This window comes from Symsagittifera roscoffensis, chromosome 9, assembly GCF_963678635.1.
Source record: "Symsagittifera roscoffensis chromosome 9, txSymRosc1.1, whole genome shotgun sequence".
Lineage (NCBI taxonomy): Eukaryota > Metazoa > Xenacoelomorpha > Acoela > Convolutidae > Symsagittifera > Symsagittifera roscoffensis.
Window position 1 is genome coordinate 3,598,946 of NC_087070.1, and position 60,455 is coordinate 3,659,400.

General features: G+C 35.2%; 1 protein-coding gene and 1 long non-coding RNA gene across 3 annotated transcripts; one reads left to right on the forward strand and one right to left on the reverse strand.

The window, feature by feature from the left end:
* Positions 1-2,314: 2,314 nt before the first annotated feature.
* On the reverse strand, positions 2,315-3,433 carry LOC134854603 (histone 24-like). Its single transcript, XM_063870938.1, has 2 exons — positions 3,210-3,433; positions 2,315-2,896 (listed from the first exon to the last, which is right to left on the reverse strand). Exons 1-2 carry the CDS (start codon positions 3,270-3,272, stop codon positions 2,567-2,569), a joined length of 393 nt encoding a protein of 130 aa, XP_063727008.1. The 5' UTR covers positions 3,273-3,433; the 3' UTR covers positions 2,315-2,566.
* Positions 3,434-16,464: 13,031 nt separating this feature from the next.
* On the forward strand, positions 16,465-36,524 carry LOC134854019 (uncharacterized). 2 transcript variants are annotated; one of them, XR_010164391.1, is made up of 3 exons: positions 16,465-17,209; positions 34,733-34,818; positions 36,027-36,524. It is a non-coding gene; the product is annotated as an uncharacterized LOC134854019 (long non-coding RNA). The 2 variants fall into 2 exon arrangements; XR_010164392.1 differs by lacking the exon at positions 16,465-17,209 and adding an exon at positions 33,834-33,982.
* Positions 36,525-60,455: the final 23,931 nt, after the last annotated feature.

Below are 60,455 nucleotides of genomic sequence, written 5' to 3' on the forward strand. Positions count from 1 at the left end.
CTACACCTCACTCCTTACACCTCACTCAAAAAAAGACAATAACTTAAAGAAAACGCAAAATTTTTTTTAGTTTTTAAAAGAATATCATTGAAACATTACCCGAAACTTGCACAGTAACCAGCTATGCTGGTTCTCAACAATTTTTTTTTACTGGAACAAAGATTATGAGCAAAAAAAACTTTATATCTGACAAACCGTTTGCAATTTTTTTTTTGCAAAACCTACAAATTGTTTTGCTTGATTTAACGCTAGTTTAATTTTAGAATCAATATTACATTTAAAAATTTAATACAAATTCATTTATGATTTTTCCTAAAAAATACTTTGACCGTTAACCTGTTTTTTATAGTGTTATTTCATTAGTGTTTCTAATTTTCCCGTTATTTGTGCGCCCTAGGAACGTATAACAAAATAAATTTTGAACAAAAAAATCAAAGTGTTATTATCAAATTTCAATAAAATTTCAATTTTCAAATTTACTCTCTAAACCCTAAAAGAATTAATTTTTTGTTCAAGGTAAGTCTTAAAAATTTTTTTTTTCTAAAAATAGAGATAGTTATCAAACTTATACCAAAAATTTTTTTTTGCCGAAAGCCACTCTTGTAAGTGGTTTATTGCATGATTTCGAGTGGGAAGCTTTTCATAAAAAAAAACTTGAATTCAAAGTCGCACTGAAGTTGCAATGCTTTAAAACAACGAATGTTTTGCATGCGTCTGTCTGAGATATTTGAATATTACAGGCTACGGGCGAAATTCTATTTTAGGCCTTTTCGAAGAAGGGAAAAGATTTTATCGTTTTTGGTTGTTGTGAATCATTTTTGTTGTTAGCCTAGCAACACTTAACACAAGGTCACAAAGTCACACATTTAAAAAACTAATTCAGTGTTATCTTAAAAAATGATTGACTATGTGCAAAAACTGCGGCATATGTTATAAACTGAAAACTTTTTGAAACTGCTATATGGTAAGAAATTTCAGAAGTATATACGATTCAACTATTCATTAATAAATCACAAATATCAATCTAATCCAGATTTCTGTTTTAAGCTAACTTTCTTGAATTTCGCAGTCAGAAATTACTCGCTTTGCTCGGATCTTTTCAACTGTATCCTTCCTCGGGTACCTAAAAATGAATCCCCCCGCACTTTTGCAAAAGGGTAATATAGTTAAAGATATCCCTCTATTTATTGCTATCTCCCGTGGCTAAGTAAATATATAAATTCGTCATACCATTCAAAAAAAATGTTTCTCAACCTGGAGTTCAACACCGCACGTGGTTAACAATGATTTAAAATATACTAGTTGCATTTCTGACAAACTTACATTTTTTTAATAAATTTTTGTTTTGAGCGCTTGAAATTCTACTTTTTGCTTATTCAGCCCAAATTTCTCACCTTTGCGATTTTGTAATATTCAAGGTAAAAACGCAGAGAACAAAACACAGCTCGCACTGATTGGTTTTGTTCATACAAATGCGATTTCTCTATTTTTTTGCCGATTTCAAACCAGGCCAACTTTAGGGCAGATATGAGGCAGCGGCGGATTTAGGGGGGCGGCCCCCTGCCGACACAAAGGGTACCGAACTTTGTATCTATTTTTTGTGAGGGACCCCCTTAAAAATGGCTAAATCCTCGTTTGGCGCCAATATTTACTAATTCTGAGAGGGAGCGTGCCCCAAAAAAAAAAATTCTGGTCAAAATTTTCCGAAAGTGCATAAATACGCGCTTTATGGACCTGTTTCTTCAAAGTTTTAGGCCAAAACAGGGCCTTTTTAGTTCTGTGGGAGAGCTCGAAAAATCAATTTGGTCGACCCAAAAAAAGTCTGGAGTTTTTTTTTATTTTTGAAAATCCGCGCCCCTCGATAAAATCCTAAATCCGCGCCTGTGTGAAGGTGGTCGATTTTTTGTTTTTCTTTTCTGGTCTGGATAAAACTCTGCAGCTTAATTGAAACGAAATTGAATAATTACCAAACTTTCTATACTTTTGTCAGTTCGGCTTATTTAATAGTCGACTTAAAATTGTGAACACGACCGTTGAAGATGGTGCTGAAGTTTGATGTTCAAGATGTTTAAATATTGTTCTTTGGGCAGACAATACCCCCAAACTAATTCCTAAGAAAAAGTTCGTCTTGAAGACCTTATTTTTATGATTCGACTTGAAGTCGGCCGGATGTCCGGAACCCACCCTGAAATAGTTTCAATTATAAAAAGATTGTTAATTCAAAAGATGGATGGAGCATTTTTAAGATGATTCAGGTAGTTGGGACCCAAAATTCTGACTTGGGTCCCTAAATCAGAACACACACAGCCTCAAGAATCAAATCGTCAAGGAAGTCAAAACAAGATAATGATTCATACAATTCAAACATTAAATCAGTTCAAAATTTTAGGTGAAAACCAAGCAAACAGCTTGTAGTTATACCCAAAATCAGTTCAATATTTAAGCGATATAAATATCACATCAATTTGGAACAGCTCCATCATAACCCTTGAAATCAGTTTGGGAAAAGTTCATTTTTGATTCAGCGCCATAGACACTGAACTTATTTTCAATAAATTCACTGGTTTCATTTTTTCGACCCCTTCTTCATCGGTGGAGATTTCTTCGGCGACGGCGACGCCTTTTTGGCAGTCGGTTTTCTCGGCGACTCATTCTGCGACTTCTTCGGGCGTCCTCGGCCCCTCGGTGTTTCCGACTCGTCGTGACTCTTCGCTCCTCCGCTACCACCCGACTGCATTGCCGAAGTGACGAGGCGAAATCGACCACTTGCGCCTGTCGTTTTCTGGCCAACCGCGTGGGCAATTTCATCGTTCTCTATCATAGACCGCAACGATCGATTCAAAGACCCGTTGGTTCTTGAGTTCTCCTCGATGCTCCAAGTTTCCTTGATATATTTCTAAAAAAAAAGAAAAACTGAAAATTTAACACTAAGATTGAAAGATATGAACTAATTTCAATAGGTGCACACGGCCGAATTCAGACGGACAGCTAAATTTTTGTCGATGCAAATTTTGCATTTCTTCGGCGACGGCGACGCCTTTTTGGCAGTCGGTTTTCTCGGCGACTCGTTCAAATCATATTTCACAACTTTTATAAGAAAATATTCGGCTTGAAGTCGCTAATTTTACGATTCGGCTTAAAGTCCCGTCGGCTTGATGTCCGGCACCCGTTCAAATGATCGTGCCTTGACTTGTTTAATGTTTACATACTTGGATGGCCTTTTTGGAAGCCCCCTTGCGTTCTTTCAACTGAACAATTGCCTGTTTGATCATCTCTTTGTAAGTCGGGTGGGGTCTGCCTTGGCCTTCTGCTGCTTTTTGTCCTCGAGTGCCGCCGATGTCGCCCCTTTCTTATGACTCTTTTTAACTGCAGACGGCATTTTTAAGCGCGAAGGTTTTTTTCAGTTCACGAGGTGAATTCCAATAGGTTGCAATTTTCATAGGTTCCGAAATTTATCTTCTTGAATTCTGATTGGTTGAAATTTGAGCCAACGATTTTATAGTTTGATTGTTTACTGTTCAACCAGCATAAATTCAAGCTGCAGAATAGTGACCGCCGCAGCCGCGCCAACGTGTTGCGAGCTTGCCACCAAAGGGTAGGACTCTATACGAAGGTTAGAGCCGGTTGTCGCCGCTAAGAGGCGACCTTAAACCGAGACTCGGCTAATTTAGTCTTTTGACCAATTGAAAAGATTTGGAACTTATGCGACTGCTTTTTTATTTTGGAACCTATGGGATTAATTTTTTTTTTGGAACCTATGAATTCGCACCGTTCACGATATTTCAACAGCAAACAGTTATCTTTCAATATCGTATGAATTCGAAATTGAGACTTCGAAAAATTGGTCAAGTATTTATACAGCGAAGCTCAACCGGAACGAAAACTCAAAAGTTTGCCGACTTTAAAGGATTATTTGGCCCAAGTTATGCGGAGAAACCTGCTTTAAATACGAATTAAACCCCAATATTGAAATCAATCAAAAAATATTTTTTAGTTTTGGCATACCTGGTGAGCGTATAACTCGACTGAAAGAAAAAAAAATGCCCGAAAGCTAAGAAACTTTGAAAATTTTTGCTTTAAATATAAGAATGTTCCGTTAATTTGTGGATAAGGGTTGTTCTTTTGGCCTCGAACTTTAACTTCTGGATTTTATCTTAAAAAAATTGCTGATAAGCTTAAGCGTTAACATTATGTACTATAGAAATGAATGAAACTAATGACAATTTTCATTGCAACAAACGACTAAATCAATGAAGTATGAATCGTACGAGAGTGTTCTCCGAAAAATCTATTTTCTAAATACAAAATTGGAGAGGGGGGTGGGGGGCTTACACTGCAGAGAGCGGAATGGCCAAGGAGAGTAGCGCGGGTCAAAGAACAGAACGGACTATTTAACCAATTCTCAATTTGGATATTTTGGATCTACTATCTACTTAACGAATATATCCCTCATGACCGCCAAATAAGACGGCGCAGCTGTTAATACGACAACCTAAATAAACTGCACGTATCAGGGCGAAGCCCTGAGTTTCTCGACTGCCTTATAAGTTCTATGAGGTAGTGTTTGCTTTATAACAATTGATGAAATTTTCGAGAAAAAAAAATGAAAAAAAAAACTTTTAAAAAAATTTAGATTTTTTAAAAATCAAACCATATAAAGGACAAAGTGATAAATTTCGCTCCTAGTAACAAACAAGACTGCTCGTATATCAGGGCAAAGCCCTGAATGTTCCGACTGTCCCTTAATTCATATCGAATAGCTTTTGGGAAAAAAATATTGAAAGTCCCTACACTTTGGACAATATCAAAGTGTAAAATTTTGGGTCGTACGAAATTAATACGACCAATTGGCTCAATTCAATTTGGAGTGATTTTGTTCTGCAGGTTAATTCGCCGCAACGCTATAATAATTCGCGTTACGCTCTCAGCATATTGAATAAACTGTTCAAAGCGCGCATAACTTAGTCCAGAACATGGCCAGTTTGGCAACTTTCAAACCCACAGAACTTTACAAAAATTAATCGGAGGTAAAATAACTTTTTAGATTTGAACTCAAGAATTCTATATCTTCAATGGAGTATAGAAAATTTTGGTCGAAAGCAATTTTTTCGTTGGCGAAATCTGCGAAAATAAAAAAATTACACCGGGCATAAATATTCTGTTTTCTTCGTATGTCGGAACAAAAACACAAATAGAAAATAGACGTACGTAGAAATTCTAAGCCGTACAAAATTAAAAGGACATATTAGCTGCGTGCCGGAAATCAAGCCGACGGGACTTCAAATCCCATCGTAAAACTAGGGACTTCAAGCCGAACATTTTGTCAAAAAGTCATAAAATGAGATTAATTTGAAACCTATTTCGAAGAATTTCTCAATTTCATGAGCTTCTTTAGAAGTTATTGGGTTTTTCATAAACTTTGAACCTCTAATTGATGTTTAGGAGTTTTGAAAAACAAAATATGTTGAAGGGGTTTTTCATGTGTGTAATTTATGCATTTCAAAATCCGACCGATCTAACTATCTGATATGATTCTTAAGTGGTGCATTGTTATGAAGAATGCTTATTCTGAACAAAACTTGGCTAAGATTTTGAAAATCTAGAAGCTGAGCCGATTCTAGAATCTAGCGGATTCAAATCTAGAAGCTGAGCCGTCTCAGACGTAACCGTTCCCTCCCTGCCAAGTGAACCGAAGATTCTAACAAAATAAACTATTACCAATCAAGCTATCAGGTGTTTAAAGTGATTTTGTTACACAAGACGTTAATTCGAAAAAAGTCTTTAATCGGATTTCGCATGAATTATAATTAATCAGAACCGAGACCAGAAACAATCGAGACCAAAAATTTTTTGATAAATCTTAGAACATAAAATTAAGCAGACTTTTTAAGTAGATAGAAAATTCCATTTTCACTATCCCGCTGTCAGCATAGGGGCGCGTGGGTCCGGTCCATTCTTTCGCAGCAATCAAGGTTTGGTTTCAGCCACTGTGAAGCCGGATATGTGTATTGATTGATTTTAGATTATAGTTGGGAATGAGTTTCGTACTAAATAATCAAAATTGGGGGTCTTATGCCCAAAACGGTTCAAAATTATTATATCTATATCTTGAACTCAAACTAATATGGTTGTTTATGATTGGCTGATTAGCCAATTAAATTTAATCAACACGGCCCAATACTTCAAAATTAATTCCAGACTAAATAAGATTGTTAGCGGAAATGACCAAAAAAGTAGAATTGTCCTGTTGAAATTTTTTATTGAAATTTTATTTTGGCAAAAACTGACAGGTGGCTTCAAATTAAATTGCTTTTTTTTGACAACGTTCCACTCGGTGATTTTGGCTATTATTTTTATCTGCAGAAAATATTTATTGGCTCAGTCAGAGATACAGCTTAAGACTCAGAAATATTTTTTTCTGGCCGTTTAGTGTCTAAAACTCAAATAAAATCTTACTGTTGGCTTGGTTTTCCCAAGGACCATCGTTTTGCTAGAGCTGCTTTTTTCATAGACAGCTTACCATACACTTGGAGCTCTGTAAAGTTTACTAGACAATGTGGATATTCTTCTCCCCTGCCTAGTAAAAATTTAAAACCTATCCCTATATAAAAATGAGACTGCTGTATCATGGCAAAACCCTGAATAATTCAAGTGCCCTTGAACTGGTTTCGTCAAATTTGAGTCGCGCATGGAATTAATGAGACCAGTTAGCCTTAAGGTGTTAAGGTTTGAGTCCTATATAAAAACAAGTAAGACCAGTTAGCTTGCCTTAACTCAACTTGGAACAATTTTGAGTGCGGGATAATTTGCCACGCGTAAATAGCGCGCGTTACACTTCCAGCATTAAAATATAAAACGAGCAGTTTAGCTAGACTCATGATAGGAATAAAATAAGAGTGTGTGCAAACTCATCTGAGCCAACCAAAATCCAGAGATCAACCCAACGAGTGAAAGAATTGATTTGAAAAATGGCCTGAATTAAAAAAAAACACCCGGAGCATATATTATATCTTTCTCAATTTCTGTGCAGGTTGGAACCCAAACGACCCCAAGCAAATGTATTCCTGACTTTTTTCAGAAGTCGGAATAATAATTTACTAAAAGGATTTTGTACCTTGTTACAAATTATTGAATTTGCAATAGTAATTTGCAAAGAGTGTTGTTAGATAAAAAACAACTATAAAAAATCTCAAGAATTATCAAGCAATATTGTTTTTGATAAAATTGTTTCAGAGTCAATTTTATTTAAATATTTTTTAATTTAAAAAATTAGTTTTAAACAAAGCTTGATTGAATATTTCAAAACTACGCTGCCTGTCATTTCTCAGCCAAACATAATTGAGTATTAGAAAATTTGACTGCTTACTGACAAGTTTGAAATGGAGGTTTTTGGCTCGCTTTTGGATTCAGACCAATGAGTTTCGAAAAAAAATCAAAACACTGAGAAGCTTAAGAAAAGATTTTTTCCCGAAATGCAACAAAACTTGGTTCATTTCGGTTTTACCCTGAAACATAAAAAAGGAAGAGGAAAAATTTTCAATGCAAAATTGGATAAAAAAAACACAGCGTAGAAAAGGCTTTATGAGGCAGGCCAAAATTAAACAATTCAATGCGCAGTAGTTTCAAACAGACTTTTTAAACTATTTTTGCAGCTCGTTTTACAAATAGTTTAGAACCATGAGTCATAATTGCGATTCACTTTTTCGCTTTGAGCTTTTCGCGGTTTTAGTTTTTTTAGTTGTTTCAAGGCTCTGTAAGTAAACTGCTAGAACAAGCCAAATTATATGAAAAAAAAAACAATATTCCGGGTTGACCCCCTAGACCAAAAATGCTAGTGATACGATTCCATAAGTATCTGAAAAAATGCTGGGCACATAAAGTTCATACTTGTTTGCTAAAATAATGCCATCAACAATTAAAGATTTTTTTTCTTGTTTTGCCATAGTCTCATCATCGGTGTATCATTAGAAACAACAAAAATAATTTAAAATTGCAAAAAAAAATTTGCTTTTTTCATGCGTGAAACTAATTTTTCCCATAAAAAAGTTTTTTTTTTCTGCATGGAAAGTTTAATTTTTTGTGTGCATCACGTAGTTTTTTTATTGTTTTCTATAAATTTTTTTAAAAACGCTGAAAAAACTTTCCTTGTGTATTGCATATTTCTGCGAGCCTTGGACAATGCACCATTAATTAAAATTTCAAAATCAAAAATTTAGCCGCTTGGAAAATGAAAGAAAATTTTAAATTTCAAAATTGATCTTTTATTAAATTTTCAAATTCAAAAAGTTGGCGTCTTTGGAGTATGGAAAAGTACATTTATGAAAAATCACTAATCATAGACCTTTCATGAAACTAATTGTAGACGTAGAATTGCATGAAAACTAGATTATTAGCACTTTCCCATTTTTCCCCCCCAAAAAAAAAACATTTTGTTTGCATTTCAGCTCTTGCCGCAATCTTCCGACACATTTTTCTGAAAACTTCAGGACACTTAGTTTTTGTTAAAAATTGTTTCCCCCCGAAAAATTGCTAATAGGATTCAGCCCTTCCTCTTCTCCTTTTCTTGTGCCATCTTATAAGTTTTGTTCCACTGGAATTGCTGCTGTTTAGATTTGCTGCTGTACATAAAGCTCAAAAAGCAAAAAAGTTTGATAACATGCAAATATATCGACTAGCATAATTTTGATAACTTTATTTTTCAGAAAAACTAAACAAAATAATCCCTTTAATGTAAAATCTATTAAAACTTGCATTTCTGAGAAATGAAAAACTTCGTGTTTTGATTTCTATGCTAACCGATACGAATTTCTTTTTTATATCATTTAGGCTAGTCGATACACGGCCGTCACTCTGTAAAATTTTTAATGATTACAATTAAATCAATTGTATATACAAATACCTAAAAAAACAGATAAAAGTTATTTCACTAGCAATAACCTTTCCTCATGGTTACGTAGCAAAAAATCATTAACTAGACACGACAAAAAAAAAGAAAACTACAATATTAACCAATCAGAATCGAAAACTGGAAGCAAACTTAGGAAATAAACCTTTAGTACCTATTTATTTCTTTAAATTGCTTTTTTTGACCGGTATAAAATGACGGTTGTCTACTTATTGACCGCACTCCTTTCCTCACAGACAATAGCAAGTAGTAACGCTTGCTCCGCTTCGCCTCTGCGCATAAATTTGGAAAGAATATTAGTGTATTTGAGTCAGTATTTTTTTTTGCTTATCAGTTTATTTTTTTTGCTGGTATTCTAGAATGGTTGTTCCATTGATTTTTCATTTTTCTACAATATTTCTGCGCCTTGATTTTCAACAAAAAAAACGAAATGCTAAAATTTCCTAAAAATACGCAAATTTTCAATTTTTTTGAAATCAGTAATTATCTTTTCGTTTAAAACTGTTTTCGTCTAATATAGCGGCCACTAAGCAATAGAAAATGATTTTGCGCAGAAAAAATCTCATTTTTGCAAAATGCTTATCAATTCTCATAAATTTTGAACAGTTGCATGCAAGTCAAATTTGGGGTCTTTTGGGTTACATCCCCTCATTAATTTAAAATTAAAAGTTCGAACAAAAGTGTTTTTTTTTCTGTTATACGGCCCAAAAAGTATTCTTTTTGACATCCTGAAAGTGTCCTACATTATGATCAAAAGATTACTTCTCAGCTTTTCAATGAAAACAGAAGCTCAATTAACAATTTGATAATTTGGGCGGTATAAGAAAAAAAAGCCCCGAAAATTGGATCGCTGTTACTAAGAAAGTCAAGATAGTAACGACTAGCAAAAACCAAGCAGTTCACTTAATGAAGCTTCAAACTAGCTTTTTTCATAATTTTGTCGCCTTTTCCTACGCAAAGTTTCATAAATATGAACCCAATGCAGGGGCGGATTTAATGGGGGGGGGGGGGGGCGGACGCCCCTCCCCCTCAGGGATTCGACCCCCTGCTGACCCAAAGGGTCCCCCCTTTGATACTTTTTCAGAAATCCATTTTTGGCCGACCGACCTTAAAACTTTTGTAAAGGCGCCTTCGGCGCCAATATATACTAACTTTGAGGGGGAGCGCGCGCCAAAAAAGCGCGATTTTTTTTGTCAAAATTTTTCAAAAAGTGCCCAAAAACGGCTTTTTGGACTGTTTTTTCAAAAATTTTCCTGCGGCGCAGAAAATTTTGCCAAAAGAGGGGCAAAACAGTGCTTTGGGAGAGCTCGAAAAATCATTTTGGTCGACCTAAAAAAAAGTCAAAATTTTCGAATTTTTTTGAAAATCCGCCCCCCCCCCCTCGAGAAAATCCTAGATCCGCCCCTGACCCAATGCGTTTCTATTGTCCTTTAATTCACATTTTGGGCATTTTTCTATGTTAAATCAACGCTTGGGTTTTCAGCTGAGATTTTATAAGTAAAACTGATCCAGTTTTGTAACAAAAAATTTCATTTTGATTTTTTAGGTTTGTTCCAAGTATACCCGAGAAGAATTGTTTTTTGTTTTAGAGCATACGGCATCCATATATAGCAGACAGTATAAAACTTTCCTAATCAATTTTGATAGATAAATAATAAAATCGCTTGGAGATCAAAATCCACACCAAACACTTCTAACCCGTTAAATTCGAACCTTGGAACAAATTTCAAATATGTGCCACATCAATCCTTTTAAAATTGTTTACGAAACAGTGAATCGAATTGGCAGGAAAAAATAATCAGCTTTTTTTAGTCTTCTTGTGCAAAATTTTAGACAACCTCGCTTCACCCATGGATGAATTTTTAGACCACTTCACTTCACACAAGTTTTTTACATGATTACAATAGCCCAGATAAGAGTTTTCAAGATATGAATGGTTTTTTAAAATTATTCCAGATTATTGCTGCCGGTCGTCATAATCATACGTAGGATTGCAAAATCAGACTTAATCATGCCAGATTTTCAGATTTTGAGCCTGTTAGAAGTGGTTCGTTTAACAGTACCAAATACAACAGTGCCAAAACTGGAAATGTGTTCAACAGTTCCAGAAAATGATGATATTTGAAAAATTAAAGCACCATTTGCAAATTGTTGGTAAATTTGTGTTTTTGAGCAAAAACGAGAGGAAAATTTGAGAATTCAGTGATTTAACAGTTTGTTTTGAAAAATATATAAGCCCGCACTTAGGGAAATTTTTTTTTAACAAGCGGCATCAACTAAAATGGCCATTTTTGTCTTTCGAATTTCCAACTATTTGATTATAATTAAATGTCAATTATTTGGGATGAGTAAAAACAGGGACCGACTTTTTACGAGACCGACCTTTTACCAGAAAAGTTATAAAATGACTTTTTTATTAGACTCGATAAACAATTTTGATTGACAGATGAAGTCTGGTTAAAGACAAGATTTCACGGTTTCTCAGCAAAATTTAGTTTGTTCTAACCGCTCCTTTTTCGAATCTTCCACTAAATTTTCCACTTTAGAGCAGTTTTTTCTGCGTGGTGTGATAAAAAGATCTAACATAAAAATAAAATCTAGGAAAATTTGACAGTCATATTAATATAGGCAAATTCTAAAAAAAAAAGTTCGCTGAAAGACCAAAAAAAAACTAAATTTCGAAACTTCTGTCAAAAGTTTTTTTCCAGAAAACTTTTGATTTGTTTTGAATTTTTTAGTACCCAAAATGGAGCTAATAAAACTTCAAAAACTAATTTGACCTGATTAAGTTATGTTAGGCAAAATTAAGCAGTTGTAAGACTGCTCGCTCGCTTTATTCGCTCAAAATTGAAAAACAAAAACTTTAAGCCAGTTTTTCTCGATACTGACAAAACTTTTTTAAAGTTTTAAAATGTGGTTCAAATTAAAACTGACAGGGCTTCAATTTCGTATATCACTCAATTCATTCCGATGATTATTTGTGGTACCTGATTTAGCGTGGACAACAAAAACAAAGAAAAAACTAAACCACACCTGAATACAAAACTTCCTCCTTATTTTTCAGATGGGCGGAACAAAAAATGTTAACTAAAAACGCAGGCGCGAATCTAGGATATTCTTGGGGAAAGAGAACGGATTTTTAAAAAAAAATAGTGAAAATTTTGATGACCTTATTTTTAGGTCGCCAAATTTGATTTTCCTAGCTCTCAAAGCACGATAAAATACACAAGTACTTAACATTCCCTTGTTGATTGAAACATACTGACCAGTAAAACATAGCCAACCGAGATTTGGAAAAGAGTCATGAACGCAAGGAAATAGAAAGAAAACTGATTTAATTTTAGAAAAATCTTCAATTTTCGAATCTCCAAGAAAAAACATATAGTCTTAAATGAAATTTAAGAACAACTTCTGATTGACAATTTTTTGATAAAATTAACCCAGTTTGAGAAAACTGGCTCAAAAGGAAAATTTTTTTATTCCGTTGGGAAATCTGAACATTCATTTTCGAAACTAGAAGTCGATCACGTTTTTCGTGACCTTTACACTTTTGCTGTTCGATAGTGGAGTTTGCTTTCCTTTTAATAACGAAAATGAACTGAATTCAAAAGGAAATCAAAAGTCAAACTGGGAAAAACCAAATTTGAGCGTGAAAAAATTTTCATGAAAAAAACCTAACAAACCGAAAAGCCACAAGACCTATGTGAGAGTATTCACTACATTCATGAATGTTCAAAAGTAGAGAACTTTTAGAGCCCAATCAAGACCTGTCACTATAAAAGCGACCAGTTGGCAACCCTGAGAACATATATCGCTATAATAAGAAACGCTGTCCCCTAATACAAAAAAAAGATTGCATCAAACAAAATTTAATTTTTCAATTAGCATACAACGAGCAGAAGCAATTATCTAGTAACCAGTTATTACTGCTAACTTTGACAGTTAATGCATACTTCTTCCCGCTTTATATCAGTTCATTTTATAGCTCTTTTTTCTAGTTGTTTCTTTCCTCATTTGCAGAAAGACGTACACTTGTTTCGAGAACCAATAGTAATTAAGAACCGATAAAGTGAAAAACACGAGCGTAAGAGCTGCGAAGCTTCCCGGATACTTCACACATTCCGAAACATTTTCGCATCCGGTCAAAAGCATGTAAGGTAAAACAAATGTCCAAGAAAGTCTGAACAAAATGAAATTCAGAGCTGCTGATAACTGCAAAAGAGTCACGTCAATCTTCGGACAAGTGTAAGCTATGACCGTAAATAGATTGATGAAAATAACTGGAATTTCACCCAGATAATATGGCAAGATCAGAGTCTCGTAAATTCCAGTCATTCCGACATACGCTCCAATAAAAGACACCGGATGGTGTATGAAGAAAAGAGGGTCGTATATTTGTTCATTTCTCGCTATTTCTATTATGTCATATATCATGTAACCACCTAGCAGAGCACTCGTGTACTGGAACAGTTCCGAGTTGGGTCGCTCGATTGCCGATATTATGTCATCGTGCTCGCTAGCTATTACATAACTTTCCCTTACCGAAGCCACGACTACGGGTAACACGTGAATCAGCGACACGAAATAAGAAGAGCAAAGAACACATTTGTCTGAAACGAAAAATAAGATAAACTTTCAGCCCGAATCACTGATTTCAAAACAATAGCTTGCTCTAATAAATCGAAAGGAGGTCAACCGCAACTACCCCTCGCCCTCTAAATTTTGCTTTTGGATGCTATGGGGTTCGAAACACCGCACCAGAAAACTTTCAACTAATTTTGAAAACTGACGAGCTAGCCATAAACTAAGCTTTCAGAACTGAAAAATCAATTTTTGAAGCACGGCTGTTCCTTTTAAAGCCACGAAAAATAAAACAAAATTATCATTGCCAAAAAAAATTGCAAAAATTCCATTTCACCTCAAAATTCTTGTAAAACGTTTCAGCCGTTTTCCTGGGCAGGGGAGGGGTGAAGGTACTAAAATAACCTCCAAGAATTAGGTAATAAACGATTCAATGTTTTAAAAAAGGAAAATGAAAAGTTTGAATCAGCCAATAAAAGGTTGACAAGTACTCATGAAATGAAGGAAACAAAAAGGAAAAACAATTTCTAAAAAAGAGGAAATGAATTCACCTTATTTATTTAGTTCTTTCATTTCAAAATAAGATTTTTAATTCTGCTAGATTTTAATAAAAAAACTCTTATGCAACTAAGAGTCATGCCTAATTTGCACTTATGTTATTAGAAGGCTCAATTTTCGTTTCATTTCAGAAATGAACTGATATGATAACTTCAAAAGTCAAACTTCCAAACCATAGAAAGAAAAATGACAAATTATAGTTTAACCAGAAGAAATACCCAACAGATAGTTGGGAAGTTGTCAATGAACTCAAGAAGACTAAGAGCGAAGTTTATGCGAGTTAAATTGAAAAAACACGGACTCATATTATTACACAACGCTCTCGCAAGCTTATTCACGTAAAAATAAGCAGAAGCAGTGCATTCCATTCCTTTATACAGGCGGAGCGGAGCTTCCCACCACTTGCGATACCAAACTTGGAAAAAAGTGAAAATCAAAATTACATCTATAAAAGTTTCCAAACTTTTGTCTCGAATGATGTTCAATTTCAGGAGAGCATGTCCAGCAACACAATCACCGGCAAAAAATTCATAAAAATTAATCAAGCATCTGGTAAGTGAGTTGTTCATGAAGTTGTTGTGAAACTTAAATTTTTACAGCTCTTCTCTTTCGGAAACGCGCTAAATGATGAAAATCTATTTTCTGCTTCATAAGACTCAAAAATAGGTCCATAAGCCGAAAAAAAACAAACACCGAGACTATTTAGGCCAAACATAAGAGAATCAAAAACACTTTCATTTGCAATAAAATTAGATCACAGCACAAGACAGGTAAAAAATAGGGTAACTAAGCATTTTTTGATACTAAATATTTTGAGTTTAAAAAACAGTTCCTTGCCGGATTTGAGCCAAGGCTCATAGCCGTCAACTAATTTTCGTAAACAGTAACCAAAATTGAAATTTCAAGAAATTGAGCATGTTTGCTGCAGAACTGAATGTAAAAGCGATAACTGCATAAAAGATTTAGTGATTTTGTTGAACTCGTTAACCCGAAAAAAGACTTTACTCCAATTTGATAACGCTTGCTAATCCCAAACGTAACAAGAAAACAGCTCATTCGTCGAAATTGCATTGGACAGTTGCTTCGAAGGGTTTTCAGCTGTTGGCAAAAAACACCCTCATTTATTTTACAAAACTGGGGAGAAAAAAAACATTTTTTTTTTAACGAATTTTGTCAAACGCAAAGGAAAACAGCAATTTACTAAAAAACCACAATAGTTAGCGAGAAAGAAGCCATTTTGTTATGCATCTTTGAAAAATCAAAATTAAAAAAAAAGATTTGAATTATTTATTGAAAAAATTTCTGTTATATCAAAAAATCATTCAAAACCCAGAAAACTCAAACATCACAATATATACAATTCTATTGACTTCAATGTGCTCGAAATCATGTATCCATTCTATGCGGCTGAAAAGTCACGTGCTCCGGAGTCATTCGCTCCGAGCTATAAAATTTGTTTATGTGATAGTTACACCCGACTATTAGCCACTTGCTATCGCAAAAGTTTTAAATAAAGGATAGCCAGTCGCTGTGCAATTAGCAAAAAAATATTGACACTTATCGTTGCAAAAATCAAATTCATTTTTACTGTTTTTGGGAGAGGAAGAGAGCTCACACAACTGGTTAAAAGCAGATTAATTAACGTCTGAAAAACGTTTTTCGTAGCAGTGAGGCGAGCTTTTAATAGGAATCCGATTCACGGCCATAATGTTTAATATATTAATTAACTAAAGCCACCCCCTTCCATTCAAAATTTCAGCTAAAACTAAAAACAACTATTTAGGTTTGGAATTACTGTTTTGTCCTCAGATAATTTACACCCGAAACCTGAAAAGTTACACGAATTGTCCCAGGATCTGTATACTGCTAATGTTCCTCTGTTAATGTACCCATTAGAGGGTCGACTTGCCGAGGAGCAAATGAGCTATATAGCTTTTAACTGGTTCGAGCCTGTTATGATGACTAGTGCACAAAAAATTGCACCAAAGCAAAGCACATAATTAAACAATCTGAAACAAAGCAACCCCACAGAATAATGATAAAGAGCCTACGAAACTACTCAACAACAAACTCAAAGTTGTATCAACGAACGCCTCGGAGAATAAAAAGTGTTGTCTAAAAAAAATGATGATGATGATCAGCTTATATACGGCGACCAAAGGTCCAGCGTGACTAACACGTTGCGTATTGAGCACATATGAAACAACTTGGAAACTGTTAAGTATTTTTTCCTTATAGTACAAAAAACTGGAAAAAATTTAGAAATCTTATTTTTCTTTTACCTATGGGGTATGGTTTTTGGTATATGCTACCCATGAAATCTACCCGTTTCAATCCTGTCAGATATATTTTGAAAAGTAAATATTTGATTGATGATGTCAGAAAAATCTAATTCACCGTGAACGTGTCAATTTAGACAAAAAGAACGGCTGAGCTGAGGAGAACAGAACAAAAAATGCATCAACTGAGTTACTCTGTAATCAATTTTCTTCAGCAGCGGTTGCTGAACATCAATGCCAAGCAGACAGTTTTTCATTATAAGTATTTACATTTGTTGCATAAATTTTATAACTAACTTCCTGTTAATATCTAAATAAAACCGTCTTTTTCGTTCTAGCCCAATTAGGCTGTTGAAAATTAGCACAGCCGAGGATATAACTTGAAGAAAAAAACTGCACGCCATCCTTATTTTTTTACGTGAACTGGGGATGTAATTTGACCTCTGCTTGCTGAACAATTTCTGCTTGGAGCTATTACAGTATGCAGCAAGAAATGTTTGATGGTGGAACTACCCCTTGCTAATTCATCACATTTTAATACGCACATTTCCCGTAAGGAAGTACTGAGCACCACGTACCCTCTGATATAATGCCACGCGGGCTCCGTTATCGAAAATGTAGCGATTATTAAAAAGCTGCTCTTGGGTTAAAACAGAATCATAATTTACTTCCTCTTATCCCAGAAGTACTTGAACTCCACCCTGAATTTAATCCATGAAATTAAATTTAATCACTTGCATCTGATTTGCACATTTTAAAGTCCCCAAATTGTGATTCTAGAAAAATACCATTCTTAGGATATAACAACTCCATCGACGACTGATACTATCTACTGTCTGTCCAGCTTTCAAATATTCTTTTAACAAGACTCCAAATTATACACAAGGTAGGAAAAACTATTCCACTTTTAAGCGCTGAGGAAAAGAAAATACATATCGAAGTTTTTGTTCCGACCACCCAGTACGGGTGGGAAGGAACCGGGGCGTAGGGTATTTTTTTCGTCCGGATTTCGAGGAAAGCATACCCACTCAGGAATCCAACCTCGGCCACTGGCTACCTACAGATTCGGAGTCAACTGCCTTAAGTAGGAGATAATGAATGGTTTTATTTCGGAACCCTTAGAATCGAGACTCAAATTCCAAAAAAAAACACCTTTCCTTGTTGTTCCGACTTCCGAAGAAGGGATTGAATATTTGTAATCGATAAGGTTCTTCAGACAATTTCAACATTTCGACACGCCTTTCTGTATGAAGTTTTTTATGCCATGTAATTTGCTCAATTTTGAAAAGATATTTCACCTGTGATAATTTTTCGGAAAGTTATGGCGGGTTGAAAATTGCTAATTCAATTTTTCTTCTTTTCATAAGTTACTTGATTACCACTAAGCGGTTTACATGATTTTAGAATCGTCCGTTCAAATTTTGCCTTCTGAAACGCTATAGTTTACGAGAAAAACGCCTTTTTGAAAAAAAAATCGATTCTGCTCATGTTTTTAATTATCTCTATTTGTCTTCAAAGTTGTTCATTTTTTCGGTTTTATTTAATTGTGTGTGACTGTTGCAGAGCTTGCAAAATAAGGTTGTCAATTCAAGCTGAAAATTATTTTCTCAAACCTCTTGGTTTTCGAGATATCGCAATTATTTTTGATTTTAGTCAGTTTTATTTGAAGTTTGTTTCTGATGATTCAAACAAAAGCTTTCCGCTGAATTTCTTTAAATGCACTCGCGCGTGTGTGTTAAAATCAGGGGTGTCAAATTGAGTATCTGACTGTTCATAGTTTCAAGATAATGCTGGTTTGAAAATGTTTGAAAAATAATGTCTTTTTTTCAGTTGTGGTTCGTTTTTTTTTTTCGTTTTCTTGTTATGCATTTTCCTCTGTTGTCTGCTGGCATCTTGGTTTCAAATGTCCGATACAACATGGCAGTGTCAGTAACTGTGACTTACTTATAGAGTTGTTGATGTTCGATAAATAGATTTTTTCAATAAATAAATTATTTTTGTTCAAAATTTTGATGTTTGATAATAAAGTTCACTGTATTTTTGTTTAAGAGTAGCCTATTAGTAGGCATTACATGTGCCTTTTGGGGTGCTAGGGATTTTAGCAGATCGGTTTTTTAGCAGACCGGTTTTTTAGTAGACTCAAAAAATGACCAATCAGAAAGCTTCCTTTTTTATTCAAATAAAAAGGCTCAAAAATGCAGATTTTTGAATTTTATCAATTCACAGAATACTCTACTTAATTTTTTGATCGTTCATAAAAAAAGTATATAATCCAAATTCCTGAATTTTTCGCAAAACGCACTGGGAATAGTGAAACCAACAACTAGAATGTTGCGAGACAGAGAAAATTTTTCGAATAGCTGGTATAACACCCGTCTCGTAGTCTGTGATAGAGTTTTCCGGCATGAAAGAAATTCCCGAAATTTCTTGAGATTTTTGGCACAAAATTTTAAAAAGTTTTTGGTAAATTTCTTCAGATTTTTCTTGGCACAAAATTTTAAAAAGTTTTTGGTAAATTTCTTCAGATTTTTCTCCAAGTAAGGCCCAAACAACTGGAATTTTCCATTCTTTCGATGACCCAAATATGGTATAAATTTAGTAAAATGGAGGTGGAGCCGTCTTAAAAGTTCCATCAGCAAGACAGTTTTTTGATAATGCCAAAAATTTTAGGCGAAAATCGGTCGCAACAATCAAAATTTTGCTTTCTTGATATAATAAGAATCGCTTTTTGTTCAATGTCATAAACCATGGTGGATCAATGTTTATATCCGCGAAAAATTTAGGAGATTTCGGCAAAACTTTTAATCGTTTTCGGGTCATAACTTGACGGACTTTTTCGTAACTTGGAGGCAAAAAATTTTCTTTTTCGTCCTCGTTCAGCAATTCGTTGAAAAAATTTTGCAATTCGTTTTGATGCAGGTTTTTCAGGTTCGTGGTAGGATCGGTTTCGAGTTTTTTCTTGAGTTTTTCGCGAAAATTTCGATCAGCTAATTCATCTTGGGGCGGTAAATGATTATGACTAGAAGGCAAGTTTATAATAATATTTTTCTGTAAATCGAACGAAAGTCTAGATCCACAATTATTGTCAATACATTTGTAATATTGAGTAAATCCTTTTTTTTCGATTTTTTTGAACAAAAAATCATTGCATAATAGGTTTTCTCTCCGATTTTTGCCTGGAATTTTTGAGAATTTCATTGAGAATGAACTGAGATTAAGTTTGGAACTTGCTAAAATGAGTGCAAGTTTTGTTTACAAAGCGTGAAATAATGATGCTCAACTCAGACTTACTGGCGCCCCAGCTAATTGCCTGTCAATCAAAGTCTGCTAAAAGACTCAATTTTCACTTTTTATGCTAAAAGATTGGTCTGCTAAACGATCGGACCCCGCCTTTTGGCTGGTGCGTATTCATAGGTTCCAAAATAAAAAATCAGTCCCATAGGTTTCAAAATAAAAAAGCAGTCGCATAAGTTCCAAATCTTTTCAATTGGTCGCAAGACTAAATTAGCCGAGTCTCGGTTTAAGGTCGCCGGTGGGCGCGCGTCGCCGCTTTGGGGCGATGACCGGCTCTAAATTTCGTATAGAGTCCTACCCTTTGCTGGCAAGCTCGCAACACGTTGGCGCGACTGCGGCGGTCACAATTCTGCAGCTTGAGTTTATGCTGGTTGAACAGGAAACAATCAATCCATATATTCGTTGGCTCAAGTTTCAACCAATCAGAACTCAAGAAGATAAATTTTGGAACTTATGCGACTGATTTTTATTTTGGAAACTATGAATATTGGAACCTATGGGATTTCGCCCTTTTGGCTATACTCTCCAGTGCTAAATTATTTGCTTGTCACTTAAATTCTGTTGAAATTGTTACAATACTTGGAGAAATTAATTCTTTCTTTCTGGCTAACTTGGGACAATAAACGCGCGATTCGATCCAGCTCAGATATAGTTCCATTTGATTGGAGGCATACTATTTCGAACAATTAATACATTGCTAGACGCTAATTACATCACTTTGTACTTTACGTAGCGTTTTGGGGAATATAGAAAAAAAAAGTCTGAATGAATTTTTTCTTTTCATCGAAAGTTGGATCAATTTTTAAATATCTTAAAAATGTGATTTATTCCTTGTAACCAAAGGGGCAGTCGGCAAATTCAGATCTATGAATGAAAATTCAGATCAGGCAACAAATATATCATTAACAGAGGCCAAACTGAATTTTTAAAACACAAATAAAAAGCGGTTCTGAAAATTGTTGAAAAAAAATCTAAATAAGCATTCAAAGAATTAAGCCATGACAACAGATCTTCTCTCACAAAAGCTAACACGTTGCCATTAAGTCAAGGATCTCTTAAATCGAACAATTGCTACTTTGACGCGTACTTGTGCTTTTTCATATGCTATTCTAATAAAAAAAAGGTTAGTAATGAAGTTTCATTGTAGTTAATATAATTATGATGCTTAAATGATAATGCCGAAACAAGGCAACTTTGGATCACATTATCATAAGAGCGACTTCTTTTTTTTGAACCAAACAAAGAACCATATCGCAAAAACTATACTTATCATTTGAAGTCAAATAAACAATTTTTGAATTTTATTAACCATTACGATTCTCCATTTTTTACAAGATAGATAAATGATATATGAGAGCCGCTAAACTGAATCGCTTACCATGTGGCAGGTAAGAGAAAACATAATTCTTCAGAAGTTTGAAGGCAGTATGGAAAAATAGAAAGGATATACAAGTCGCAATAAGAAGTTCAACTGGAATAAAAGACATAATAAAACTAACGAATATTATTCCTCAAATCAACGCAAAAATGTTCAGAGTGAACAAACAAATGATCAGCACAGAATTTAATCTTCCAGATCACTTAAACTGAGCTGAGCAAATATAAAGTGTATCGTTGGCAACTTTAACCGAGCCACTGTTAAAGAAAAGAGTTGACAATCGTATACTGGTATATACTTTCAGTTAGCTGTTGAAGTTTCTTTCTGCTGAATTATTACATTGATTTCAAATTATCAGTTTAGACTGAAATAAAGGTAGTTGATCAGCAGTAGACGAAACGCTTGAAACCTTTATCTAGCGAGGGCTTTGAACGAAAGTTAGACTCAGTCCCTAAATTGTGGATAAACAAATATGCATAACATTTCAAAATATCAAGATATTAGACAAAAATAATTTAAACGTCCCTCCTAACGCGCATTAAGGGGAGGATGTTAAATAAGTTATATTATGTTCAATTAATATTCAGCCGATCAGATTCGAATATTTTATACAGCGCGCTAAGCACTTTTGATCAAAGTAAATATTGGGTGGCGAATTTTGATTTGATCTACACTATTGGACAAAATTAAGCGCAAAATCAGGTTTTGACTGTCTGAATTGCCTGTTTTTAATGTCCACTTTGGACAACATTTAATTCGAATTTCATAAAAGTTTTTACATAAACCAAGAGCAAATTATCAGAGCTACCCACTAAGAAACTATAAAATATGGTTTTAAAGATCAATCTAATCCGGGTTTGAAATGCCAGTTTTCGTCATTTGCAATAAGATTTTTACTTCGCGTGAAAAAGTGAGCAACGTCCGAGTTTACTTAAGTTTTCACACTGATTGTTTCCATTTTCTCGCTGAGAGTATTTCACGTCGCATGAACAATTGTTTTTATTCCGCTAATTTGAAGAAGAAGAAAGAACACCTGAATTACTATACAGTAAAAAGCCGAGGCATCAGTATAGCAAAGTGTAAATAATAAAGTTGGTTAAAATTCATTGGTTACATCAAACAAAAACACATCAGAAAACAAGCAATAAACAAAACCAAACAAGTTCGGTTACAGTTCAGAAATTGGTTGATTAAAATATATGAAGTTGCGGATACTAAAAAAACATCAGTTTTAAGAATTAAGAACGAACTGGTATTTTAACTTTACAAACAATTTTATAGATCGTCCAAACATACAGCGTATATTCAGATTCTCTTTCAAACAATGTTTGGAAAATTAAACTAAATTAAAACATATAGAACTAGCAAAAACGGAAATCACGCCACGTATTTGTATTAGTACATATTGGATTGTTTCTCAATTCACTCACGTAAAATTCTTTCAATTTTTTCTTGAATCCTGTTCTCGATTTTTCTAAATTGCGCAAAAATATGGGCACTGAATTCCATTTTTTATAAGTCAAATGAACAAATGATTTTTGTAGAGAAGCGGTTGAACAATGTTTGTCAAAAATAATTTGTTTCGTTCTTTTGTTGAGCCTATAATTGGCAGTCGGTAGTCTCAATGTATTTTGAAAAGATTTCTTTTTGTTTGTAAGATATTGGTATAAGTATGTTATACACTTTAACCCAATTCTTTTCTCGATTCCAATGAACAATTTGCTAATGCGAAGAAGGGAAGAAGATTTAAATTTCGATCTGAAATATGTTCTTTTTAACGCCCAGTTCAACTGTTTCTCTAGAGATAGCAGCAAAGCAGCATTAATTTGTTTTAAAAATATTGCTGAATAATCTAAATGTGATAAAACAAGAAAATGAAGCAAGGCAAAAAATGATAATGTCGGCAGTTGTTGTCCAATTATGTCCAATTATATAGTTGTAATTCCTTGTGCCATTTTTTGGAGAATTGTTTTGATTTGAGCATGAAAAGATAAACTTGAATCAAGTAAAAGGCCTAAATATTTGCATTCTGATTTTTTGGCTGCATAATGCCCATTAATTACTATTGTATCAGTATCTACATTTTTGCTATCATTTTTTGATAAAATGTTATAAATTCCGATTTAGATGCATTCAAATTCAATTGGTTCTCTGCAAAAAACTCCGTTAGATTATTGAGTGATTTTTGCAATCGATTCAAAGCATCCTCAGTAATTATAGAAGAGGAAAAAACCATACAGTCGTCAGCATTTTGAACTAAAGTACAACCTTCATTTAATCGCTCTTGTATGTCCTTAACACATAAATTGAACAACAACGGACCAAGTACCGTTCCTTGTGGGACACCTCGTTTGATTTCAATCCAGTCTGAAAAGATTCCATTGACGTTTACTCTTTGAATACGTTTGTTTAGGAAGCTAGCAATTAAAGTGTTTGCTCCATTTGAAAAACCGAGAGAAAGCATTTTTTCAATTAAAACTTCTTGCGAAATAGAATCAAAAGCATTGGACAGATCTAATAAAGCTGCATGTACGATTTTTTTTGAACCTATTTGATTTCGAAGACTTTCTGTCACATAAACAAGAGCATCTTGTGTTGAAATGTTCTTGCAAAATCCGAATTGAAATGGTGTCATTATTTGAAATTTGTCAAGATGTTGTTATTTGGACATGTAAAATTTTTTCAGAAATTTTAGAAAAAGCACAAGTTATTGATATTGGCCGATAATTTTTTGCATCCATTGGGTCATCTTTTTTAAACAAAGGGGTTACGTATGCTTTTTTCAGTTCGATCGGGAAAATGTTCTCATCTAAGCAAGTATTTTTGACAAAAGTTAAATGTGGAACTATAACTGATTGACCGTCAATGATTGCCCAAGCAGGTACGGTACAAGGTCCGAGAGGTTTTCTAACATTGATTTTTCGAACTATTTTAAAGCATTGCTTCACTGTAATGTGTTGAAAATGGAAAGGTGCAGATTCAGAGGCAGATTTGTTGTAATTCGGAGGCTTTTTAGCGCCGAAAAATTCGCCTAAGTTTGAAAAAATATAATTTAATTGATTGGCAATTTTTTTGTCTTGGGTTATCATTTCACTGAAGGAATTTCGCAGAACTGTAATTCGATTGTTGCCAGAACATGTACCTCTAACTTCTGTTAATATATTTCCATTTTTGTTGGATAGTGCTGAGAAGTGAAAAACAATTTTTTGAATGTTCGAGTTGTTTACTTCTAATCAATTGGCTCATTTGATCACGTAAAAACTGTTACTTTGACCAATTATCGCTTGTGCTTTGACTGCGATATGATCTGAGTGAATTCTGTTTCTTAATCAACAATTGCTGACATTCTGAATCGAACCATTCCGTTTTCAACACATTTTTTGGTTTAAAATTATGAACAAATTTTTTTTCGATAGGAGCATGTTGCTGAAGAGCACTAGAAATTAAATAAATCATCGTCGAGAGCATATTTTGTGCGTCTGTACATTGATATAAGAGATACCAAGGAAGAGCGGAGAGTGTATTGCAAAATTCATTTTTCTGATAATTTTTCTTATCGAAAGTCGAAATTATCCTCGGTAAACTTTTGCCGCATTTTATATCCGTCAAAAAAAAATGAAGCAAAATGGTCGGTTTTTTAGGGTGTATCAAAAACAAATTCAATGCCGTTTGTTTCATAGTCACTGATAATGTAGTCGATATGAGTTTTAGTTGAGGAACTAATTCTGGTCTCATCGTTTGGACAAAAAACTTTCAATCCATATGGAATAATTATAGAATCTAAATTTTCTTCTTCTTTGCTATTCAGATAATTTATGTTATAATCACCCAGAAGCGTAATTTTATTAGAAACTGAAAATGCATTATCTATGTTAAGCGTTAATTGTTCCAAAAAATCAATAAAAATTGATCTGCTTGGATTATAACACAAATTAACTAACATTTTTTCTTTACTGGAAATGTTGAATGTAGATTTGCACTCAACCCACACTGATTCATATTTTTCTTTATCAAATGAATTAAAATCAGGCCTCAATTTCGGAGCCAATTTGACTGGTATATATAACAAAACGCCACCGCCTTTCTTTTTTACCGCTGATTGCCTATCATATCTGAACATCGCATCCGTTCTAGGGTGGAGATTCCATAAATTGTCACTATCCTCTTTTTTAAGCCACGTTTTGGAAATTCCTATAATTGTAATTTCGCCCATATCATCAAGAAATTTTTTCAATTGCATCCGTTTTCTAATAATACTTTGAAAATTCAAATGAACAAATTTAAGATTTGCACAATTTTTTGAGCAGATGCCGTAGACTGTTTCAATGGTTTCAATAGGACCAGGGTTTTTTTCAACATCCCCACTTTGGGTCAGTAACAACGCAAAAAGGAAAAGATGAGTCAGTGTGGTAGCTCTCCGCTCATTTATCCCACATTTCGATGATAATATCTTTTGATGGCAGCTTAGATAGCCAATGATTTTTTCTATATTTTCCATCTGAGCTTTGGAAATTAGAAAAATTGCACAAAACAACCAGAACTTAATATTCTGCATAATAAATTAAATAAATTAAATAATCGCCAAAGTTTGCACCAAGAAAAAATGCGAAACTAGTATTTCTTAAAGAATTTTGCACCGTTTTGGAAAAATTGTATCATTTCTGCCGTTTTTGGATCTAAATTTGATGATTGTTGGGTTTGCTTCTTTCTGGGGCGGGTTGTAATCTCACATGTGTTTGCATTAATATCAGAACCTCTAAAAGAATCTCTAAAACTTTGCACCATAATTTCAACACCCCCATCAGAAGGATGCAAACCATCCGAGCTAAGCGCATCGGTATTTTGACTAAAATTTTTGTTTATGTCTAAAATATCCAATTTTACTTAGCCCAAGTCCTTTAAATTCCGTACTAAATTAAAAATTTGCTTGTTTAGCTTCTGTACATTTGGATTAAAATCTTTTCTAAAAGCGCCTAAGGGAGTTACAGTACATAGTGAAATTGTTTCTGGGAAAATTTATGATTTACGAGTTGAATTAGTTTTTCTAAGCTACTCACGGCTTCCTTCGCGTCAAAATCATTTGAGAGGCAGTCATTTATTCCAATTAGCGTAGTTACATGTTTAAAATGTCGCGATTTACTGTTTCTCACGCGTTCCAGCAATGCAGAAATTTTGTGCCCACCAAATCCTCTCGCCAACACATTTTCCGATATTTGTTCCCCATTGATTCTGTTAACAATTGAGTCTCCTAGTAATAGGCCAGAATATTCTCCTTCTCGTGGTAAAAATAAATATTTTCGTTGTTGGTCGAATTTTTCTTCTTGAATATTGGTTGCTTGTATTTTGATTTCTTGGTTATTCTTGCTTTCTTGATTATTTTCGCTTCGTTTGTTCTGATTTCTGCTCCGAATTTCAATCTTGCTCCATTCTTTTTCAAATTTGTTTTCTGCAATTTTCGAATTGCCCGTGTTTTTAAAATTTTCTAGATCAATAAATTTGTTTCCTTTTTCTTCATCTTTCGTTGATACAGTTAAGTTTTCGATAATTCGTTTAAAATAAGTAACATTTTCGATCAAGTCTTTATACAGCTCGTATTTTAATTCGTCGTTCAAATTTCGGAAAGTTTCGAGGCCAAACATGTTGTCGATTAAAAGCGAAATTAAAAATAAGACATTAAAATGAACCGACTGATCGCTAGAATTTAAATTGGTTGATTAATAAACATGAATTCACTATGATGCGAAACTGTGCAGATGCGGAAAACTGGAATTTTTAGACCCGGAGTAAATTGGTAGTTTCTTAGTGGGTTGCTTTGATCATTCACTCAAGTGGGTTGCTTTTATCAAAAATTTTTGAGAAAATCGAAGTAAAAAATGTCCAAAGTGGACATCGAAGCCAGGCATTTCAGAAAGTAAAAACCTGAGTTTAATCTTGATTTTGTCCACTAGCGTACTAAGGGAGAGGACTTTATCTTCATCTCGAATATTTGTTTCGCACTGAAACCAAACTTAGATATAAACATCTTGCGAAATATTTTGGAATTAACAAAATGTTCAGATTAGAAATTTAACTACTGTAGAGTTGAAGATCATGCAAAATTAAAGCTTTACACAGAGGCGAAGCAGATCTTTGCGCAACTTGCGATACAACACAATCATAAAAAAGCATGTCAAAAAAAATGAAAAATTTTGAAAAAAACTAATTGAACCAATATTTTGTTATCTCTCGATTGAGGAGACTTAGGCCGCAGCTAAAACTGGGGGTATGTGTTTGATTTTGTTTGAATTTTTTATACTTTTTCAGGAGCAAATGCGTAATTTCAAAAGTTGGCCTTACCCCAAAACTGTAACAGTCGCCTACTTAAGTCACTTATGAGGTTAAAGAAAAATAGGCCCTATTACCATTGGCTCAAGAGTCAGGGACACTATCTCTTGTGTTTTTCTACCTCGAACGGTCGGAGCCAATTCGGTTCACTTGCGACATGAGACTAAAACCCTCGTTACAGCTTAAAGGCCACTACCAAAATATTAAGGGGAATTAAGTTTCAAGAAGTTTGTAATAAACGAACGCCAGCAAAAGAAATGAGTTTTAACTTGAGAAATAAGTTTAAGGGCTAGACCATTGGGAGACTTCGGTTGCCCACCTTTACACCGAAGGTTCACTCTAGTCCACTTCGAATTAATTTCTTCCTCTTTCGCAATTGTTCTGTCTCCTACTTCAGGATAAGACAGCTCTACTCCCTTGTGATTCTTATGTCTGGAAATTGCAAATAGCAATTTCCCGCTGCTTTTTTGACTACTTTCCCGCGATTATAATTCGGTTAATCTGATCTTGTATTTCTGAGATTTTCAGTTGTCGCGAGAAAGTTGAAATGACAGGCTCAATTCGATTTTTTGAAAAATTCCATTTCACCCCAAAATTACGTTGTTCGTATCGCTCAAGGTCAAACTTCCAAATATGACCGACTGGCACAAACCTTAGTTTCCCAACAAAATGAGTGACAAAAGAAAACTTTTGAGACTATGGAATTTTCCCGAAGACAACATTTTTTCTTTTCAATTTATGGAGTGAGTAGCCACTTTGTCGGAGAAAAAATTGCTCAACCGCTTCTTTCGATTTAACTTTCCATCTCAGCTTTGATAGAGTATGTTTTCAGAAAAATCAAAAAGTTTCTTAGAAACACCCAGAGATCAAAAACTTGACATTCCGAAATCCGCAATTTTTTTCTTCTAGAAGCTTCTCGATTAAACCACCTAACCTAAAAACTGGCACGGTACTTTCCTAGTCAATTAGAAAAAAAACTCGTTACAAACTTTCGCTCGGAAGTACATATCGACGGAAAATAAAGCTAAGCTATAAAACGACTGGCCAGCGTCTAAACTAAGCTCTATATGCTTTTCATTGTTTCTACCAGAGCCAGTTCTTTTGGTGGTCTTTCCAACATCGGGTCGACAAAAACGTTACTGCTTTCGGCTTCGGTCAAAACACTCAGGTTAATTTAATTACAAGCAGAAATAGTGGGCTCATGGCTGGGTCTCAGTATCCCCAGACAACGAGGTCACTCCTAAAAACAGGGCTACTACTACTTATTATATTACGATTGTTTTTGTTCAGTAGACAAAAATCATAATCTCCATCGAAGATGGATCAACCCTTTCCCCCAACTCCTAGCTTCTCATCCTTGCAAAATAAATTCAGATGTTAATTAAATTCAATTCAGGACATAATAGAGAAGCTAAAAGTTTGTATAAAATGATATAAGTTCCAGTCCCGAGACCCCTCCGGATTCTAAAATCCGGGGAAATAAGACCCTTATCTTCATTCCGGAAGGCTGTCCTCTACCCTTCACCGTTGTTTGCAACGGCCTTGCAACTATTGTAGCGACACAGTAGTTGCAATTCGGAACGGTCTCTGCTACTTCTGTTTTTTTCCAATTCTGATTCTCAATTTTCTCGTTGTTGTCGTCGTCGCAACTATTGTTGTTCTGTTTTTATTTTGGCTTTTCTCTAAAATGGCTGTTCCTGACGTTTCTCAAAAATATTACGTCATCATTTCGAATTTTTAAAATTTAGGAATTTCCGAATTCTTCAGCCTTCACGATTTGTCCAATCGTCTGAATAACGCTCTTCAAAACTGCCAATTCGAAAGGTTCGCTGCAAAAAACTCGAAACTGTTGAATCTGCATTTTTGTCCATTCTGGTCGAATGTCAGATGTCACAATTTCAACACTTTCACTCGTTTAAAGGCACTAGCCGAGTTGAAGAGACGATATTTCATTCTGAGAATGCGTTGAAATTGTAAATTCAAACAAACGTTTTCGCACAATTTTTTTGTGCTTTTTCTGGTTTTAAAAATTCTAAACTATCTTTAAAAAATGATCAAAGATCATAAAAAGTGTCATACACATTATTATTTCAAAAGTTAAAACTAAAACATTCAACCAATCAAAACTTTACAAATATTACTGAAATTATGTAACAACTATTATGTAACAATTTTAAACATTTTGTCACAAATTTCTGAGAGTTCTTGTTCTTTTTTGTTTTTACACTTTCGTTTTCTCGCTAATTTTCATGCTAACATGTAAGTTATTTGAAAAATTTTTGTTTTAGCCAGATTTTTTCGAGCCTTATATGCTGTCCAACTGGGGTATCCTCTTTTCGGTGTTCCTCAACCCTTGTGGCGAGATGTCGGACCATCTGGCCAATATAGATGGATTTGCACCCACAACATTCAAGTCTGTTCACCTTTTTTGATTTCATTTCACTGGAAAAGAAGGATTTTAGAGAGGGCATACAAGTTTTCATTTTCCTCGTCGTGAATATTATCTGCGCATTGGTGATATCGCGCATTTTTTTTGCTAATATCTGACTGTGATTCTCCCTATATTAGACCATCAACATGGGAAGATGGGTGGTGAATCACTGCTACAATTTGAACGCATTCTCAAAATATTTAGATGTAATAATTTTTTCGATGCGTGGAAAATTGAAGTCGATATGTGGGATTTTATTACGGATTCAAGTGATGAGAAAAAAAACGTGTGTCATTCTCTCTTACTGGTGCAATACGAGATGTTTCTGTGTCAATTCCTTTGACTGATCTCAAAACGAATCCTTGTTTGACAAAAAGGTTAGTTAAATTGAAAATATCTTCCGGAAAAGAAACCGCTGATCAGTTATTTTTGATTATGGCTATAAAACTATAAGACGTTGCAATTTTTCATGAAGTGACTGCATTGCTGTGTTCGAAAGTGCGAATCAGCAACTTGTTCAATATGGTTTTGAGCGCTCTGATGGAATTTTAGCTTGCAAATTGTTAATTTGGGCTGGTTTAGATAAACGCGATAAAAAGTTGAGTAGGTGTTTGACAACATGAAGGAAAAATCCAATGTCCACAGTTGCATATAAAAACGCAGGAACATAAGTTGACTAAAAAGTAACCATTGTAAAAGTAATTCCAGAATAACTTTCTTAGGTATGGTTTGTCATTATGTTCCAGGTCAATATTTTTTTTATTTTTTGGTATTATATTCAATAATTGACTGGTTCTTTCCATAAATTTCTGTCGGCCTTTTTTTTGTTATCAATGCTAGTTTTCACAGTCAGATATTAGCAGGAAAAATCCGCGATATCACCTATGCGCAGATAATATTCACGACGAGGAAAATGAAAACTTGTATGCCCTCTCTGAAATCCTTCTTTTCCAGTGAACTGAAATCAAAAGTGGTATACAGACTTGAACGTTGTGGGTGCAAATCCATCTGTGTTGGCCAGACGGTCCGACATCTCACCACAAGGATTGAGGAACACCGAAAAGAGGATACCCCAGTTGGACAGCATATAAGGCCGTGTGGTAGTGAGAGTGGTTAGTCGGAGTTTAAATGGAAGATAATCGACCAGGCGTCCAGCACCATCAAATTACTTAAATTAGAGACGCTGCACATTAGGAAAGAGAGACCGACAATTAACACGCGCGACGAGTTTAGAAGTAGGGAGCTGACACTAAGGCTATAGTCCCAGAATCGAAAAATTCTGGCTAAAACAAAAAAATTTCATTTAAAGGAATAATTCGCAGATCAAAATCATGCATCCAGGATATAAGTTTTAAAAAATTAAAAATAAATGTGAAGCTGAAAATACAGGTAAGTAATCAATCCAAAAAATAACTATAAGATTATTAGAGTAGTTTATCGATTCAATCCAACATACCTTGAGATATACCAATATCCATTTATACTAGCAGTCCTGGGACTTTCCAGGACACATAACCTAATAGATTTGCAAAAGATTTTGGCGACATTCTTATTAAGCAATCCGCAAGCCCATCTGCCATCCGGAATCCTTTTTAACTCACCTAAAATCCCATCATGGAGCATTGACCGTAAGTACACAATATCCACCCAAAGTCCTTTACCTTTTTGCACTTTTGTCGAAAATACATTTTCCACCAAAGAACGATTGTCCGCGTATGCACCAATCAGAACAAATCAGAAAGTAGGTTCTAATATCAATCTTTGCAAGGAAATCCCGCATCAACACCACTGCCGCATGACTTCGTTTTCCCACAAAAAGCCTTAGTTGATGAGCTGGAAAACACAGACAGCAACTAAATGAGAGCAACTAAACTGAAGCAAATGAACTGAATCACCATGTGGCAGGTAAGATAAAACATAACTCGTCAGGAGTTTAATGGCAAAAAGGAAAAATACAAAAGGTATACAATTCGCAATAAGAAGTTATACTGGAAAATATATTTGGAAAAACTAACAACCAATATTTCTCAAAACAATTCAATACATGTATGTTCAGAACGATCAAACAAAGGATCAGCACAAAATCTAATAGTTAGAACAAATATATGATTAGAATAGAATTCATTTTTCAAACAAATCAAAAATATGATGAAAAAAAAACAATTTGAAAATAAGCAAACAAGAATTTCCAAGAACTGCAACAATCAAGTCAAATTTATGAAAAAAACTAAGAAACAGATGTTAAAAAAGTGAAAAAAAGGAGAAAATTAATGCATGTCTGCCCGAAGTGTACAGCAAAACTTTGCTCTGCTGCATAATTTTTTCCTGTTAATTTTTCTAAGGTTTTAAGCACAAGACTTCCAGCCAATAAAAACGTCCAATGATTCTGTTTGGGTATAATGTTTTCGTTCCGATCCTTTGCTTTTTCACCTGTATCAAAACATTGTACCGCGAAAAAAAAAGCTTTTTATGAAACACCTAAACAATTATTCAAGTATATTTCCCTGATTTCTATTACGCAGGCAGCGATATAGATAATTTTGTTTCACCTAAAATATTAGAATCATCTCAGAAAATTCCGAGCAATTTCATGGAATATAAAAAAAAAAGATTTCAAAAAAGAAAAAAGGAAGAAACCTTTGTGGTTTTCTTTTGGCTGGGAGAGGAAACTAAATTGAACAATGGGTCGTGAGGTTCAAAAAATAGCTAAAATTTTTATCGAATTCCAGAATAATTAAAATTGGAATGTCACTGCGGAACTTTAGCCTGCCTAAAATTTCCAGCCTTAAAAAAAGCTGAAAAAAAGCATCATTAACGTTTCGATTTTTGTAAAAAACGGAATCACGTCTAACAGGGCGTTGATGAAGGAAAATTAAAAAAGCTGGCGTCAAAACGAAGCCATCATTGTTTTAATATCATTTTAATTGAACTCAGAACAACAAGACTTTTCGGTTGATATTAAAATTAATCCGCCAAACGTTGCTATTTGATAAGTCAAAGCTTTTCTGGAGAAAAAAGAACCGCCACGACTACAAATAACTCGCCAATTTCTTCAAAAATCAGAATAATTTTTTTTTCTTTCATTTGGTTGTGAGAGGACCTGCAAATTTCAACTTACCATATTCCGATCTTTTTCTTTTTCGGTTTTACCAAAACGTTTACCAAAAGAATAGCACACGTGACCTCTACGATTTATTTTTTGATGCGATTACAATCGGACGGAACAGCAGTGCAACAACGTGAATATTCCGACTGCCCTTTATTTGTTATCAATGAGTTTTAAGGAAGAAAATATAAATTACCTGTTAATTTTTGATACGTTTTTGGAATAAGTTGGGCCAATTAGTTTGTTGTCCCACTTCAGTTTGATACGATTTTTTACTGCAAAATAAGTTGCCACGCATAAATAATCCACCAAGCATTAAAAATTCGCGTTACTTTTTCCGCAAGAAACAATAAAACGAACAAAAGCCGGGGGCGACGTTCCTCATGATAGAGGGACCGAATGTTGGAAATTTAATCTTAAATGAATCGCAAAAATTAAAAAAAAAACCGCGAAAATTGGTCTGAATAAAAAAACACCCCAATCCAGGGGCCGATTTGGTAGGCGGCGGTTAGACGCCCCCCTCTCAGGGATTCGAGCTATTCACCAACTAACCTAAGGGTAATTTTTCATTTTGACTTGTTTTTTTAAATTTTATAATTTTTTTTTGAAAAATAAAGGTCAACAAATTTTTTTTTAAAATCCGCCCTCCCGCTCAAAAAATCTTAGCCCCGAGCATATATATTCTTTCTTTTTCACTTTATTTGAATGTCAGACCAAAAATTTTTTTCTTCACTGAGAAAGCACAACTTCATGGTTAAGTTCAGAAACATAGTTATCGGAACAGTTCTCCAAAAAACTTCCTTTGCCTACAGTTGCTGTTATTATGTAAAACTGAACAAACTCGAATTTCTGGTCCAATAATATTTCCTTCGGTGCAATAGATTTATAGAACTCGCTTAATGAGCATTTAATGTCAACATTTGACTGTCTCGATAACGCTTTTATCGGTTTCAAAACACAAGTCAGCCTAATGACCTCTTTGATAAAAGTAAAAGAAACCCAAACCTTATAGCTAACATATTTATCTTATACCGTATTTTATAAAACAGAGTTAAGTCGAAATTGTTTTGATCTGTGAAATCAGCCGGCTAATTTCCTATACCATTTGTGTTTTACAGCGCGTGCGGTTAGTTTTTCTTGATTTTTTCCTGATATATATAATTTTCGAAAACCTTCCTAAAAATAAAAAAAGACAGCATTTTATTTTACCCCAAGACATTTTTGGTGCACTGCTGGGGTTTTTTACAAACAAAAAACCTAAGCATGAAGAAGTTTATAAAGAATGCTTTATTCCACAAGGCGCTTTACGAGGGGACAAATGCGTTCTGAAACTTTCAAAATTGCTCGGCCTGAAAGTCAAATCAAGTTCCCTTGAAAAAAAAAGCTGAAAATCAGTGATGATTGAAAACACTTCTATCACTTTGAATCAAGTTGTTAAAAATCTAACAAGAAAGCGTATTTTCTTTTTTTTTTTGGTTTCTTCAACTATATTTCCCCTCCCCTTAAAAAAGTACAAGGGGATATAATTAAAGAGGTGCAAAATCTGCATACAATTTAGCTTGATAGATTGATTGATATAGTTTTTTATAGAAATGCGGGGCTCTTTATCCTCCTCCTCCTCTCCCCCCCCCCCCCCCCAACCTCACATAAGCAACCATTTTATGGTTTAACGAGGGGTTTATTCTTTTCTGGTACCAGAGGAGGGGGGTGGTAGTTAAGGATGAGGTGTCTCTCCTTACCTTAGCGACCCATATCCCTCCCCTCCCCTCCCCCTGTAGTTCCAACTTTTAAACACAATTAAACTTTCAAACATAATTTTAAACACACTTTTAAACTTTTAAGCACTTTCAGCATTAGCAACTAGTTGTTCTTTCAGCACAATGTCATCCAGCAATCATGAAGTAGAATTTATGGAACCAAGAGAGTATTCTCAGACATCGTCGACCGCCAACAACAGTACAAGTGCATAACTAATCAGCACTCCTCGCATTGAACAGTTTGAAAGGTGACCTACAGAATTTATAGAGTGTAAATACATCAGCCGAAGTATAAACCAACCGAAAATATGCATAAGAGCCAACTGAAAATAACCAACCAAAAATAACCATAAACATGTATAACCAACCGAAAATAAAAGTATATCAGCCGGGTAGTGTGCATAAACATTCGGTATGTCAAACATCTGAAAAACCAAAAAATGTTTCAAAAATCCGACGCTTTTCAAAATATAGCTCAAAGATTTCTAACTTCAAAGATTTCTAACCGATTTCTAACTTTCGCTTGAAAGATGGTTTTTTGGTCGAACTGATAGCGACCGGCGAAGTCGCGTCAAAATGTTGCGAGCTGTCCATAAGAAGGTAGCACTTAACAAAAAAAATAAGAGCCGGTTATCGGAGACGTGCGCGTAACGTGCCCACCGACGACTTTAAACTGAGAGTCAGCTAAATTTGAATCGACGTATTGAACTAAGTCTTGTGTTTGAAATTCTTACGTCATTTGTAACGTAATTATTACATAATTTCGGATGCTTGACATAGCTAATATCTGACATATCGGATGTTTGCCATAGACCCATATAAGCCTGCAAAAAAGTTTCGTCAAATGAAGGATATTTGCAGGACTTTAGTAGCTGTTGCATAATTGTTGCATTAATTTTTTTTCACAATTAGGTATTTTCGGCTGGTTCATAATGAAGCTGGTTTCTTTTTCGGCTTATATACATACCACCAATTTATATACCCTTCTCCTAGCTTGTTTAACCAAACTATTATTTTTAAAAAGGGAGCCTTTAAAAACCGGTCAAAAGTAACCTCCCAGAGCAAAGATAAGTTTGAAGTGAAGGGTAGGGTTGTTTTCCCAAACTAGCTACCCCGAAAAACCAAAATTTAATCGATCAAATTTTTTTCTCCAAATTTAGGCAACTTTGAATTTTTATTTAATCGTTTTCACCCTTCAGTAATGGTACCCAGTAACAAAAACTAAAAAAATCTTGACCCCTTTTATGATATGCTCTTTCTATCTTTCTTTCTTTTCTTTCTTTGTTTCTTTTTTTCTTTCTTTTTTGAAAACAGAATGATATTTAAGCTTAAAAAAACAAGCAAAATATGATTAATTGAAAAATAGACAAGCGAGGAATGCTGTAAAAAAATAATCACTGATTCTTTCGACAGACATCAATTCACCCAGCGAGACGAAATCCCAGTCAGTCGAATCCCAACGGAAACGCAAATATCTTTTGCTGGGAGTATTTGTGACAGCTTGTATTTACTTCAACATCTTCATGGCATTATGTCCGGTCATTTTCAAAGTGCTTAGCGATTACACGGACTGGAATTGGATTGAAGTTTTTGATTTATCTCAATTCGATCATTTAGTGTTCTTTAGCAAGAGCTCGGGCCATACAAGCGCAGTTTAACATAATTTCAATCTAAGTTGACTTTAAATTTCACTAGTTAATTATAATCTATAGGTAATAATTGATATATTTTTTGTTGAAGCGTTAATTATTACGACTACTGAAAGTATGGAGTGACTTTCTCTTCGGATTTGTTAGTTTTGTAAATTTTTTTATTTTATTTTCAATTACCACAAAACGCATCAGGAGTGGTTGCGTTCAGTGTCCAATTAAATTCCTCTATTTTGTGATCAGAACGAAAATTTTAATCAGTATTGAGGAAAACCGTTTGACGTTTTTTGCTTTTTGCTCTAATTTTGATCAAGTAAAACGAGTGAGGTGAGTAGCATTTATTAGAGAAAAATTGGTCAAACGATTTTGAAAATAAATTCGGTTAGTGTATTATTTTACTCCTGGAAAGCAAATTTTTCAATCTTCATACTGCATTTCCATAACAATAGAAAAAAATTTTCATACAGTTTTTGCAAAAAATTATCCGAAAATGTCAATTCTACTTATTATTTTCTATTTTTGAAGACAATTTTTGATTGTGGATTTTGATTACATTTCTAGTCGTGAAAGTTTTAACCTTAATTATCTTTCCTCTCATCATATCATATCACTTCAACAACAGAACGAATTTTTAAAAATAGATGTCTGTGAAAGTGGTCTAAAACTTCGATCTGTACTACTTGCGCTTAAACCGGTTATTCTTGTTTTTCATTTTTTTCTTTTTGAAATATTGTGCTGTAGTTTTTAACAAATATATCCAACGTCTTAAATTTTTGAAATAATTCTCACCTCGAGACAGTGAAATGGCGTTCACACTGCAATCGAACTTTCAAAACTGCATTTGAACTGACAAAAGAGCTCTGCAAACTGATTGCGCTTTTTTCGGAGAATTTCATTTTTTCCTCATTTCAAAAGCACAATTGAAAAACTTTTTTGGAATACAACAACAATTTGGCATGCAATTTTTGAGAGCAACTGTGAAACTTTAGAGAAGCATTCCGATTTAGTTTAAAATTGAAGGTCAAATTTATTTCAGAAATTTAATATTTGTCGGATAAACTTTTTCAAAACTGTACGTCGAAAATAATACGCTTCGACTTCCGTTGCCAAATTTTGGTCTGCACTAACCATCTCAACTGAAGTTGTAGATGGTTTTGCTCAGCTCAGCTAAACTCAACATTACGGATCCAAACTGTGTTTTTTGTGAACTTTTAGCGGATTCCGTAACAACGACTATAAATTAGATTGTAAGAGATTTTAATCTCTTGGAAAATATCATGCATATAATCGATTAAAAGTTTTGGATGCAGTTGTCTTAATTTTCTCGAAGAATAAAAGTTGGATCAAGTTTGCTCGATTGAAAAAGTGTTTAAAAAATAAGCTTTCGAAAAAACTATGTTTACTGTGCTCGTCTTATGTTAAAATGTGTTCGATCAAAATTTGATAGATAAAGCTAAACGCAAAGCAAGATTTGTTTTTTTGGGCTTTATTTGGACTTTTTTTGACAAAAATTGGATGTGCTTAGACAATCAAATAATGTGACTTTATGGGAAAAACATTTATGATTTTTTCAGTTTTTTTTTCAGAGCTATTGCAAGGCTATCATTTGAAACCGTTTGTAAACTCATTGAATCAAAATTTCAATTAATTATTAAAATGCTTCTTTTTGTATAAATTTTCATCTTAAAACAGCGTTAAAAAACATTCAAACTATTGTTGGTTGTTTGCATTTTTTTTCCAAAAAACTAACTTTTTTAACAGAGTAGGCTGTCAATCTCAAAATTTGAAAGGATTTTCTTAAATTTATGTTGGTAGCAGGCATACTTGATTTCACCGACCTGTTAGCCGGCCTGTTGTTTGTTGCTTTTTTCTTGATTTTGTGAGCGATTTTAGTGTAAAAAAACTCTAAATTGCGAAAGTTTTCACGCAGCAAGCAATTGTTTTCAAAAAAGCAGGTCAAAAAGCATGATCAAGTTTTTTCTAAAGGCTCTTTCAATAATCTTGTGATTGATTATCCAAAATTGACTGTCGTAAAATAAAACCAAAAGTGACAACCCTAAGAAATCTCTGGCAATCAGAATTGAGGGAGTGGAGGTCCCACGGCACGCTCGCGCTAAAAATCATCGAAAAAAAAATGTTTCACAGTATTGTGAGTGTGTTTTGTTAATTGCGTATTTTTTCACAGAAATGAGAACCTCTTGAGTGAAGTGCAAAAACGCATTGCTATAATGCTTGAACCGCTACATGATTGCATTATAGTTTTCCATTTTTGACTTTCTTATGTGACTTGCTTTAACTTTGCAGCCAAATTACTGTAGTTTTGAAAAGTCACATTGAATTTTTTGTGTGATTCGACAAAAATTGTTCTTCCAGACCCAAACAGGATAGTTTTCGATTGTTTCAAATTTTTGGAGCAAAAAAAAGATAATCGAATGCGTATGACAAAAAAAAACTGAGAAAATCATTTTCATTATGTATGTTCACTATGCTCGACTTATATTGGGACTGTGTTTGTCCTACCAACGTTTGAAATGTAATGCTGCGCTCACATTATGTTCTCATATTTTTTGGCACATTGTTTGGTAGGAGGCAAATTGTGAAATCGACCCAACCTCAGGGCAATGATAGTGTGCGAGGACGCGCTCTCCGTTGACCTCTAGCTTTAAGACTACCGGATTCTGACCGGTTGCTGCTGCACTAGTGGTTCCACTTGAATGTTCTAGAAAAAAAAACGGCCTTGAGTTGAAAAAATAAAAGAGTTTCGCTCAACGAAATAACTCAGTCTTGAATGTCGGGAAATGAAAAAAAATTGACTAATTTTAGACAGGCTAGACACACTTTCCTAGATTCTCTGGGAATCGCAAAACCACAATTGTTATTAAAATTTGTTAGCTAAACGATAAGAAAAATTATGGGTTAATGGAACAGACAACTATAGATTAATTTCCGTGTCAAATTTTGTTGGTTGTTTTTGATCGCAGTTCAGCGAAATTTGCTTAGTGTTTTATTCGATTTCATCGTTTTTGTTGAAATTCCCCAAAAAAAAAAATTAAACCGATGAAGAATAAAGGCAAACAATTTTTTTTGTTACGAGGCCAAACTGTGTATTTTGTGAAGTGTAAGGAGATTCCTCAACAAGGACGCTCTCTTTGTTCTTCTTTTGTTCTGTGGTTTTTGGTTGATCGTTCGATTTGTTTTTGTTTTCTCTAGATATACATAACCAAATTGTGCACCAAAAGTTTTCAATTTGGCATCATATTATAATACTCACAGTTATTGTACCGTGTCAGCCTATCAATCTCAAAATTAGTTTGTCAGTAGTCTCGGTAGTCTCGACTTACGAGTGGTAAAAAGCTTTTATTTTTTGTTCCGAGCTTTATAAAAATGGGAACGAGTTTTGTATTCGAGTGTGTTTGAATTTCTTGTGCTGTTTTTTCCATACAAATTCAGGTACCACAAATATTCACCGGAATGAATTGAGTGATATAACATTTGAAACTGTCGTGATTTGAATGTAATTGAAAAACTTTACAAACTTGTCCGTAGTGCTGAGAAAAAATTTGTTTGAAAGTTTTAAGTTTTGATTAGTAAGTTAGATTGAGTAACGATCATTATATGAAAATATATATACATTTTTTCTCTTATTATTTTCATCAAATTTTTAAACACATGATTGTCAACTTTTTTTAATTCACAACCTTTTTACGTGTTTTTATAATTCTCCTCTTACCCCGCGCAATAAAAACCACAATAATTTGAATTAAAAATCGAAAAAATGCCTTATGTTTTTACAAATGTGATTGGAACAATCTGTGTAACTTGCACAGCAATCAGCTTCTTTGTTCCTTGTTGCATTATTGTTGACTAAAACTCTCATCAATCGAACGAAAGCAAATTATTTTTTTTGAAATGTTGTAAGTCCATCGTTTGCAGAATCTTCCTAAAATTTTTTAAACTTCCTCAAAAGAAGAAACAGCAAAAAACGGAAAAAAATGGCAACACATTTGGTATTCTGAGTATTTTGAGATTGTTTTGCAGACTGTTACCAGTGAGTGCTTAGATATTAACAACTTGCAAATCAATAGACTAATTTTTTTAAACATGCAATTGTAGACTTTAGAAAATCAACATGACTAGAACTTCTAAAACAAAAAAATTCAGATAATTTGAGCTTCAACTTAATAGAAATTTTTTGTTCAACGCTGAAACGCTTTTGATTTTGTTTTACAGCTCAGCTATCAAATTCAAGTCTATAAAAGGCCCTAAAAATAAACTACTATCAACTGATCAGGTAACAGAAATGAATGACGACTTTTAATAAGTAGAGGGGAGAGTTTCCTCTTAACTCGACTTATGGGGAGATGAAAACGGAAACAAAAACTAGTATGGAAGCAAAATAACAGAAAAAAACGTTATATATTACTTAGAAAAATTGGCAACCATAATGAGTTCGATCTCCTCACAGCCACCAAATTATAAGCCAAAAATATGCCTAATTGTAATAAACCCATCGAGTAGTTGACAAAATAACTCAGTCTTGCATGTTGGGAAATAAGAGAAACAGACTATACTTATACAAGGTAGAGAGTTTTTCCTAGATCCTTTGGAAATAGAAAAAACCACAATTGTTCTTTTATTTGTTGGCCTAACGATCAAAAATTAAGGGTTAGTGGAACTGACAACTATAGGTTACTTTCTGTACAAACTTTTTTGGATTGTTTTTGATCAAAACGAAGCATCAATATCAGTGTCACAGAAAGGTGAACGCAGTTCAACAAAATTTGTTTGGTGTTCTGTTCAGCTTACCGTTTTTGTAAAAATGGCCCCCAAAAAAAGAATGCTTGCAAAATTTGTTTTGTGTTCTATTCAGGTACCGTTTTTATAAAAATACCCCAAAAAAATAAACCGAAGGAGAATATTTGCAAACGATTTTTTGTTGGCTCAACGATCAAAAATTTTGTGTTAGTGGAAACGACAACAATAGATTACTTTCCGTACAAAGTGTTTCTGTTTGTTTTTGTTCAAAACGAAGCATCAGTATCAGTGTCACAGAAAGGTGAACTCAGTTCAATAAAATTTGTTTTGTGTCTATTCAGCTTACTGTTTGTAAAAACTCCCCCAAAAAAAATAAACCACTGAAAAATATTTGTAAGCAATTTTATTTCATCACAATATCAAACTGTAAATATTGTGAATTGTAAGCTGATTCCGCATAGAGGACACTCTCTTTGTTTTTCTTTTGCTCTTTTGTTTTCTTTTATTGTTAGATTTGTTTTTTGTTTTCTTTACACCTAGAAACACCAAATTATCTAGTGCTGAGTTTGGCATCATAGCGTTATACTTAAATTTTTCCACGGTAGGAGCCTATTCATCTCAACACTTATAAATCAGGCACCACAAATTATCACCAAAATGAGTTGAGAGATATAACAATTTTTTAATTCGAACGAAAATGAAAATTTTTTAGCAAGTGTTCGCAGTTTCACAGTGTTGAAAAAATAACGGTTGGAAGGTTTTGAGTTTTAGTGAGTAAGTTAGATTGAAAAACGTTGGCTATATGAAAAATAAATATCTATATTTTTTATCATCAATTTATTGAAAACACTGTTCAATGTTGCCGTTTTTTGAAAACAATGTTGTCAAACATTGTTGTAGTTTTTTGCGAACGTGATTGAAACAACTTGTGCAACTTGCAGATCAATGAGCTATCTTTGTTCCTTGTTGAGTTATTGTTGATTTTTACTTTCTTCAACTACAGATAAGCAAAATTTTGTTTTGTCAAATTTTGTAAGCTCAGCGTTGCAAAAACTGCTGAAGTTATCTAAAATTCCTCAAAAGAAATGGCAAAAACGAACAAAAAATGGAAACACCTTGGATATCTGAGCATACTGAGATTGCTTTGCTAATCTTTACCAGTGGGTGCTCAGATGTCAACGACTTGCATCTCAATTACAATTTTTTTTAAATTTTCAGTTCAGTCCTTCAGAAAACAAACATGAAAAGAAACTTCTAAAACCAACATAAAAATTTCAGATAATTTTGAACTTCAAATTAATAGAAATTTTTTTTACAATGCAGATAGTGTTCTATAGATAAGCTATCAAGTCCAAGTCTAATAAAGTTCTCCAACAGCTAAATATTGTTAATTCATCACGTCACAAAAATCAACTCGGGATTTTTAATTAAAAGAGGGGTAAGTTTTCGTTTAACTTGACCTATGGGAAGATGATCAAAGCAAAAACTAACATAGAAGCAAAAACATTGAAAACAAACTGTTATCTGTTACTTAGAAAATTTTTGCAATCATAACGAGCTCTCCTCTCAGCCACCAAACTATTAGCCAAAAAAGCCTAATTGTGAAAAACTCTATCGAATAGTTAATTGCATGTGTTATAAATTCCATGTGGATAACGATTGATTTCTTGTAGCCTAATAGCCATTCGTTTGCCAACTTAGCCAAATAAAATCTGTCAATCTCTCTGTTACAAAAAATCAACTACCGTTCAACAAATCAATTCAATCGTCGAATACTTGTGCAACCCAATTATTGTTTGTTCAATGTCTTTATCATACCGCAGGGTATAATCTGTGCTTAAATACCGACGTCGAACGGGTTGGAATACAAGAGCAATTTGTCGCAGCGTGAATAAGACAACTGAGTATTGAACTGTTAATTCGAGTTCAGCGCTTCTAACGCAAACACTTTGTCTTGACAGACAAGAGGTCATTTGACAAAAATGAATGAACATAAATGTTAATAACAATCATTTATCAAGTTTGCTATTCCGGACCGGATGACATTCCCCCTAGGGAAAATTGAAATTCAATGATTTTTAGGTCCCTGGAGGACTGGAATTTTTAAGTCCCTGGAAGACTGGCCTAACTGAGTTTTGAGTCCCCTTAGGACTGATGTATCGCTGTTTTTATTCTTTCACTGAAAGTTGAGTTGTGTTATTTCCCTCCGTCTCCTTTTGCGTCTTTTTCTCCTCATCGACTTCTTGAATTTTCGCATGTTCCTCCGAAGGGTAGCCAGTCTCTTTCGCGTTGTTACTTGTTATCTTCTGATTTTGTGTGTCCATTACGAAAAATACATCGCGTTGGTTTGACTGTGAGTCGGTATAAGGGCTGTTAATTTGGCATATTAAAATGACTACGTCTATTGCTTTGCCTTTTGGATTCGGTTTGATGGCGTCAAGAAAATTGTAGCATGCCAGGTATTCTGGCAATTTATCGTTGAACCCCATATCTTGCATCAATTTTTTGATACTTTTGTTTCTTCATTCGACATTTCTCATGAGTGTCCTCGATGATACTTATTGCAATTGAATTACCAAACGCCCCTGTTAGAGCTGATTGTCTGGAACTTGTCGATTTTTCTGTTGACTCTGTCGCTCTTGGTGACGATGGGGTTCTCTGTTGGTTAGGCCTTTTGGGTTAAGGCGCGTTGTTATCTGAAGTCGGAAACCATTCTTCTCCTGCTGAAGCTGACGTCTCTGATGTCAATTTTTTGGTAGTTTCCTTAGCGTTAAACGGTTTTTTTTTACGTTTGGAAGCGGCGCATTCTTTTGTTCATTTTCTGAGTCGGCTCACCAAGTGTTTTTTTCCGGTTGGTTTTATCTTGCGTTTTTTGGGCTGACCTGTGTTGTTTGTCCTCGTTTTTCTCTTCTTGTGAGCTTTTTCGGCATAACGGTTGCCGATTTCTCTTTGAACATTGCGTGTTGTGACGCTTTTGGTTGTTTGATGTCTCAAAAACACAAACAAGGTCCTGTTCTCCGTTCAGAGTTGTATGCAACTTAGCCAATTAGCCGTGAGATCCTGCACAATCCATAGATTTGTGCGTTTAGAAGGGAAAAAATCCACTAGTTCTAGGTAAATGTGGTTGTTTTCCTAATGTTTAAACCCATGCTGTGTGTGGTGTGTTTGGCAGATTTTTATTATTGCTTATCTTCAGTTTCTGCTTAAATCATTTTGGGTTTTTATTTTTGTGATTAGTCTTATAAATTTTTATGCCTACTTTTCTATTCGCTTTCGATGTTTTGGTTGATTTGCCCTTGAGTTCGCTTATGTTTTAGATTTAGTTTTTCCCGTTCAATGGCTAATGCCCGTCTAGTTTTCACGCTTGTTTCCTGGAAATTTCTTTTTTTATCAAGAAGGAGTTTACTAGGGTTGGTTCTGGAATTCTCTCTGGCTGTCGCTTGGTTACCACGAAGTCTTGCGATCATCAATCAAGGTCATGCATGATTTCTGCAGGGAGAGGAATGTGCATCAAGCTTTTCTGATCTACACTTGCGTAATTTGCATTCTCCAAAATTATTTTATATGGCAATCTCGTTGTTGCTATGTTTGATAGAGGTGTGTTGGTTTATCTCCCCATGTGTGCCTCGAATAGTGAAACTTTGTGAATCCGCGAGGAGTAATTACAACTGCTTTTATAATTACTGCGACATCTGATGCTAGCTTGAATGGTGTGCTGTTTTTGTCTATTCTCATTACCAATAGTCTGAGTTTGTATCAGCCGAACTTTTACCTACTCCTATTGACCTTTGATTGTCAACTGGTGCAAAAAAAATTTTTATGTCGTTTCCTTTACAAAAAAAAAGAAGTTTTTTGCACTAAAAGTTTTCGCTTGATCGCATCCTTATTTCCTAAGAACGCTGTTATTTGATTTGTTTTTTTTTTCATAAACTTCATTAGCGACGTATGACGTTGTGTTAGAAACTACTTTAGCTGTAGAACATTTTGACGATTTATTGATAGCAACTGATATATGCGTCCCTATTTAGTTCAAAAGTCCAGCAAATTCAATTTTATTTCTTAATTTGGTTCAACCACTGCTTCCCTTTGGAATTGGTGTTGTTTTTCCTAAAACAGATTGTAAGTTGTTGCCTTGATCCGTACATTGTCGGCAGTTTTGTGCCATTTGTACCACTGATCGGTGTATGTGTGAGAACTATATGTGTTGGCAGAGGTCGAGGTCGAGTGGGTAAGGTAGATGTTCTCCAGTACTGTTTATCGGACCTGTGTTATAGTACAAAACATTCGTCGATTATTATGCTTTTGTCTCGTACGTGAAGACGGTTGCGAATTTATACCAGTACTGGCTGTGTGAGCATTTTAGTGCCTTCCAGTCTCGTTTTTGGACAAATTATAAAATGGGCCTTAGGTTCCGGTCTATCCGTGTGGCCGCGGCAATGAAGATGAGTCCTAGTACCTTTTTTTAGAGATTCTTCCTGTATAATGGCGTATCTTCTTCTGTTTCCTTGTTGGTGCTCTGGTCTACTGTAGCGATGAGTCCTTCATGACTTGCTTCAATCTGCAGTTGTACGTCCTCATTTTTGCTGATTCCTCTTTTTGAAGTTGTTCCTCTTGTCTGCTCTGCGTGGGATCCACGTGGCTTACACAGTACTCGTACACTTCGGGTTTCTCTATTGTGAGTTGTGTTTGCTTTCTGCTTGTTGGCTTCCCGTGCCTCAGCTTGCGATTCTGTTTGTGTGCTTATTTCAGATTTCTCCACTTCTGTTTGAGACTAGATTTTCTTTGCTCGTTTTGGTGGTGTAGCCGATATTTTAGACATGTTTGCCTCTTCTGAAATGACTACTTTTGTAAATGCTCTTTTATTTTTTGTGTTTTTTTTGTTAGAAGTTGAATGGCGTTTCTGACTTCGGCCTGTATCAGTGGTGAGTCAGGTGTGTTTTTGCAAACATGATTGAAACAATCTGTGCAACTTGCACATCACCGAGCTGTCTTTTTTCCTTGTTAAAATATTGTTGATTTTTACTTTCCTCAGCTACAGATAAGCATAATTTTGTTTTGTCAAATGTTGTAAGCTCAGCGTTGCACAAACTGCTGAAGTTATTTAAAATTCCTCATAAGAAATGGCAAAAACGAACAGAAGAAGGAAACATCTTGGATATCTGAGCATACTGAGATTGCTTTGCTGATTTTTACCAGTAGGTGCTCAGATGTCAACGACTATTTGCATCTCAACGACTATTTTTTTAAAAGTTTTAATTTAGTCCTTCAGAAAACAAACATGAATAGAAACTTCTAAAACCAACAGAAAAATTTCAGATAATTTTGAACTTCAAATTAATAGAAATTTTTTGTTCAATGCAGAATTGCTTTTGATAGTGTTCTATAGGTAAGCTATCAAGTCCAAGTCTAATAAACTTCATAAACAGCTAAATAGTGGTAATTGATTACGTCACAAAAATCAAATCGGGATTTTTAATTAAAAGAGGGTATGGTTTCGTTTAACTTGACCTATGGGAAGATGAACAAAGCAAAAACTAACATAGAAGCAAAAACAATGAAAATAAACTGTTATCTGTTACTTAGAAAAATTTTGCAATCATAACGAGCTCTCCTCTCAGCCACCAAATTATTTTTATCAGGAAAAAATTTACTATGGTTGGTTCTGGAATCCTCTCTGGCTGTCGGTTGGTTACCACGTCGTCTTCCGATCATCGTTCAAGATCATGCATGACTTCTGCAGGGAAAGGAATATGAATCAAGTTTTTCTGATCTACACTTGCGTAATTTGCATTTTCCAAAACTATTTTATATGGCAGTCCCGTTGTGCTATATTTGATAGAGGTGTGTTGGTTTATCTCCCCATGTGTGTCTCGAATAGTGAAATTTTGTGAATCCGTGAGGAGTAATTACAATTGTTTTTATGAGTACTGCGACATCTGATGCTAGTTTGAATGGTGTGCTGTTTTTGTCTATTCTCATTACGCTTAGTCTGAGTTTTAGTATTTGTATCAGTCGTGCTTTCACCTACTCCTATTGACCTTTGATTGTCAACTGGTGCGGTTTTTTTATGTCGTTTCCTTTACAATAAAAGGAACTTTTTTGCCCTAAAAATTTTCGCCTGATCGCATCCTTTTTTCCTAAGAACGCTGTTATTTGATATGTTTTCTTTCAAAAACTTCATTAGCGACGTATGACGTTGTGTTAGAAACTACTTTAGCTGTAGAACATTTTGACGAACTCTCGATAGCAACTGATATATGCGTCCCTATTTAGTTCAAAAATCCAGCAAAAAATTTATTTTTTCTTAATTTGCTTCTACCATTGGTTGCCTTTGGATTTGGTGTTGTTTTTCCTGTAACAGATTGTAATTTGTTGCCTTGATCCGTATATTTTTGGCAGTTTTGTGCCATTTGTACCACTGATCGGTGTATTTGTGAGAACTATATGTGTTGGCAGAGGTCGAGGTCGAGTGGGTAAGCTAGATGTTCTCCAGTACTGTTTATCGGACCCGTGTTGATAGTACAAAACATTCGTCGGTTATTATGCTTTTGTCCCGTACGTGAAGACAGTTGCGAATTTACACCAGTACTGCTGGCTGTGTGAGCATTTTAGTGCCTTCCAGTCTCGTTTTTGGACAAAGTTCAAAATGGGCCTTAGGTTCCTGTCTATCCGTGTGGCCGCGGCAATGAAGATGAGTCCTGGTACCTTTTTAGAGGTTCTTCCTGTATAATGGCGTATCTTCTTCTGTTTCCTTGTTGGTGCTCCGGTCTACTGTAGCGATGATCCCTTCATGACTTGCTTCAATCTGCAGTTGTAGGTCCTCATTTTGGCGATTCCTCGTTTTGAAGTTGTTCTTCTTGTCTGCTCTGCGTGGGATCCACGTGGCTTACACAGTACTAGTACACTTCGGGTTTCTCTATTGTGAGTTGTGTTTGGTTTTTTCTTCTTGGCTTCCCGTGCCTCAGCTCGCGATTCTGTTTGTGTGTTTATTTCAGATTTCTCCACTTCTGTTTGAGAGTAGATTTGCTTTGCTCGTTTTGGTGGTGTACCTGATATGTTAGACATGTTTGCCTCTTCTGAAATGATTTTTTTTTGTAAATGCTCTTTTAGTTTCTGTGTTTTTTTGTTAGAAGTTGACTGGCGTTTCTGACTTCAGCCTGTATCAGTGGTGAGTCAGGTGTGTTTTTACAAACGTGATTGAAATAATCTGTGCAACTTGCACATCAACGAGCTATCTTTTTCTCTGTTGAACTATTTTCGATTTTTATTTTCTTCAGCTACAGATAAACAAAATTTTGTTTTGTCGAATGTTGTAAGCTCAGCGTTGCAGAAACTGCTGAAGTTATTTAAAATTCCTCAAAAGAAATGGCAAAAACGAACAAAAAAGGAAACATCTTACATACCTGAGCATACTGAGATTGCTTTGCTGATCTCTACCAGTGGGTGCTCAGATGTCAACGACTATTTGCATTTCAAGGACTTTTTTTTAAAAATTTTTAATTCAGTCCTTCAGAAAACAAACATGAATAGAAACTTCTAAAACCAACATAAAAAATTTAGATAGTTTTGAACTTCAAATTAATAGGAAATTATTTGTTCAAGGCAGAATTGCTTTTGATAGTGTTCTATAGGTAAGCTATCAAGTCCAAGTCTAACAAACTTCATAAATAGCTATATAGTGTTATTTGATCACGTCACAAAAATCAAATCGAGATTTTTAATTAAATGAGGGTAATTTTTCGTTTAACTTGACCTATGGGAAGATGAACAAAGCAAAAACTAACATAGAACCAAAAACATTGAAAACAAACTGTTATCTGTTACTTAGAAAATTTTTGCAATCATATCGGGCTCTCCTCTCAGCCACCAATTTTTTTTATCAGGAAGGAGTTTACTAGGGTTGGTTCTGGAATTCTCTCTGGCTGTCGGTTGGTTACCACGTCGTCTTCCGATCATCCTTCAAGGTCATGCATGATTACTGCAGGGAAAGGAATATGAATCATGTTTTTCTGATCTACACTTGCGTAATTTGCGTTCTCCAAAATTATTTTATATGGCAGTCCCGTTGTGCTATGTTTGATAGAGGTGTGTTGGTTTATCTCCCCATGTACGAATCGAATAGTGAAATTTTTTGAATCCGTGAGGAGTAATTACAATTATTTTTTTAAGTACTGCGACATCTGATGCTAGTTTGAATGGTGTGCTGTTTTTGTCTATTCTCATTACCCCTAGTCTGAGTTTTAGTGTATATATCAATCGTGCATTTACCTACTTCTATTGACCTTTGATTGCCTCCTGATACAAAACATTCGTCGGTTATTATGCTTTTGTCCCGTACGTGAAGACAGTTGCGAATTTACACCAGTACTGCTGGCTGTGTGAGCATTTTAGTGCCTTCCAGTCTCGTTTTTGGACAAAGTTCAAAATGGGCCTTAGGTTCCTGTCTATCCGTGTGGCCGCGGCAATGAAGATGAGTCCTGGTACCTTTTTAGAGGTTCTTCCTGTATAATGGCGTATCTTCTTCTGTTTCCTTGTTGGTGCTCCGGTCTACTGTAGCGATGATCCCTTCATGACTTGCTTCAATCTGCAGTTGTAGGTCCTCATTTTGGCGATTCCTCGTTTTGAAGTTGTTCTTCTTGTCTGCTCTGCGTGGGATCCACGTGGCTTACACAGTACTAGTACACTTCGGGTTTCTCTATTGTGAGTTGTGTTTGGTTTTTGCTTCTTGGCTTCCCGTGCCTCAGCTCGCGATTCTGTTTGTGTGTTTATTTCAGATTTCTCCACTTCTGTTTGAGAGTAGATTTGCTTTGCTCGTTTTGGTGGTGTACCTGATATGTTAGACATGTTTGCCTCTTCTGAAATGATTTTTTTTTGTAAATGCTCTTTTAGTTTCTGTGTTTTTTTGTTAGAAGTTGACTGGCGTTTCTGACTTCGGCCTGTATCAGTGGTGAGTCAGGTGTGTTTTTACAAACGTGATTGAAATAATCTGTGCAACTTGCACATCAACGAGCTATCTTTTTCTCTGTTGAACTATTTTCGATTTTTATTTTCTTCAGCTACAGATAAACAAAATTTTGTTTTGTCGAATGTTGTAAGCTCAGCGTTGCAGAAACTGCTGAAGTTATTTAAAATTCCTCAAAAGAAATGGCAAAAACGAACAAAAAAGGAAACATCTTACATACCTGAGCATACTGAGATTGCTTTGCTGATCTCTACCAGTGGGTGCTCAGATGTCAACGACTATTTGCATTTCAAGGACTTTTTTTTAAAATTTTTTAATTCAGTCCTTCAGAAAACAAACATGAATAGAAACTTCTAAAACCAACATAAAAAATTTAGATAGTTTTGAACTTCAAATTAATAGGAAATTATTTGTTCAAGGCAGAATTGCTTTTGATAGTGTTCTATAGGTAAGCTATCAAGTCCAAGTCTAACAAACTTCATAAATAGCTATATAGTGTTATTTGATCACGTCACAAAAATCAAATCGAGATTTTTAATTAAATGAGGGTAATTTTTCGTTTAACTTGACCTATGGGAAGATGAACAAAGCAAAAACTAACATAGAACCAAAAACATTGAAAACAAACTGTTATCTGTTACTTAGAAAATTTTTGCAATCATATCGAGCTCTCCTCTCAGCCACCAATTTTTTTTATCAGGAAGGAGTTTACTAGGGTTGGTTCTGGAATTCTCTCTGGCTGTCGGTTGGTTACCACGTCGTCTTCCGATCATCCTTCAAGGTCATGCATGATTTCTGCAGGGAAAGGAATATGAATCATGTTTTTCTGATCTACACTTGCGTAATTTGCGTTCTCCAAAATTATTTTATATGGCAGTCCCGTTGTGCTATGTTTGATAGAGGTGTGTTGGTTTATCTCCCCATGTACGAATCGAATAGTGAAATTTTTTGAATCCGTGAGGAGTAATTACAATTATTTTTTTAAGTACTGCGACATCTGATGCTAGTTTGAATCGTGTGCTGTTTTTGTCTATTCTCATTACCCCTAGTCTGAGTTTTAGTGTATATATCAATCGTGCATTTACCTACTTCTATTGACCTTTGATTGCCTCCTGATGCAAAAAAAAAAAATTATGTCGTTTCCTTCACAAAAAGGAAAATTTTCGCCTGATCGCATACTTATTTCCTAAGATCGCTGTTATTGGATATGATTTCTTTCATAAACTTCATTAGCGACGTATGACATTGTGTTAGAAATTACTTTGATTGTAGAAAATTTTGACGATTTATCGATAGCAACTGATATATGCGTCCCTATTTAGTTCAAAAGTCCAGCAAATTCTATTTTATTTCTTAATTTGATTCAATCACTGTTTCTCTTAGGAATTGGTGTTGTTTTTCCTACAACAGATTGTAAGTTGTTGCCTTGATCCGTACATTGCCGGCAGTTTTGTGCAATTTTTACCACTGATCGGTGTATGTGTGAGAACTACATGTGTTGGCGGAGGTCGAGGTCGAGTGGGTAAGGTAGATGTTCTCCAGTACTGTTTATCGGACCCGTGTTGATAGTACAAAACATTCGTCGATTATTAGGCTTTTGTCTCATACGTGAAGACGGTTGCGAATTTATACCAGTACTGGCTGTGTGAGCATTTTAGTGCCTTCTAGTCTCGTTTTGGACGAAGTTCAAAATGGGCCTTAGTTTCCGGTCTATCCGTGTGGCCGCAGCGATGATGGTGAGTCTTAGTACCTTTTTAGATATTCTTCCTGTATATTGGCGCATCTTCTTCTGTTTCCGTGTTGGTGCTCTGGTCTGCTGTAGCGATGATCCCTTCATGAATTGCTTCAATCTGCAGTTGTACGTCCTCATTTTGGTGATTCTTCGTTTTGAAGTTGTTGTTTTTGTCTGCTTCACGTGGCTCAAACAGTACTCGTACACTTAGGGTTTCTCTATTGTGAGTTGTGTTTGCTTTTTGCTTCTTGGCTTCCCGTGCCTCAGCTCGCGATTCTGTTTGTGTGTTTATTTCAGATTTCTCCACTTCTGTTTGCGAGTAGGTTTTCTCTGCTCGTTGTGGTGGTGTAGCTGATATGTTAGACTTGTTTGCCTCTTCTGAAATAATAATTTTTTGTAAATGCTGTTTTAGTTTCTGTGTTTTTTTTTGTTAGAAGTTGATTGGCGTTTCTGACTTCGGCTTGTATCAGTGGTGAGTCAGGTGTGTTATCCGTAGTCTTTCGTCCCATTCGGAGTCCCCCAACCACTTTTCTTCGTTCTGTGTTCCCCTACAAGTTTGATTGAAGGTTGATTTACAGTTTTCCCCTCTATTTTGTGCACTGTCTTGGAGGAAGCCATCCTTGAAGGCCTTGTGAGGTCTTCTTATTCTTCTCAATTTTTTGGGATTTTCAGATCCGCAATATTTTGATTTGACTCAAGTTGATGGGTTCAGATTTTTTTATTTTGTTGTTAAGCAAGTGAAGTCATGAGAGTTTGAGATGGAGTGAATGATTTTGGTTTCATTTATTTGACCGCTTTTGATTTTTTGGAAACTTTGAATTGCAATTGACAATTCAAGTCGCTTGTTAGTTTTCTTTAATTTTCCGCGCTCTTTCTGATCAATCGATAGGATGCGCGTCTCTGATTGGCTTGGTTGTTTAGAATTATTGTTAGTAATCACATGATTGTAAGTGAATGAGTTAACTGACGCCACTACATATTCCTTATGGTACGCGCTTGGCGGTATTGCTAATCTAACTGAATTTCTTGACTTATAGTCTATTAAACCTATTTTAGCTCCCGCCAAAAGTCTAATGTCAAAAATAAAAGGGGTTAACTGGTCAATCCATCTTGTAAGTGTTAGGTCGACAGCTTTCTGAAATTCTGCTGGTTTTCTGTTAGGCTATCAATTCCTCTCTAGAATTGGTATGCCACCGTGGTTTTGCCTCCGATGAGGCTAGAATTACACTGTTCTTTGGTCCAGTGGGATGTTAGAGTTTTTTTTTTCGTTTGGTTTCACTATTTGCGCAATTTTATCTAGTACAACCTCAATATTGGGCATCTGATTGTAGTTTGTATGTAAATATTTGCTTAGCTTCTTGGAGTCAAGTGTCAGTTTCACCTTTTGATACGTTTTTTACTGTCATTACAATCGGGCTTAGGAATTGTTCATCTGATCATTTGTCCTTTTTTACCATGTGCTTTTGTTCAATCAGTTTGTCCGGTTTTTTATTTCTCTCTTGTGGTTGGACTGGTTTTCGTCTTTCGTTCTGATCTTTTGGGATTTTATCTTTCACGGAGTTGTTTGAAATTTTTTTACCTATTGTTTGATTTCTGGATTTCAACCGTCGTTTTCATGGATTCTTAGCATTTGATGTTTCTTTGGTTTGTCTTGTATCAATCGGATTCTGATTTGCGGTAAAAGATGACACCCTATAAGGTTTGCGTTTTGGTCCTCGACTATGAAGTATGGGGCTGACTGGACGGTCTATCCCATCAATTCTAGTGCGACAAATAATTGTCTTTTTTCTATATATGATTTCTCTGTTGTAGCATGCTAGGTTTTGTGCTGCATCTTCCGATGGCATAAATTTTAATCTTGGTGAGCTGTCGTTATTTCGCAAGCGCTGAGCAGTCTGTTCATTGATAGTAGACCATGTGCTTCCTGGGTCTGCGAGAACAAACAAATGCTTACGTCTTTGTTTTCAAATTTACTATGTGTCCGTTTAGATCATCATCATTGATATATGCTGGCATTTTTTTCAAGTACTTCAGCAATTCCCATTACCGAGAAGTTATCTCGTGGTAGTTCTTCCCATTCTTTTGAGGATATGAAATCCACGAATGCTACTGCGTCTTTTTTGTCAATTTTGTTGTTTTTTTGTCGAATTCTGTTTGTTCTTCATTTCCTTTTACATTTTTAATTTGTCGATCTGCAGTTTTTTTGCCAAATTTATTCTTTTCGCGCATTTGTGCATTATTTGTCCTTCAAGAGAACTGATTGTAAGTGGTTCGGTCCAAATTGTTTTCCACACTTACTTTGTTTTTTTTTCCAGTGTATGCGTTTTGTTAACCACTTGTGCTTTGTGATTGGCGTGGGAAGTTTTGTTGTCTTCTGTGTCCTCGACCCCATTGCTTTTTTTTGGGGTAAATTGATTGTCCACCGCGGCCTCGAGGTTGTATATATCCTTCAAATTCCTACTTGATTGGTGAAGGCGTTGAGAGTCCGAACAGGTTCGTTTTTATTATCTTATTAGGTTCAATACCTTATCGCGACGAATTCCGTACTCATAAGCATCTCGTGGAAATCTGGTTTCTGCTAGTAATTCCTGTGCTACTTTCTCGTTGTTCATGTGCTGGACCAAGTAACTCTATGAATTCTGTTACTTGTGCATTATTTGTACAAGTTTTCTTTTTAAAATTTAGTCCCAAAATATTTTTGGTTTTTTAATTAAAACGTACATGTCTAAATCAAATTTATGACTCAGAAACTTGCAGACAAATTAATTTAAAAATAATTAATTAATTTTAGAGGTTAAAAAATTTTTAATCTTAATAGTATTTTAGCGGTCAAATGTGATTGGCTAGTTTTTTATCATGATGGTTTCGAACCAAATTGTATGTGATTTACTCTAAATAACATTTGTAAATTGATGTTTTATCGTCATTTAGATTAGTTTTTTGTAAAAATCCTGACAATGCACATAGTTGCGAAAACATTCGAAATTTACTTTTTAGCAAAATTTTTTTCAATTTTACTTGTAAATTTGTGATAAACTAAAAAACGAAGAGCTTAAAGTTCCAACTGTTTTCATATTAAGGGGCCAATATAAAAATCTTTAATGATTTTCATCAATGTATAGGGAATTTTTATAGTGTTTTTTTTTATCGATACGTAAAATATGGCCAATTTATATTTGAGTTACCGCAGTGTTTCATATTGTAGCAGCTAGCTCCCTGTTCCACAGCATCAACATCCTTAGCATATGCGAGAAAAAGCAATACGAGAGCCTTGTTACAGCAATTCCTGGCCTATCGGTGTCGAGGAGCTGACAAACAATTTGAAGTCGAAGAAGCAGAAGATTTTGGCGATCGTTTATTGCAGAAGGGAAGGAACGCCCGACTTGTTTAGTCAGCTTCTCGGCACAGGAGTGCTAATTATTCCAGCTACAAAACGGCTACTCTCCAAAAGCAAGCAAAACGACCCGGAGCAGCTCAAGGAATATTTGAAGCTGCACCAGAGTGCTGAATTTGAGCTGAAATCTCTGCGATTGGTAGTGGCACACAAAAAAACAAGGCTTTCAGAGCTGATTGGAAATATCAGGAGCAAACAACAGAGGCCCTCACGGACAAGGAGGAAGGCGAAAGCAAGATGTGAGCAGAAGCTGAAGGCAGAGGAAGTGTCTGCGCTTCAAAGACAGGGGTGAGAAGAGTGTGATTTGTTTTGCTTTGTGCCTTGTGAGTTTCATTACTCGTGGCCTGCAAAACAATGACCGCAGTACTTTTGCCTGCTGTTTGGCTCAGACAAATTTTAAAAAGAAAACTTTCTTGGAAAATTGTGTGACACTATTTAAAATTCCTCAAAAAAGTTCAAGTATCTGTACATAGACTGAAGTTTCTGAGAAAATGTCTGAAAAACGATCTAATACCGGATTTTTTGAAGTTCAGGGTCCCCGACAAGGGGATTCTTCGGACCAAGCTGTGCATAATTTTCAATTGAAACTACTAAGGACTGAAACCTCTAGGGCAAATGAGGACAGGAAAAGGTACGGAGAGATGCTAATGAAAGCAAGATCACTGGTGCAAAAAGAAATTGACGAGCAGTGGTGGGCATCCATTTTCCGCTTCGTGAGGCGTCAAATTGAGGCAAGCTTAAAGACAACATCAGAAAACCATAGAAAAAAGTTAGACAAACTGTCCGAGAGACAAGATAAAACTGTTGGGGGGAGAAATGAGCAATCAGTTATGGTACTTGATAACATTGAACTGCCTGAATGGGTATATGAAGTGCTATCAACGGGCCCGAAGCATCCCATTAGAGACAAATTTAACAAAACACATTTTTTGGCGGATATTGACATTTTCCTCTCCCAATTGAAAATCAAAAAACATCTGGTGAAACAATATGTGGAATCGAAGCAGCGGCAAAGACATATGCAAAAAACGTAAGGCAAACCCCAAGAGACAAAGCCGTTAAAAAAACGAGGAAATATCTCAAAGATAATAGGTTGCTGGCTGTGCTTTTTGATAAGGGGTTGGTTTTTGCATAATGAGGAATCAAACGTTTGAATCAAAGCTGGAATCCTTGTTGCAATCTGCTCAGTTCGTGAAAAAAGATGCAACCACTGATGGGGTATTACTAAAAGTTGAGAAGGAACTCAACAAAAAATTACTAGCCATGAACAAAAGAGACGAGATAAGTGATCAGTTATTTTCGAAGATGAGGTCAACAGGGGGGCAACCCGCCCGTTTGTACGGTTTAGCTAAGGTACACAAGGATGAGACACCCCTACGACCAGTACTATCACTTCCAGGCAGCTGGTATGAGAATCTTAACAAAATGCTTGCAAAGTGTTTTGACGAAATCGATGGAGCAAATATAGAAACCAATACTGAAGAGGCTAGAGAAACAATTGAAAACATTGCTCTAGATCCGGATGAAACCATAATATCTCTTAGTGTGAAAAGTTTGTACAACAACGTTCCCCTGAAGGAGGCAATTGAAACTGCTTTACAGTAGCTGTACAGCTAGGAGTCTCCTCCTGAAATTCAAAGAGGAACCATGAAAAGGCTTTGTGACAGAATGGACGAAAATGCAGATTCGGCAATTTCGAATTATTAGCAGCTAACCTTCCGAATTAGCAGTTTTGAAGGATTAGCAGTGTTATTGGAACAATTAGTCAAACTGTGAAGGCTGGAATATTCTGGTATTTCAAATTTTCAAAGTTTCGAAGTATGGCGTCAGATTTCTGAGAAACGCCAGAATCGGCCATTTTGGAAGAAAACCAGAAAAAATCAGAACAACAATAGTTGCGATAGCGATGACTACGAGAATCGTGATTGAAAAACAACAACGAATTGCAGAGTTAGCAGAGACCGCTCCGAGTTGCAACTATTGTGTCGCTACAATAGTTGCAAGGCCATTCACAACAACGGTAAAGGGTAGAAGACAGCCTTCAGGAAGGAAGATAAGGACGTTATTTCCCCGGATTCAGGAATCCGGAGAAGTCTCGGGAGTTGAACTGAAACCCTTTTATATAAAACTTTTAGCTTCCCGGTTATGTCTTGAATTGAAATTAACTATCATTTGAATTCATTTTGCAAGGATGAGAAGCTAGGAGTTGGGGCAAAGGGTTGATCCATTTTCGAGGCAGATGATGATTTTTATTTACTGAACAAAAACAATAGTAATATAATAAGTTGTAGTAGCCATGAGACCCAGCCATGAGCTCACTATTTCTGCATGTAATCTAGTTAATTTGAGTGTTTTGACCAAAGCCGAAAGCAGTAACCTTTTTGTCGACCCGATGTTAGAAAGACCACCAAAAGAACTGGCTTTGGTAGAGACGTTGAAAAGCATATAAAGCTCTGTTTAGACGCTGGCCAGTCGTCTTAGGACCTAGCTTTATTTTTCGTCGATATGTACTTCCGGGCGAATATTACATTTTTGAATATGCCGAACAGCAAAGTATATTTCAAGTGTAATGATTCATGGTATGTACAAGTTGATGGTTTAGAAATGGGCGCGTCCCTCGCTGTAATTCTGGCAAACTTATGGCTGAAAGAGTACGAGTTTGCTCTAAGACAAGAAATACCGGTGGGAACGGAGATACATCAAATTAAGGACAAAAACGGCTTGTGCCCATGCTGCAGCAGTAGAATCACATATAGATCAAAGGGGGCTGAATGCGAGAGTTGCCGAAACTGGTATCATCTAAAATGCGGAAAAATATCCGATGACATATACGCATCAATAACCGAGATAGTCTGGTACTGTGAAAGCTGCTGCCGAGCTAAGAACAAGGAGAAGAATACTCCTCAGTTGAAATTGTTCCTCAGGTATGTGGATGACATTGTTAGAACAGTCAGAGGGGAGCCGAGTTGTCTTCTCGATGCCGCCAATTCTATCCATCCAAATTTGCATATCACTCTAGAGAAAATTATTTCGAAAGGGAATTTGCCGTTCCTCGATTTGAACATAAATGTATCGCAGGGTAGGCGTGTTACTTGCAGTTGGTATCAAAAACCAACAGAAACAGAGACAACTAAAGAAGCTGCGCCCCAACTCAGTATAAGCGTAGTGTTATCCAAGGAACTGTACTCAGGGTTTTTAGGAGTACATCTAGCTGGGAGCAATTTGATAAGGCTATGGAAACTAATAGGGCGCAATGGCTGACAAATCAGTACCCTGAAAAATGATCCACAAAGGTGGCTTCAGACGCCTTGTGCAAGATCATCGAGGGTAAGGGCAAGCCCCTGGATAGTGAGAGGTGTTTGTCAGCTCAATCACCAAAAGATGGGAAGCCCCCAATGCTGATGGTGCAATATAGAGGTAACCAGAGCCAATATTTTGCTAACAGGTTACGAAAATTAACTAACGTTCAAGTGGTTTTTACCATCACTGAAGTCAGCATTTTCTAATGACCTCAAGTCAAGAGTGGTTTATAAATTGTCATGTAGTGGATGCACTTCCACCTATGTCGGACAAACTGTTCGACATTTGACCACTAGAATTGAGGAACATAAGAAAGCAGACTCACCGGTAGGCCTCCACCTTCAGCAATGCCAACTTGAGGGAAATTGCGCAGATCTTAGTTGGGAAATTATAGATAGGTCAAACAACCAAAGAAAATTGCTAATACTAGAGGCAATACACGCGCGACGAGTTTAGGAGCAGGGAGTTAATACTGAAAATTTAGCCCCAAAATATTTTTGGTTTTTAATTTAAAACGTAGATGTCTAAATCGAAATTATGACTCAGAAACTTCCAGACAAATTAATTTAAAAATGTTTAAATAATTTTAGAGGTTAAAAGTATTTTAATCTTAATAGTAATTTAGAGGTCAACTGTGATTGGCTAATTTTTCATCATGATGGTTTAGAACCAAATTGTATGTGATTTATTGTAAATAACATTTGTAAATTGATGTTCTATCGTCATTTAGATTAGTTTATTGTAAAAGTCCTGACGATGCACATAGTTGCGAAAACGTTCGAAATTTACTTTTTAGAAAAAATTTCTTCTGTTAATTCTGTTTTTTGTCAACATAATGAATAATTCACGTTCATCAGCTTACCAAATAACAAATTTGAGCCCGTTAGTTTGAATTCCTTGTACTGTTTGTGAGGTTTCCACAGCATGAAAAATTTAGTTATGATGTAACAAGCTAGCTAATTTACGCCTTCAAAACACGTTTTTTAATTTTTTGTCCTGTTAAGCCCTTTCACAGAATTGCATTTACTTTTTGTCAAAGTTTGAATCCGGTTTTTTGAATAATTGCAGAGAAAACGACCAAAACATGAAAAAAAAAACGTTTTTTCGTTGAAATTTTAAAGTTGATATTTCTAAGCCCCGTGACTGTACATCAGATAATTTCAAAAATCTCACGTTTCTGTGTTGCCGATGTTGCACAACCAACAATTTTGAAAACTGCTCTACATCAAAGTCGAAACATGATTGAAGATACCAGCAAGTGAAGGAATCTGATAAACTCTGATACAAGTCTGGTACTCAAGATTAAAAAACAGTCTGATTCGATCCGCGTGGGGACTGAAAATTCATAGTCGCCACGCAGGTCAAAGTCTAAACATAAGTCTACAGAGTCTGAACATAAGCCTGCAAAGTCAGAACATAAGTCTGTAAAACCTTGACAGGATAATGAAAGACTTGCATGTTACCTACATACATGCATGCATACATACATACATTAAATGTGGAACTATTTTTTAGGGGGTTTAATTCGCCACGCAAAAGTGTTTCGCGTTACAATTTTCTTGTTATGAAAAAAATCTTTAAAGCGCGCATGGATTAGTCCAGAGGGTTAGTCCAGTCTATTACTCCGATTGCCATGAACTGATTGAATATAAAAACCTTACCAAGCATAAATTTTACATTGTTTAAAAAGTCGGAACAATAATTCTATTGAAGAAACATGTTTAGAGTAGGTCGGCGTGACATATTGCTCCAGAAAAGTCGCATCAAGGCACTTCTAGCTGTATTTTTTACGCAGTCCTATGCAAAATGTTTTCTTTGAATTGAATTGTTCACCGCCGCGACTTATTTTCGACAACGCTGCGGCTAATTTTATGATCGCCGGGACCAATTTTTCAAACATGTCGCGACTAAATTTTGATAAAGCCGCGACTAATTTTTGACCATGCGGCGACTAATATTTTGTTTGAACACCTTTTAAACCTTAAGAGAAAAAGTTTTAACCTGAGACAATGACACTATAGATCAAAAAATTATTTTTTATATTAGATCA

Bases quoted from the DNA above. Each gene is read 5' to 3' on its own strand.
- LOC134854603 (XM_063870938.1), bottom strand. From the start codon at position 3,272: ATGATCAAACAGGCAATTGTTCAGTTGAAAGAACGCAAGGGGGCTTCC. The intron at 2,897-3,209 runs GTATGTAAACAT...CTTTTTTTTTAG, and splicing joins CTTCCAAAAAGGCCATCCAA to AAATATATCAAGGAAACTTG.